Here is a 72,089-nt window from a genome sequence, read left to right on the forward strand (position 1 = left end):
GCTTCAGAGACAGACGTGGCAGTGAAATGTAACATGGCGTTTTACATAGAATCTTTGGCTAGAAAGAAGGCATTATTGGAAAATCTGAAGAAATCTTTTAGAAAAGGACTGTAGTGAACTGTTGTACTGTGGCTAATTGCTTTGCTTTGGTAAATGTACCATGGTTACATGAGATGCAAACATTAGGGACACATAATTAGAAGGTATGATGGGACCCTATTACTAGTCTTACAACTTTTATAGGAGCCTAATATTTTTCTAAATAAAACAGAAACTAAGAAAATTAAAGAAATCAGAACACCTGTGAGTTTAACCACTTTGCTGGAAAGTAAGTATCATCCTGAAAAAGTGATCAATTTATTCCTCATGACCTAGCAAATGAGTTCTTTGGGGGAACTTCAAAACTATGTGTAGCCAGGTATGGTGGCACACACCTGTAATCCCAGCACTCTGGGAGGCAGAGGCAGGTGGATGTCTGAGAGTTTGAGGCCAGCCTGGTGTACAAAGAGAGTCCAGGACATCCAAGGCTACACAGAGAAACCCTGTCTCAAAAAAACCAAACCAACCAAACCAAACCAACCAACCAACCAACCAACCAACCAACCAACCAACCAAAGCTATGTGTGTGCTCAGTATCACTAACTGTGAGGATGAAAAAAAAAAAATCCACAAAGCGATGCTGCTTCATGTTGTTGTGGCTATTACTAAAGGAAGAAAAAGAAATAGTAGTGTCAAGGGGAACATGGAGATACTGGAGCCCTTGTGCACTGCTTGTGGAATGTAAGGCTGTGCGGCTGCTATGAAAACTAGTATGGACTTTCCTTAAAAAATTAGACAGAATCACCACATTCTTTTGCAACTCGATCTGAGTATGTAGACAAAAGAATTTTTAAAAATGGACTCTATGAGAAATCTGTACACTCTGTCCACAGTAGCATTGTTAACAATTGGTCTGCCATGGAAAGGAGTGAGGAGTCTATAGTTGGATGAAAAGACAAACAAGATGACATATGCAAGCAGTGGAGTATTACCCTGATGCTGTTTTCACACGGATGAACCTCAGAGACATTATGCTAATTGAAGTAAGTCAGCTGCAGAGTGACAAGTACTCGGTGATCCCGCTTATATTAGATACATGCGTCAGTCAGCTCTCGGAGATAGAAGGGGAATGGTGGTTTCCGAAGGCTTGGCGAGGAAGGAATGAGGACTTAGGGGTAAAAGGTAAAAAGCTTAGGTACAGGATGATGGGATAATTCTAGTGATGGTGGCTGAGCTGTATGAAATTATTTGATGCCATTAGACTGCGTTTCCAATGATTAAAACAGCAAATATGTGTATTTTACCACAATAAAATACAGTGATGGACATGGCATGGATGTATAAGCCAAAGAAACCCTGCCCCCCTCCAGGTTGCCTTTGTTCATGGTCTTTAACATAGCAATAGAAAACAAAGTACAGCAAACACACAGTATGTTATGAACCTAACCAAATGGAAGCTCCTAGGATCGCCGCCTCGTAAATTTTCTTGTGGCTTACAATACATTGTTCTTTTATTTTATTTTATTTTTTGGCCATAGTATCTTCTCCTTTATTTCAAAACGTATCCTTTTCAGTCAGACTCCTCTTATGCAACAGTCTTCGACTTATAGATGAATATGTATATGTAAGGTTTTTGTCCCCCAAACTTCCGTGACATAGAAAAAAAAATTGTGACATTAAACATTTGGGGATGTCATTAGGGAATTTCAGAGCCCATCATCATGGGACGCGTGGTGTACCCCCTCCCCCAGTTTGGTAAGAGAATGGTGGCCAGAAAGGAACAAAGACACATTTTGGGGTGATCTGACAGTGCAGCCTGAAGGCTGGGGTCATGATGACCATTCAGATGCAGTGGGTCATGTCTCAACAGTGCTGGTTGAAGCAGTAGTGGGCAACAGGGGCTTTATTGCTGCTGTCTTCTTCTCACTAAGTATGCTGGGATGCAGCCCCAGCATTTTCTGAGTGCCAAGGTAGAGGATTGGAATCAAGCCGCCACTTGAGAACCGTAAGGAAGTTTGGATTTGGCTCTGTGCGTTGCTGAGATGTAGCAATGCGAGTCAACTCTGGCCACATGTATTATCACGAAGTTGCTTGTGTTTTCACCCACATTTTTAATTTTCCTGATTGCTGAGGGCTGAGCATTGTTCTTTTGGTGAAGGACGTTGACTTGCCTGCCACCCTGCAATTTCATCTCACAGTCTTTTTTTTTTTTTTTTTTTCTATTTTCTCTCTGAAATGAAGGGGAGAGGGTGATAACTGTTCGTGGTGACCTTTGGTTAGCATCATTGATATCTGAGAAAAGCCACCTTAGTGTACCATTCACAGAAGCTTGACACATAGTTGGTGCTCAGTAAATGATCTTATGAAGCATTCGACAGCAGCATGTGAAAGAAAAGTCAATAGGAAGTTAGTTGACGTAATGCAGGGTCAGCCAGATAGTAAATATTTTTGGTTCTGAGGTCATATGGTTTCTGTCACAGCTATTCTACTCTGCTGATGAGGTGCAAAAGTAGCCATAGGCAAGGGCTAAATAAATGGACATAGCTGTTTCAATTATCTTTGTTAAAAAAAAAAAAAAAAAAGAAATGGACCCAGCTTAGCCTTTGGGCTGTGTTTTTTCAGTTTCTAGTAACCTTGTCTTTAGCTGGTTCCTTTTGTTTAATCTTCGAGTATGCTGTTATCTAGAAAAAAGTTTTTAGATTAAGGGAAAATTTAGGTAGAAATGCAATTATCACTTTATTCACAGATACACAGGAAAAATAAATGGAAATAATAACATATTACTAGAGCACAGTTCATTGATAGACATAGAGGATACAAAAACATAGGCATCATAATAATGACTTTTATAACAAAAATGAAAACTTTTACTGTTTATTTTATAGTTTGGAAAATGATATTAATATTGACTAATTGCTTTTTAGTTTTTGCCTTGTATCAGTTTTATCTAAATTCCTGAACACTTAGGATCTTCATTATGTATATGAGGAAATTTTCTTTGGATCTTCTGCTATGAGAACACAGCTGATAATGGCTAATGCTTAAGGCTTTCTTGTATCTTGATGTCCATAATGGGCATCAAGTTGAGGTGGTGATTCTCAATCTGTTGGCAAAACCCCAGCTTTTACATATGTAAAGATTCTTTTTTTTTTCTAATACAGTAAGTGCTTACTTGATTTTAGCCCGGAGAGTCAGGGTGTCTTGGGGTTTCTGTTGCTGTGAAGAGACACCATGACCACAGCAACTTTTATAAAGGAAAACATTTAGTTGAGGCTGGCTTACAGGTCAGAGGTTTAGTCCATTATTGTCACAGCAGGAAACATGTTAGCATGTAGACGGACATGGTGCTGGAGAAGGAAGTGAGAGTTCTACATCTTGATCTGCAAGCAGCAGAAAGAGACTATGTGCCACACTAGGGATAGCTTGAACATACAAGACCTCAAAGCCCAACCCCATAGTGACACATTTCCTCCAATGAGGCCACACCCACTCCAACAATGCCATACCCACTCCAAGAAAATCTCCTAATTGTGCTACTCCTTATGGGACAAGCATTCAAACACATGAGTCTATGGAAGCCATACCTATTTAAACCAACACACAGGGAGAGGGCAATAAGCACGAAGGAGGCCGAGTAGACTGTTGGAAGATGATAAGAATCATGGTGAAAATCAGAGAAGAAAAGTAAGGAGTGGAGAGTGCTCAGCATGTACGTGTGAGTACATGCTTATGTGCACTGATGGGGGATGGGGGAAGCTTCTGTACTAAGTAGTGCAGCCAGGGCAGGGATGCAGTCTACACTGAAGTCACACACTGGAGCAAAGACTTGAAGGAGTTGAGGAAACAGACAAGAGATTTCCACATGAGCAAAGGTTACCAAGACAAAGCTGGCTCTTTGTATTTCTGGACAAGCGAGTCCTTTGTGGTGGTAGCAGAAAGTGAGAGGAGACTTGTAGCAGGGGTGGATGGACTCGCCTCAGGGTCTCATTGCATGCAGCTACCAAATTCATCCTCAGGACTGTGGTTCTTGGAGAACCACCACTGGTGTTTAGCGGTAGAGTGACACAGAAGTTTTAAAAGGTGACTTCTGGCTGCTATATAGATGCTGTAGACTATAGCATCTAAAAGTAGTAACCTTGTTTTTAATAGCTGAGTAGTATTCCATAGTGTAAATATATCACATTTTCTTTATTCATTCTTCTACTGATGGACACTTAGGCTGTTTCCATGTTCTGGCTATTATGAATAAGGCTGCTATGAACATGGTTGAGCAAATTTTCTTGTTGTGTGCTGGAGCATCTTCTGTAGCACTCAGAGGAAGGATAGCAGGCTACCAAGAAGAGACTTGATACTCTTTGAGCATATACAGGGGAGGAGGTCCCCCTCAGTCACAGTCATAGGGGAGGGGAGTAAGGGGAAAATGGGAGGGAGGGAGGAATGGGAGGCTACAAGGGATGGGATAACATTGAGATGTAATATGAATAAATTAATAAAATATATTAGAAAAAGTAGCAACCATGGTATACTTTTTAGAACAACAACAACAATTTTCTTTTTCTCTTCTTCTTCTTCTTCTTCTTCTTCTTCTTCTTCTTCTTCTTCTTCTTCTTCTTCTTCTTCTTCTTCTTCTTCTTCTTCTGTAACAGTAACTATGGCCACCCTGTAACAGTGGAGGTAATAAGAAAAGCCAGATACCAGTTAGACTTTGAGATAAGCCCAGCAAAATTTTATGAGGGATTAGGTATAGATTGTGAAAGAAAATAGAGTCAAGAATAATGTTTAAGCTTTTGACTTGAGTCATGGGTTAAGGGAAATATCCAGTATACAGGAATAAAAGACACACTGATGTTAAAATGATAGCCCATCATAGTAACCCTGCTTTCATTTTGCACTTTTACACTGCCATTTGAGAACGTTAGCTGAATACTTTTCTTCTGGTCTGGAGACAGCAGCCTCTTGTAAGATGATCCACAGTGTGTCGTTTCCTGGCCTCACTTTTGTGCACATCCCACCACCTGGTTTCTATCAGAGGCTCATAACCTGAGATGATAGCTCAGGCCCTCCAGCCTTGTACTGCCTCATTTTGAGATAAAAATAAATGTTTCAGGTACTGGAATGAGCTCTTGGTATTACTCTACTTAGGAAAAACTGTCCCCTGAATATTTATTTTCTGTGTGAGCACCGGAGGAATGATAAAAAGACCATTGTTGTATCAACCTCAGTTTTTCAGAACATTCATTAGATACAAAACTTTGCTGGAACCTCCACACATTTTATTTTATTATTTCATGTTTAAATGTTATTTAATTATTTTTTTAGTACTGGTTATTGAACCCAAGGCCTCATGCATGCTAGATAGGCTCTCTCACCATTGATTTGCATTCTTAGCCCACATTGCCATTTAAATCTTCACAGAACCAAACAAGCATTGCTCTTTCTAGAATATGAAGTTCTTAAATTTCCCTCATCACCTCCTCCTCCAAACAAAATCAACTGTATAGTTCAAATAGATTCTGAGGCACAGGTCTTGAAGTCCCTCAACTCCAGACCCATATTGACCTGCAAATCACAAACTCTTACCAAAGGAAATAAGAGATAGTTTATTATAGAGTCAAAATTGAGTGACAATGGCTTGAAGACACAGGTTTAGGTTACCACAAATTTTACATTTCAGCTTCATGAACCTTGTATAGTAACAAAATTCAGAAAGAAAAACAACGGTGGGCTTGGGCTGTAGAAGAAAAGAAGCTGAGCAAGACATGACGAGCAAAGAGTAAGCAGCCTTCCTGCATGGTTTCTGCATGAAGCTCTCACCATTGAGTTCCTCCTACCTTGGCTTCTCTCCAGGATCTACTGTAATCTGAAGCTGAATAAACCTTTTCCTTCCTAAGCTGGTTTTGGCCAGTGTTTCATCACACTGACAGAAAGCAAACTATGACAAGTCACTTTTAGCCTTCTTTTTCTGCTGTGCACTTTCTTTGCCTGGCCATTTCTTACAAATGTCCAGTTTCTTAATGAAGCTGCATTGATGCCCGTGTGGAGTAGCCCGCAGTTCTGTGGACAGAGCAAATGCAGATGGGGCTTCACCTACTAAGGTACTGCAGCAACAGCAAGTGAAAATCTTAATTGGGTCTTAAAGACCCAGCATGCTTTGGAGAGCATCTATTTAAGAGGTGAGTAGAATTTGCCCTTTCACAGATTTGCCTACTGTGAATGCTTTGCCCTCCCCCTGGGGTTTTCTTTTCCTTCTTTTGACCCACTTCTTATATTTTTTTGATGGCTCCTCTTATTTTATTTTATCTTATGTACATGTGTATTTGGATTATATGTATTTCTTTGTACCACATGCATGCCTAGTGCCTGTGGAGATCAGAAGACAAGGTTGGATCCTCTGGAACTGGAGTAACAGGTGGTTGTGATTTACTATGAGGGCACTGGGAATTGAAACCTGGGTCCTTTCGAAGAGCAGCTAGTGCTCTCAACAGCTGAGGAATCTCTCTAGCCCCTTCTGTCACTTTAAAAGAAAACATTCATTGAGCTATAATTCGCTGTGGTGGTTTGAATAAGAATACCTCTCACCCATAGGCTCATATATTTGAACGTGTAGGCATCAAGGAGTGGCACTACTGAGAAGGATCAGAAGGCATAGCCTTACTGAGGTGAGGAAGTGTGTCACTGGGTGTGGGCTTTGAGATTTCGGAAGCCCAAGCCAGGCCCAGTTGTCCTTCTGCTGCTGCCTGTGAGATCTTGATGTAGAACTCTCAGTTACCTCCTTAGCACCATGTTTGCCCACATGCTGCCTTGCTCCCCACCATGACAATGGGCTAAGCCTCTGAAACTGTAAACAAGCCCCAATTAAATGCTTTCTTTCTTTCTTTCTTTTGAAATAAGAGTTGCCTTGGTCACGATGTCTCTTCACAGCAACAGAGAAGGGAGTGAGACATGCACATACACCTACACACTTAAACTTTGTGGTTCTATATATATGGATATTCATTGTTATCACAAACACTTCTAGACTATTTGAAATACTTCGAAACCCAGCAGTATGTTTTTTGCTATCATCTCTTTCTTAATTTTTCCTACACCTCCAATTTATTTTATATCTTGGTGGGTTTTTTACTTTGGAACTTTTATACAAAGGAAAATCATATAATTTGTGGTGTGTTTTGAATGGCCTCTTTCAGCACAGTGTTGCTGAGGTCTAACCTTGTTTGTCACACATTACCCATTGGTAGCATTGACTTCTTCTAATGGCAGAATAAGACTCTATTACATGAATATTTCATCTTGTTTATCCATTCAAGTGAATGAACATTTGGATGATTTTTCACTTTTCAAAATTTTATTTTTAATTATGTGTCTGTGTGTGGAGAGGCTAGAAGAAGGTGTTGGATACTGTAGAGATGTAATTACAGGCAGTTGTGAGACACTTGATGTGAGTGTTGGGAAGTGAACTTGGGTGCTCTGGAAGAGCACCCAGTGCTCTTAACCTCCAAGCCATCTCTCCAGTTCCTAATTTCTCTTTTGTATAAAATGTATACACCATGCAAATACCTCTTCTTTATTCTGCATTCTATTCTTTGGAATATATATAAGCATTGGAAACTTTAAATTGTAATTTCTAAGTAGCCACATTTTAAAAAAAAACAAGAAATAGAAAAAACTAGTGTTAATAAAGTTTTGTTTAGCTCAGTCTATCCAAAATAGCATAAACACACACACAAAACAAACAAAGAAAAAACAAAACAAAATAAAAAAAACCCTATAGCCTTTGTATTGTCTTGGAAATACAGGCTGATTTACACTTGCTGCTTCTGTTTGTTTGAGGTAACCACTTCAACTGGCCAACACCCACACAGGGTAGGTATCTGCTGTATTGGATTCCACACCTCTAAGCACTGACATGCTTGAGACTCCAGAAGGACTAAGTGTATCCTGAGAGGTGCTGAGCTTTTCAGATCACTTCTTTCTTCCACATGTCTTGAGAGCCACATCCACATTCAAGCCCCTAACATCACAGCCAGGCCCATCCTGCTCCATTCAGTGAGAAGTCAGTGGGACAGGCTTTGTGGTCTTGCTTGGTATTAGGATTTAGTGTAAACCGGATTTCGTTTTAGAGACTCTTGAATCTGAAAGAGAAAGGGACCCAGTAGAGAACCCTTTTTTCCTTTAGTCACATCGAAAAATTAAACTTCAGATCATGAGAGGGAGTGATTGACGCTTGCTGTGGCAACTTCCTGTCAGATCTAATGACTGCTTTATTTATAATTGGTGAACATGCCCCTTGCATGCAGGGCCAGCCCTTATGTGTGCAGTTGATGTGAGAGAGTTATCATTATGATTTCAGTCTTGCTTTTAACGCCTACATGTTGTGCACTTGAAATAAGTGCCTGAAACTAAATGACACCAGGAATATATGAGAGGGGACAGCACCTTGCAAGCCAACAGCAGACATGCGATAGCTAGCAATATATTCCCCTCTTCATTGGGATTAGTCATCTGAGCACCCAATCACAAGGGAATAATACTCTCACTTATGCCTGTTGTGTGTCCATACTTCTAAATCTTGCCTATGCCAGTGAAGTTTTCAGACACTGTTTCCTAGGTTAATGGATGATGATGGTCCAGAGTTTCATTTTGCTTTTGGATCAGGCAAACGTGATTCATCCTGTGAGAGTCTCTAGATTCTCACCAACAACAAAGGGAGATAGAGTGACATTTGATTGCTAAGGAAAATCCTACTGTGTGATGGACAGAGTAAAACCACACAGTTCACATTCCCAGAAGCCCATGTGTTTGTGTACAGGCTCGTTCATCTCTGTGTCAGTGGGAGCATGGAGTTGGTGATGGCTGGTTTCATTTGTCAAGTGACACATGTAGAATCACCTGGGAAGGGAGTCCCCATGAGGGGTCATCAAGAGCAGGTTGGCTTGTAGGCATGCCTGTCAGAGAATTTTCTTGGTAGGGCTCCTTGAAGTAAGAAGACCTACCCTGAATTTATCACCATCATTCCATGAGCTGGTCCCTGGACTGCCTGAGTAGCCATATTTAGAGAGGGCAAGCTGAACACTGGTGTGCATGTATGTGGTGGCCTCTGTTCCTGATTGTGGATGAGGTGACTAACTCCCCCAAGCTCATGCCATGGTGACTTTCCTAATATGATGGGTACTTTACTGTTAGCCAATATCAGCTGCTTCTCTGTTAAGTTGCCACTGTCAGAGCAGTTTATCACAACAGGAAGCAGAGTCCCAGGTTGCACCATTAGGGGCAGGAAGGGAAAGATGAAGGAGATGAGGGCAGGAAGCCGGTGAGGGCCTCTGGCTTTTTATGTTTTCACATACCATCTGTCACCCAGATTTAAAACTCGCTGGGCAAAATTTTGTGAGCTATCTTAATTCTCTTGAGATTGTAAAGCATGTAATCATAGTTGACGGATATCTGACTAATTAGATCCTTGGATGTGGGTGCCTTCTGGCTCACTGTCTGGTGGGTATTTCATTGCAGAAAACTTATTACCACCCCTGTTCTTCTGGTCCAACTGGACCAACAAAACAGGGTGTCTTTGAGTTTTGAACTCCTGTGAAAACAACTTTTATATGTTTGGCTGTGTTGAATTTTTATTTGTGCACTGAACTTTATTTTGTGGTTTACCAAGGGCAAATAGCAAGGCAATTATATGTGGCAGATGAAAAGAGGCACATAAAAATGATACATTTAGCTATGGATCTCTGACCTAATGGAATAATCATTGTGTTTTTGAAATCCTAATTATTTTGCAGAGGAACTTTTCCTCTACCCTCACAATTCACTTAAAGAGAATTTAAACAGTCTCCTGGCTACACTCAAGATACAATCAACAATTTAACTACTGCAGTCATTGAGTTTTAGATTAAGAAATACTTAGGAGTGGAAGGAAGTAGAGCATACCTGTAATCCTAGCACCTAGGAGGCTGAGGCAGGAGGATTGTTGTGAATTTGAGGACAGCCTGGGCTACATAGTGAGTTTTAGGCTTACCTGTACGGTGGACTGAGATTCAGTCTCAATAAAAGACTGTGGTGGCTAGAGAGACAGCTCAGCCAATAAAGTGCTCAAAGGATGGGAGTTCAATCCCAGAACCCGTGACCATACCTGGCACTGTGGTGGGTATTTGTAATACCTGCTTTGGGCAAATGGAGACAGAAGGACTAATTAGACAGCCAGTCCAGGTTCATTGAGGAACTCCAGAGAAGCTAGAGAGTTTGTCTCAAAGGAAGTGAATGGAATTTCAGAGCATAATGCTTTCAATGGTCTTCTGGAATTTACATGCACAGGAGCACACATGCATGTAAACACACACACACACACACACACACACACACAGATAAACGCTAACTTACACGCATGCATACTCACATGTGGACACGCACATATACATGTGCTCTCATATACACTCACTCATGTGTATACAAGTGGTTATGACATGATTATTAATATTTTCATTTTTAATGATAATTAACATAAAATGGAGAATAACTTCCATTACAAGTCAATACATTTTTTATATGAACTTTGAGACTTGTTATACATCAGGTAAGTTTTCTGGAGCTTATGAAGTGTCTTTAAGCATAAATTGTTTCTTTTGAGTTTATTTTTCCAACAAATATTGCTGGAAAATGAGGAAATATAAATATATCATTTTTGGGATATATAGAAAAAGTGACTTTTGAATGTTCTGTTTGTAAATATAAAAATGGCACAATACACTGGCTGCTCTTTAGTTAAGAATTTAAATATGTCATTACTTGTAATTTTCAAAATTATAAAAATTATGCTAATCAACATGTTGGAAAGCAACATGTGATGGGACATGTAGGACACGGACCTTGGTAGCCAGGCCCAGCCATTGAGATTTTATCCTGCAAATGTCAGCGATTATGACCACAGTGTACCAAACTCTCAGACACCAGCAGAGAACACTGTCTTTTAAAGATTAATATCAGTGTTGTTTTTGATGGGCAGGTTGAAATTATTTACATTTATAGGGTAACATGTGATGCTTTGACATATTTATGCAACATGTAATGACTAAATCAAGCTGCGTATCATATCTAGCATGATGCTTATCTATGCTTTTCATAGAAAGACATTTGAAATGTTCTATTTATTTTCAAATATGTAATATATTGTAATTATAGTATATAAATATGCAATGTGTCTCAAACCCCAGTCCTATTATCTGAAACGCTGTACTCTTTAATCAATAGCTCCCATTCCCTGTCTTTTTGTCCTTCTAGACTCTGGCAAGCTTTATTTCATTTTCTACTCCTATGAACTTTACTTTGATTTCATATGTAAGTGAGATCATAGTTAATATTACTCTTTATGTCTGGATAGTCATACTTATCATAATGACCCTCCTCCTATTTATCTGTATTTTCACAAATCACACAATTTTCCTGTTCTCATGGATGCCCCATATATCTTACTATGCATACATGCCACATTTTCTTTATCATGTTGTAAATGGCCCTACAGTGAACATGGAACACATATACCCCTTCAACACATTGACTTCAGGTCCGTTGAATATATACATAATGTATATATATTAATGTGATTACCAGATTATATAGAATTTTCCAGAATGACCATATTGATTTATGTTTTCAGCAAATGTATAGGAGAAATTTGCTTTCCCCAGCCTCTCCAACATGCTATGGTTTATAGATTCAGGTAAATATCTCAATTTTTAAAATCCATTCGTATTACATCTCAATGGTTATCCCATCCCTTGTATCCTCCCATTCTTCCCTCCCTCCCATTTTCCCCTTACTCGCCTCCCCTATGACTCTGACTAAGGGGAACTTCCTCCCCCTTTATATGCTCATAGGGTATCAAGTCTCTTCTTGGTAGCCTGCTATCTTTCCTCTGAGTGCCACCAGGTCTCCCCATCCAGGGGACGTGGTCAAATATCAGGCACCAGAGTTCGTGTGAAAGTCAGACCTCACAATATCTCATTTTTAAAAACTCTATTACTCTAATTATTAGTGACACTGAGATTTTTTTCATGGGCCAATTGACATTTATTTGTCTTCTTTTGACAAATGCATGTTCAGTTCATTGGCCCATGGTTAAATGATATTTTTCCCTTTTTAACTGATTTCCCTATATATTCAAGACATCAACACATTATCATATCTACACACTGCAAATATTTCCTCTTTGGGATTGTTTTTTCCCATTAATCATTTATTTGCTTTGAAGAGCTTTTTGATTTATGTCACAGATATTAGTTGTAGAGGCTTTGCTTGACGAAGTTCCAGAGACTTCCAACTGTCCAGCATGATCTCTAGACATCCAGAACAGCTGTTGAGGCTTTGCTTGACAAAGTTCCAAAGATCTCCAGCTGATCACTACTGCCCTTAAATATTATGTATGGTCCGGGTGTAATTTTGCCTTAAAATTACTTCAAAATTTGCTTTTTCTTCTAAAACTGTCTTTCTATTTTTCACTTTCACTATGAGGCCTAACGAAATTTGCACAGGGAATGCTTTTCCCACAGAGAATGTTGAAAGAAGGCATCTGGCCAAAGGCTTGAGACAATGATAGAGTTCTTGGCTCCGACTGTGTGCAGTCAGGCAGAAACTGCTTGGAAGAAAGTTAGGACCTTGACATAACAGTACCTGGTTAGATACTGTTAGCTGTAGAAAAGTTTCTTTAGAATCTGCTTTGAAAGCAATAGATGGGTGGGAGGGCTTGGAACATCATGCATTACAGATATTTTATAATAGAGAACCCTTTGGCAGTTGGCCTAGGCTTAGATAGCATACCTGTTGGTTTGGGACTGGGAGTAAGTCAAGCTTTTCTTTATTAGAGAGCTCAAGCTATGTTGCTATGACAATCATGTAAACACAATGGCTTTAGCCTGGGGAAATTTATGATTAAACTTTTTCTAGTATTGTTCAAGAAATAGTAATTAGGTTATACTGACCATTGCTTGGATATTGATTTATTTTTGCTGTATCCTTTATTGTAGGTTATACAGAACTGTTTGTATTTCCTTGTCAGACTATTCTCTTGCTTTATTGATTTTTGAATGCCCTATTTCCTGTAAAATATGAAAAAAATCATGATGTGATCTGTAATGAAAAAAATTGAACTTCACTTTAAATAAAATACTGGGGTTGGCTCAAGGAGACACAGCAAGTGAGACAGGGACTGACAGACAGTAAGCATGTGAGAGAGAGACAGAAAAATAAAGTTCTCCTGTGATTTAAGACCTTCAGTTTGTACCACATATGCCTGGGTCTAGTACTTTTTTCCTCTGTTTCTCAACCTCTCCTCAACAGCTGGCTCCTATAGCCAAGGGTTACCCAAAGGTTGGTTTTCCTTAAGCAGGTATTCACTGCCTTCTCAGTTCTCCCTACCATGGACCCACCAAGACTTTCTGTTCTCTCCTTGTCATTGTTCCTAGAGCTGGTCTGTGGCAGGTTTGATGTGACCCTATTTATTGGTTTTTGCTTTCATTTCCCATGATTTCATTATTATATATAAAAGTAATTTCCTAAACCAAAGCTGTAAGCATACTGTGGTGGAACACACCTTTAGTCACAGTACTTTAGAGGAAAAGGCAGATGGAATCTCTGTGAATTTTAGGCCATCCAGGGTTGCATAGTGAAACTCTGTCCTCCCAAAACAACAACCAACCAACCAACCAATGTTGCAGAGAGATATTTTCTGTTTTCTTATAGTAATTTACAGTTTGAAGTCTCATATGGAAGTAAGTCCTAATCCCAGTTTTGGTTGATTTTTGTATATACTATTAGATTAGTGGTTAGTTCTACTCTCTCTATTTACACAGCCAGTTTCATAGCTTTATGCAGTGAGGGCACCATCATTTCACCTTTGTGTGTTCTTAGTTCTTTGTCAAGAATTAAGCCAACTTCTGGTAATGTCTATATTCATTTTCTAGTTTTCTCTCTTGTTCAGTTGATTAGTGTGTCTATTTTTATTCTGGTATCATGTCATTTTAATTACATTCATAGTATTAAATATCATGAAATCAGATAAGTTTTGCCTACCACTTTGTATTTTGTTCAAGATTGCTTGAGCTGTTTGTTTTGTGGTTTCTTACAAATGTAAAGGACATTTTTCTTGTATTTAGAGAAGGTAATATTGGAATTTATTTATAGTTTGAATTATTATTCTGTAGGAGTCTTTGGCTAGCATTTTCATATTATTGTTTCAATCTATGACCATGAGGAATATATCCACTTGTGTTTTTTTAAATTTCTTTATCAATCATCACTGTTTTGTAGTTTTCACAAGTCATTATCTCCTTGGTTAAATTTATGTCTAGGCATTTAATTTCTTTGTTTCTATGATAAAAATAGGATTATTTTCTAATTTTGGGGGGATAGTTCATTATTGTTATGTAGGATATTACGATTTTGGTATAGTGATTTTGTATTTTTAATGAATTTCTTTGCCTGTTCTAAGAATTTTTGGTGTCATTAGACTATTTTTTGTATTAGACTGTGTCAGTAATACTTAGTAACATTTTACTTCTTTCCTATTTAAAGGCCTTTTACGTGTGTTTGCCTCACTACCCTGATGAATACATCAAGAGCTGTGGCAAACAGGTAGTGACGTGAGTCTTGTCCTGTTTCTGGTCTTAGAGAAAAGCTTGTAAATGTTTTCCACTGAGAATGATGCTGCAATGGGTTTATCACAGGTGCCTTTTAATACATTGAGACAGTTATCTCCATATCTTTTCTATTGAGAATTTTTCCTGAAAGGCTGTTAAATTTTGTGAAATGATTTTTTAAAACCAATTCTTCATCAGGTTAACATAACATGTCATATGTGCTGCTTTTGCATATGTTTTTTTATCTTTGCAAACCAGGGGGAAGTCCTACTAAGCTATGGTGAATGATTCTTTTACTGTGTTCTTGAATTCTAATATTTGGGTTAAATATATATATATATTCTTCAAGGGTGTCAGATTCTATTCTCATTACACTGCTATACTTGGCTTTGGTATCAGTATTGGTGAAACATTAACTTTGTAAAAGAGTTTGATTGTCTGGCTTGTTTTTGAGTCAAGCTTTTTCTGTGTAGCCCTGGTTGTCCTGGAACTTTCTTTATAGACCAGGCTGGCTTGAAACTCAGAAATCTGCCTGCCTATGCCTCTCAAGTGCTGGAATTAAAGGCATGTACCATTACTTCCCCATAAAATGGGGAATTTAGTAATAGTTACTACATCTCAACTTTTTTGGAAGAGTCAAGATCCTTCGATTTGTTTATTTACTTATTTATTTGTTGTTTGTGAGAGTGTTCTAAAGTGTATGTGAAGGTCAGAAGACAATTTGAAAGTGTTGGTTCTCTCCTTCCACCATGTGGGTGCCTGGGATTGAACTCATGTCATCAGTCTTGGAGGCAAGCTTTGTCACCAGCCCTAGTTTTTCTTTAAATGTTTCATCGTGAAGCCGTGACTCCTGGGCTTGCTTGTCTTTGATGGTATGTTTTTTTATTATTGATTCAAACTATTTACTGGTCTATAAAACCATTCATTTCTTTATAATTCAGTCTGAATTGGTTGTATGTAGCTAGAGTTTTAATTTTTTTCAGATTATGTGTTTGGACATGTAGTTCATAATCTTGAGGTCTAATATATTCTGATGATTTCAGTTATAATGTGTCATTTTTTTATTTCTAATTTTATTTTTTCTAGATAATCTAAATAAGAGCTTATTATCCTCAAATTTTTTTCCTAAATTAGGCTTTTAGTTTCAATTATTCTCCCTCTCTTAATTCCAAAGATCTATTTGACATAAGCATTTATCACAATAAATTTCTTTCTTAGGACTCTTTTTGCCACATGACAAAAATGTAGGAGTACTATGTCATTATTTTTATTTGTACCAGTTATTTTTTAACTTCTATTTTGATTTCTTTGGTGACACAGTGGTTTTCTGGAGTATATTGTTAATTTTCACATGGGTAGGTTTTCTTAATAGTTCTCTTAGTATTGATTTCTAGTTTTAAGTCACTGTGATCATGTGCACATTGCCACTGTTGGCCTGAGTGCTCTGTATGGGCTTGTTTGCTGAGTTTGCCTCTCTAAGGTACTGTTCAAGTCCAGTCTTTTCTTATAGATTGTGTGTCCATTGTTGAAAGTAGGCTTTTGAGGTCCCTTGATGTTATAATGGTGTTGCAGTTTCCTTCTTTAGATCATTTTATAATGATTTTATTGATTTAGATGCTTCAACATATATCATATATATGTTATGACTTCTTGAAGAATTTGCATCAGTATTATTATGTATTGATCTTTTTGTCACCCTTAATAAGTTTTCACTTAAAGTCTATTTTTTTCTGATATAGGTATAGGTACTTCTATTTTCTTCCATTTTCCATTTGAGTGAAAGTTATTTTCTGTCTATTCACTTTCAATCTGTATGATGTGCCCTTTCTGGAAAAGTATCTTGTGGAGATTGGATGATTGGTTTTTAGTAAGCTCACCCACTCTGTGATTTTTTTAATTAGACAATTTGAGCCAATTATATTTATGACAATTACAGCTAGATAAGGATTTGCCATTTTATACTTTGTCTTAAAATTGTTTTATAAGTCGTTGTTTTCCTTTGTTGTTTGTTGGTTATTATGATAATCCGCTTTGAGTAATTTCTATGTATTTTGCACTTCTGGTATATGTTTCTCTCTCCTGTTTATTACCAGGTTTACATAAAATATATTATCATCACAAGTGGCTACTCCAAATGGACAGCAATCTCTCTTTAGTTTAGCAACCACACTTTTGTTTGCCTTCTCCTCTAACTTCTGTGATTTTGACTTCAAAAGCTGTATTTGTTTCTGTAATCTGTACCCTTTACCCATGTGTTATAGCTGCTCTTATTTTAAAACAGCTTTTAAAAAATGGACTTATTTGTTTGAATATATTTATATGTTTGTGGACCTATGAATGTACCCTTGGTAAGATGACAACTTGTGGGAATCAGTTATTTTCTTTACTATGCGTGGTGTGTTCTGTGTATCAGATTTAGGTTGTTAGTCTTGGAGGCAAGAGCTTTTTCTTGCTGATCCATCTTTCCCATCTCAACAGCTCTATTTTTAAAGTTCTTTTCATAAGAATAAGATTGCTTTATATAATATTAAATGTGATTTTTTTTCTCTCTCTCTGTATTTCCTTAAGAGGAGTATTCTTAAAACTTTTTTAGTCATTTTAGAGACCTTCATTTACTTTGACCTATTATTCTGAATCATTAATACTTCTTTCTGATAGTATTATATTTGCCTGAACTTTCATAGTACGTGTCCTTGTATTGATGGGTACCCTTTGAATAGATGAATGCTTTTTCTCATTATGCAGATTTTTTCACTATGGTTACCATTTAGTCCAGCCTAGGATTGTGGGTAGTATGGTTGAAAGCACCCTCAGACTGACAAAGGACTAAGTGTTTGGTTGTCTTTTTGGATTATATTGCTTTCTGTGCTCTGAAGTTAAAGAGTTCTGTTGATTTGTCTTCCATGGCCTGGCAAAACCCATAACTGGCTTCTGCCACTACTAGGCTCTGTAATTGTCTCTGATTAGGTAGAAACACTCTTATTTCTCATTAGGTAGTCTTATTGTGTGGAATGTGAGTTGAGTATGACTGCTGGGCTCTAATACTACGTGAGGTCTCTCATGTTGCTGTTTGTTCACTTTGGGAAGGTGGGGCTAGAGACCATGCTCTATAGATACTTGTGAACTCATTTTGCTTCCAAGATAGAGTAGGCTTGAGTGGAGTACTGAAATTTGGTAGAGTCACTGCTTAACACTGGGGTATGGCCAGTTGCCTCTTCCATGAGAAACCAGTGACTTGTTGCCTCATAGCCTGAGGAAGGTACAAGAAGACTCCATTCTTCACCAGAAGCTAAACAATGATCTATTTTACTTTGCTTTTCTGTTGCCACATAAACACCATGACCAGAGCAACTTGGGAGGACAGGGTTTATTTCCTCTTACAGGTTACAGCCCAACACTGAGAGCAGCTAAGGAAGGAACTTAAGGCAGGGGCTAGGACAGAAAGTATAGCGAGATGACGCTTGTTGGCATGCTTTCCAGCTTTCATCCAGCTGCCTCTCTTATACAGCCCAGACCCAGGCACTTGGCCATCATAAACCCTCAAATGGAATGAGTCCTTTTACATTAATTAGTAATCAAGAAAATGCTCACAGGCTAATTTGACAAAGGCAATTCCTCGACGGAGCTTTTGTTTTCACAGCTATATCAAATCTATAACCCAGGTTAGACATTGTAGGAATGAGCCTGGAAGATTATATGACCACATTTATCAAAGCATGGTATTGTTGACTATGCTTTTTTGTATGACACCCCATTGGAAAGAAAACAGAGCAATTTCGAGGATCCAAACATATTAGGCAGTTTAATAATTGTGGTGTTAATTGCAATGGAAGAAGAGGAGAATTATATTTCCTATCAACTAGAAGAAGTGAATAGGTTTTAGAATCAAGGTTTAAAATTCACTCTTGTTTTTATGCTTGGCAAGGTTTTTGTTGTTGTTTGTTTTTGCATTTGTCTTGGTTTGTGCATGGGATGATAAGTAAGAGGGTTTAAGTGTGATTTTGAGAAAGAAAAAGTTAATTATTTCTCAACATAATATTTATATTCTCTTATTGTACAGAGTAAAGGGAAGGATTGATTATATTTAGAGATGAATCATATATAATTCTTATAGTATTTCATTTAGGTTAACTAAATTTACTTCAATAATTCATTTTAGTGCCCAATTTTAGAATAATTTTTTCTGTAAGTAACACAAATTTGTTTTATATTTTATAACATGTAGACATTTTATTATTTTTATTATGTATTTATTAATTTATTCATATTACATCTAAATTTTTATCCCATCCCTTGTATCCTCCCATTCCTCCCTCCTTCCTGCTTTCACCCTATTCCCGTCTTCTATGTCTGTGACTGAGGGGGACCTCCTCCCCCTCTATATGATCATAGGTTTTCAAGTCTCTTCTTGGTAGTCTGTTATCATTCCTCTGAGTGCCACCGGGCCTCCCCATCAAGGAGACATGGTCAAACATGGGGCACCAGAGTTCGTGTGAACGTCAGTCCCGGCTCTCCATTCAACTGTGGAGAATGTCCTGTCCATTGGCTAGATCTGGGTAGAGGTTTGATGTTTACTGCACGTATTGTCCTTGGTGGTTGCCATAGGAGACACTGTCAATAGAACAAAGTGGCAGCCTACAGACTGGGAACATGTAGAAATTTTAAAGGAAGATAGTTTTTAAACCAAGAGCTTTACTTTTTTCCTTCAGTTTTAAATGATGCATAGACGTGTGCAGTAGCTGTATTTCCTATTGAGTGGTTACTTAATGTGGGAACTGAGGAGTGGTGCCTTTGTAAGGGTTAATAAAAACATTAAATAACTTGCATCTGGGAAATATTGATTTAACAGATAATTGCTTATCCATGTTTCTGCTTGGCAGTGGCTGAACATGTAAAGTTGCTATGCCACAAAATGAAAACAGATGAGCAAATCAGAGGCCTGAGTTATATAGCTGATGCGTGCTAAAAGCAGCACCAATAAAACCCAGAGGTCACAATGTCAAGAGATGGAATCCTTCTATTAATGGGGAATTGCTAATGAAAGCATGCAGCATGCCTATAATAGAGATCTCAGTTTGCAAATAGCCAAAATAGAGGAAAACTCATTTTTAAGTAATGGAAATCTAACTAGGCAAATAATCAAAGGACACAAAAAGTAGTAATAGAGAAATATTTCCACAGTAGGAGACACATACAGAACATTTTGTTCTGCTCTGGATAAAGTTTTACTTGAACAAGAAGGTCCTCCCTGCTATTCTTAAGCCTCCCTTTTCATGTACGTTACTAGCAATCATTGTTCTAAATAGAAATGCAAGAATTCTATAGGTTCCACTGAACATATGCCATTAAATTAAATACCAAATAATTAAATTATTTTATTCATGCCTGCTTTTGAAGTCACATTCCCTTCCCTGATTTCATTTGTTTGGCTAATTTTTCACTTTATTAACACCAGCTCTTCTGAATTTATTTATCTAGTTTTTATATTTCTGTATGTCTCTTTCAATTTCCTTCAGATACTAATATTCCTCAGTTCTCCCATAAAATATCTACCCTATCATTTGTTCTCTTAGAGTTAGTGGTACTTACCAAGAACAGGGTGGCTCTGATGATCGTCTGTAACTCGTTTTTAACTAGAGATGCTTAGGATTATTTTCCAAGCCTCATGTTTGGTATTTATCATTTTTCCAGTTTCTTCTTTTAATTTTTTTTATTTATTTTGCTTTTGAGATTATATTATAATTACATTTCTGCCTTCTCTTTCCTCTCTCCAAATCCTCACATCTACCCTTCCTTTCACTAGTTGTTATTGCATGCTTATATGTATAAGCATATGTATTCTTAAATAGAACCTGTTCAGTCTGTGTAATGTTACTTGTATGTTTTCAGGGTTGATATGGAGATTTTTGGTAGTGGAGAACCAGTTGGTTTGCTGTTCCCTAGGGGAGAGAACCTTTCCCATTCCCAAGTTCTCTCAGTCCTTAGCTGCCTATAGTTCTCAGTATCGAGTTGAGATCACTTCCCTTTAATTCATCCATCCTGTGCACCCTCTCCTTTCCTCGCTCCTTCCCTCCTCCTTCCCTTTGCCCGTTCTTCCCTCACATCCCCATTCCCACCCCTTTTATCTTTTCAAAACCACTTATTGAACAATAATTAAAGATGAGATTTTGAAAATCTTATCCTTATACCCACAGATAAGCACAGTTCTCATTAAAGAAGCCTCTTTTTACAGCAAATGGAGACCACCACAGAAATCCACAACTGGATACAATGCAGAGGTGGCGGAAGCCCAGCTCCAATAGCCATTAGATCTAAATGATGTCTCCTGCATCTATGGCTCTTTGAGGAAGAGGAGGCAGATTGTAAAAGGCAGAACAACAGGAAGTCAGCTGTGAGGCAGTCTGTTCTAGAAATGGCTATATAAACAATACCAGATTACCAATGGTAATCTCAAAGACATGCTAATTAATGAAGAAGAGGGAAATTTCCTGGGGTCCCACCCTTAGACTAAACTACAGGTAACTAACAACTGCTAGGAGAGGGAGAATTAGCCTCTCCCAGGAATGAGCTTCCTTATTGGTTGTCCAATATAAGGTGGTGAGCTCTGAAACTGTATACACACAATCAACAATAATGGATACAGAGGTTGTATTTATGTATTTGTGAATACACACATATACATATACATGTGCAAGTATGTAACAATAATAGTCAAAGTAAAAGAGGCTATCAGTTTGAGAGTGAGGGGGTCATAGGTGAGATTAAAAAAAGGAAACATGATGAAGATGAGATGTGTGAGGCTGCTGCCTATTATAAGTATCTTGTTTAAATAAGTGTAGGTACCCTATGTTATAATAATGATTAATACGCCACTGCAACATAATTGGTATGAAGGAAGTTTATTGTGGGAAAGGGGAGGGGGGAGAGAGAGGAGGGTACCTATGACAGAGAAAGAAAAAGCCTGACATGCGCGCGCGCGAGCACAGACACACACACACACACACACACACACACACACACACACACACGCATGCACGCACGCATGGAGAGAGAGAGAGAGAGAGAGAGAGAGAGAGAGAGAGAGAGAGAGAGAGAGAGGAGAGAGAGAGAGAGCGCACAGGTGGTGGGTGGTCCTTTTTATCCAGCACAAATCTGGAATGCACCTGGTGTTGGCGGCAGGTTATGACATCAGAGGTTGCTAGGACTCTGAAATAAGGCTAGTAGGACCACCTGCATGCTAACATCCTTACTGATGAAAAATATACAGCATATATTTTATATATAAGCATGGTCATTTGCTATTGTCAAGCAATATATGGTATGCATATTCCTGAATGTGTTATGCTTTCAGACTTGATTAAAATAAAAAAGCAATATTTTAAGTGTTTAATACTATTTAGTGGGGATTTAACATCATATTTTTATAGAACTTGAAGCTTTCTCGTGAAAAAAGTGAGTACTTTAGTATTCTTTGGTTGAAACAATTTGAAGACAACATGATAGAAAAGAACACATATATACATTGTTTGAATGTATATGAAGATTGGTGGTAGTGATGACAACAAGGCTCAAAGAATCAACTAGAGGCAGAAGAAATTGCATGCTGGGGGCACAGTGAAGGGGAGAACCCCTGCCCCGGGGCTGGAAAGTTCAGGCTAGGCGGTGCCCTGCAGCAAGTAGGGACCAAAGGATGCTGGGAGAACCTGGGAGGCCAGGTCCACTTTGATATAGTCTGAAACACAACAGTCGCACCTAGGAATAAGCTGGAGGTAGACCATCAATGCATTCCTCTTGAGTGTATGTGAGCCAGAATGTGGGGATTGGTTGGTAATGTTTGTGTAATTAGCTTCTATTTTGTTTGGGTGCTCTGAGGTGAGTGTTGGGTAAAAGGGTTGAAAAGCAAGATCCATGGTTAGAGGTGGATATAGGGGCCAGAAAGGGGTGGACAATATCGGTGGTACTGAGTCCTTACATTCCAGAGTTTCAGACTGAGGTGCTAAACAAGGAAGACTTGCTTGTCATCCTCAACTTGCAAGCTGAACAAAGGTCAGTATGTTATTGACTTCTTGATGTCTTAGTCTCTATATGGATAAGCTTAGAATACTAATTATTCACTCAGAACATGGTTATGAAAGTCAGATGGGAGAGAAAACTTGATAGTACTTTGAAGAAGATGTCAAGAAAAAATATTGATAATAACAAAATCACATAAAGCTGGTGGCTTTGATACCTAATTTTCCTCCCTAAAAATATTGTAAATAGCAAAGATGAACCCTATTACAATACTTAAGTTCTTTTTTTTTTTTAAATAAAAGAAAGAAAGCTGTGCATTTTTGGTTGAAACAGGATCTGCTAATGGTAACCTTAATGGTAAATAGGTCTGCTGGAATAAATTTTCACAAAAAGTTTCTTAAGTGAAAAGACTGGCTAAGTTAATTAGCACAAAGTACATTTGTTTACAGAATGAGTCACAAGGAGGCTGACAAATTGATTTACAGCTTAAGTGAGAAAATTCAATTACTTATTAAACACAAATTCTATGGCCCAATGAACAAATACAATTTCTTTTGACAAGCATCTGTTCCGAAGTTTATGGTCATCACAGAGTCATGTTATAGGGTCCCCGTACTCAGCTTTTACAGGACTTGCTTTCTTGCCTGGAATATTAAAACAGAAAACAAAACCATGGAAAGAAAAAAGATAACGACATAAAGCAGCAATAATAGCAACACAAAAAGAAACAACATTGGCTTCTCTTAAAATGTAAGTAAATACAGAGAGACCTGTAATTATGTTTAAAAATAGAGCATGCACAGGTTTAAATGACTCTTCCTCATTGCTGGTTGTCTGAGATCACCAGACGATAAGTAGATTCATCTTTCTCCCCTTTTATCTTACTGAGAGCTACCGCCCTCATAGCACTTGAAATGAAGTAATTATGGTCACTATAATTATTTCATTTTAAGCGTTCTCATCACACACCAGGACATCGTGTAGTTTGCTTTCCATTTAAGTCAAAGAATATTCAAAATACGGAAAGTGATAATTTTAATGGCATACTTGTTATGTCTCTTTCGCAACTTTTCCAGTGAAAAGCCTGCCTCTATAGTAAGCATCCTTTTGATGCCTTGTATCAAAACATTATTTTTAGTACATAGGTTGAATGGAATGTGGAGTTGAACAAATGATGAAAGAAGAGAACTCAGTAAAGCTTTTATTTTGTGATTTTTTTAGGAATTGAACCCAGGGCCTGGCACATGCCAGGCAAACATCCTACCACCGAGCTGTAGTCCCAGATTGATCTTGAGCTCACTCTGTAACCAAGGCAGGCTTTGAACTTGTCATCTTCCTTCCTTAACCTAGGAAGTAGCTGCGGACACAGGTGTGCACCACCAGGCCCAGCGTACTGTTTGTCATGCCTATTAATTTGCTGTATGTTTTAGGAAACCCACTCTCACTCCTAGTCAATGTCATGATTTACAACAACCGTCTTGAATGCAATGGGGAGTGTCTCTGCCTTACAGAGGGCAAGAAGTTGTTCAAGTCTCAACTCTAGCCTCAGGTGGCTTCAGACTGTTAGAAGACCCTGTTATTAAGGTTGCAGTCTACCGTGTCTGGATAACTGTTGGAGCTAGGTGCAAAAATGGAGGAGTCCCTTTCTCAGTGGGGCTTCCTCTTCTCTGCCTGACTGTATCTAGCTAGCATCTCTGGGCACAGATGCCTGACCTTGCTTGAAGGATGACCCTGCACAGAGCCTCCTGCAAGCATTATGTGACTTAGCACAAGAGTCCCACTCCTTCTCCCTACCTGTATGATAATTAGGTACTGGGTTAAGACCAATCTGTCCCCTCTGCCAGTAACCCTAACGACCTTTACATACGTCACTACTAAAACAGTAGGATGGGCTGCCTCTCTGAATCTGACTCCCAGAAGTCTCCATCGTATGTACTCATGGCTGTTTGAATCTCATTTGTTGCTTCTGAACCTTTGTCCTTGTGAGCTGTTGGCCAACAACCCCCAGGGGAAGGGAGGACCACATCAGACCAATTTGTGAAAAAAAAAATGAAGAGTGAAACCTGGAACAGACCATGAAGTCACTGGAACTTTCATGGGGAAACATTTTTTTAAAATCTATGACAGTGATATACACATATTTTGCTAAACTCTCTGATATCCTGCCAGAATTTTGAAAAGACCTCATTAACTGAGGTGATAATTAAGGGCAACAGTAAATTTTCCTCAGTAGACACTGAAATTTAAAGTAACCTTGGATACATTTTTTTTCAAAGATTATGCAGCAATATCTACATAGGAAGAGTGCCAGTATCATAAGCAACAAGCTAGGATAGGTCCAAGTTCTAGGTTGCTCACGTTTTCCTCTTTTAGTAGTGAATTTTCTCAGATAAACATGAACGACATTAGGTTTAGTACTCCAAATGTACAGTGTGTCAGACTTCACTCATGCCCCTCCTCTACACACATTTAAGGGATGCACTAGCCGCGTACAGTTCTCTCTACTCACTTATTCCCAGGCTCCTTGATGCTCTGGTATGGAAACTCTGGTGGGTCCTTCCTGGTACTCATACACTCCTGTATCCTCAAGTGCAAGAACTTTATCTTTTCAGACAGCTTCTCAAGAATGAGGAAACATTGAAACCCCCCCAAGGTATGATTAAACTATACAGCGTCCTGGATCCCACCTGGATCTGATATTCTTCTGACTTAATTGGTTTGCTTTGCAGCCTGCATTAGGTTTTCAAACGCTTCCCAGATGATTCTAATGAGCCGCCAAGGTTGAGTATTGCTGCACAGCTGGGTCTTTTGCCAGTCGTGGATAAAGCTGGTGGTTAGCTACATCTCCAAGTTGGAAAGTGATCAAGTCTATTTTACACAACTCCTCAGAGTATTCGAGTGTGATTAACGATGGTGCCTATAAATAATGATCTCTTAGGCAATGCACCTTTGATGTGTTTTCTCCACATCTCCATTTTCATTTTTCTAAGACTTCCATTCCTATTCCCAGGATTAATTACAAAGAAAACAAACAAACAAACAAACAATAGACATAGCACAGCCTACTTTTATCCAGCTGCTAACCTAAAGCTCCTCTCTTAAGAACACACACAGGCTAACTCAGGCAGAAAAGCATGAAGCTAATATCTGTAGGATAATTTGCCCTCTGACCCCCTTGGGAATGTATGCAGGGAACTGCATTTGTTGCTCACATTAAAAATATGCGAAGGGCTCTCCTTGCCTCAGCTTGTGGTGTATTTTCCAACTTACATTGTGTTTCAGTTGCTTTATTATTACTTTTTTAATTGCTGTGACAAAATACCATGATCAAAGTTCCAGAGAGTTAGAGTTCCTGACCGTCATGGAGGGGAGCATGGAGACAGGTAGACAGGCGTGGCGCTGGAGCATAGAAACACGTAGATGCATGCTGCTGGAGGACTTATAGCTAAGCCACAAGTGTGAGGCAGACAGAGAGGCAGAGAAATTAACTTTGAGTAACCTGGAATTTTGAAACCTCAAAGCCTCTCCCCAGTGACACATGTCGCTCAACAAGGCCACATCTAATCCTTCCCAAACAGGTCCACAATGGGGGGCGGGGCAGGGGAGAACCAAGCACAAGAGCCTAGGTAGCCATCTAATCCTTCCCAAACAGGTCCACCATGGGGGGCGGGGCGGGGGAGAGCCAAGCACAAGAGCCTAGGTAGTCATCTAATCCTTCCCAAACAGGTCCACAATGGGGGGCGGGGCGGAGGAGAACCAAGCACAAGAGCCTAGGTAGTCATCTAATCCTTCCCAAACAGGTCCACCATGGGGGGTGGGGCGGGGGAGAACCAAGCACAAGAGCCTAGGTAGCCATTCTCTTTCAAACCCTTCACACCTTACCTACCCCCAAGGCAGGCAGGTACTCAGAGACAGTAATATTATGACTTCTACTGTCTTTTAAATTGTTTTTCTTTCTTCAGAATAGTTATCGTATGTAGCCTGTAGTGTTCTCTCCACTATTTTCTCCACTGCTGGAGACTCCAATGTGCTTCTACTTTGAAATCCATATCAAAGAACGAATTGCTGCCAATTTTGACACATGTAGTTAGACTGTAATGTGTTTGGCTTCTTGTGTTCTGTCTTTATTCAGGCTACACACCACTAAAACACAATTTCATAAACTAGCTCTCTTGTAAACAAGAGAAATTTAATTTCTCATAGTTAGAGATTCTAGAAGTTTCAAGACCAAGGCACTGCCAGGCTCAGTGAGTGGTAAGGGCCCTCTTCCTAGCCTCATTAATTTAGTGAGAGATCCAGAAAAGTATTTCAACCTTCGAAAATGGTGATCTTATATGTTCTTTGAGCAAACTACTTACGCTACAGCTGGAGAGTATGCAATTTCTCAAACTGTACTTTGAGAATGCAACCAAAGCCAGATGCGGTGGTGCACACCTATAATCCCGGCGCACAGGAATCTGACATAGGTAGGTTACAGTTCTGAGGCCAGCCTGGGCTACATACCTTATCTCAATCCCTTCTCTCCTTCAGAGAGAGGGGGAGGGAAAGGATGGAGGGAGGGAAGGAGAGAGAAAAAGGTTGCGATAAAACAGGCAGAGGGCACGTAACATAGTAATATCTGTAAAAATCTTCAAGGTAAAGCAAATCTTAGGGGTGGTCACAACAATAGAGACGCAGTCAGATTGGAAGATGGTGGAGACTTGCGTATGTCAGAGTTTGACATATCCCCATTGCCGAGAGAAGCTGCTTCACACGGACGTTACACCTGGAGAAGATGAAGGAGAGCCCCACGTTGACCTCCAATATCCCTACTGTTTAAGCTTACACTTTAGGAGATCACAGAACATTTATCGTTGTTCTCATGGGTTAGAAAGATCACCTCAAGACTGCTGAGTAACTGTGCAAAGCAAGGCTTTCCTGCACTTCCAGCTCTTCTCCAAGCCTTTTGTGCTATTGTCTGACACTCGACACCTACATTTATTTCTATAAGGCACTGTTTTTACTTACAGCAGCTACCTTTTTAATAAATTAAACTACATGAGGAAAAGGCTTGGGCTGTAGTAGGAAGCATGCCAAGCATGCCTAAAGCCTGGGTCTGATAGCTTATAACGCACACATGTACACACAAATATATATGAGGAAACAGTGTCATATTTAATTATTTGCTATTTCCCAGGCTCCTTATATTCTAGCAAAGATGCAGGTTTCTGCTCTTAAACTTGGCTTTTGTCTGGAAGATTTTTAATGTTCCCTAAATTTGTAGGTCTGCCTATTATCAACATTTTGTTGTTTGAAAATAAAATGTCGATGATTTTATTTTTATTTTTGAATGTTACTTTCACTACAAAACTCTAATCTACAAGATTTTCTTTCCTCACTCCAAGTCTATTCAGCTGCTGTCTTAGGGCTTGCACATGTTCTAATGAGTGTATAGTAATTTTGTATTATGCATACCTCTTCAATTCTTGTTGTTGCAGCTGTAACTAATGGTTGTAACATGCATTATTAAAAGTAAAAATGTAGTTAGATAATTTGAGGAAGATATCCCCATAGGAAAAGGTAGCTGGGTGCTGCTTCACTGGCCTTCGTGTGTGTGTGTGTGTGTGTGTGTGTGTGTGTGTGTGTGTTTTGTATATATTTGTGTGTGTGGTGAAAGTTTTAAGCTGATTTTTCTTGACCCCGATAGGTACTGTTTGGAAGAGTACAGTATGAAGAATCTATAACTATTGAACTTGCCAATTAAAAATACTATATACTTGACCTGCGCTGTTAACTGTATTCCCTGGGTCCCTGAACTTTTCTTTTCAGTCACCTGACTGGGTATAAGACAGGGATTATGGGCAGGAGAGATGGCTCAGAGGGTAAGAGCACTGACTGCTCTTCCAAAGGTCATGAGTTCAATTCCCAGCAACCGCATGTTGGCTCACAGCCATCTATAATGAAATCTATGTACATAATAAATAAATAAATCTTATAAAAAAAAAGACAGGGATTATGCTGTTTCCTTCCCTTAACTATGATTCATTTGTCCTTGGTAGCCTTCCTCTATTTGATTTCACTGCTTCAACTGTAAAATGCCTTATTTCTATACACTTGTAATTTAAATGGCCAAGAAAGAGCATTCCATGGGTTCATTTTGCTCTTGTTTGTGCAGAACCTTTCATCTTAGGCCATCTCCCGGGCTGAGTCTATAGATTGTCATCTCTTCTGTTGTGCCTAGGAGTCATGCATGGAGCCCACAAAGAAGTCAGAAGAATCAAGTACAGCCCTTGATGCCCAGAGTCATGATACCATCCTTGTAACCCTAGGGAGCATGAGTCTTTTGTGTGGTATATGCAGTCTTAGTAATGGTTTGACATTGCGTTTTGCATCTTATAACAACAGGAGAATGTGAAATCCTGGGGTAAGCAGTGCATTCTGCAGCTGTGTGATTAGGTGTATCTCTATGTGAAGCTAAGAAACATACATCCAAAAAAATTCTGTTAGGACTTTAATTTGACTTCACTATACATCTGCTTGGATGATCAAAGTAGGTGGGTGAGAGCTGTGGTGGGCCAATAACTGTATTCCCTTGCCTTGTAGAAGCCCACACATCGGATTGAGAGTTCAACCATCTTGACCCCATCACTCTTTTTTTGTTTTATTTCACAGTAAGGTCAGATACAGCTTGGCAGAGATGTGGGTGTGTGAATATTGTTTCTATTCATGAATAGGCTTATATCTTGGCTGTAAACAGCATAACTTCAAAGTTCGGCAGTTGCTTAAGAACTGTGGTTTTTATTAATGTGCTGATGCTAAACTTGATAGGAATTTAATGCTCATTTAATAGGAGCGTCAGAGATGACTAGATTGCCCTTTTCAGCTTTTGCTTATTTATGGATACCTCATATGTTAATGCTACATTATACTTTTTTTCTTAAATTTTTTTGATCAGCACATTGAGGCCCACATGCAAAAGAGTTGCAATGGATTGTACGGCTTCTGTCACTCATACTGATTAGTCAAATGGAGATTGAAATATGTCTGTAATATATCTTGTTTATGTCTGAAACGTGTCACCCTGAAAACTTCAAGTTATTGGACGGTGCTTTAATGTTTGAAAGTAGAGAATTTCCACGGATGGAATAGCTAATTATTTTAGGGCAGCTTGGGAGGAAAAGCAGGGAAATTTTAGACAGCCCAGTTCTCAGTGCGCTCCTCACAGTTGTCTGAGACAAGAGAGCACTGTTAGTTGCTAATAGGATTTATATCTGTTAAGTGGTTAGCACTTTTCTCGATACACTGGTAGAATAAGCTTCAGAAATATTTTAACAGCATTTAATAGCCGCCAGCTGCCAAATACTAGATTTAATTATTTATTAAGGCCATTATGATGAGTGTGCAGATAGACTGCTGGCTGTGCAGCACACAAACACTAACACTGAGATTAGATCCAATAGAGTCATTTTTTTTTTTAACCATGAAAATCTAGAGATCCAGTTCTGAAGCTATTGGCTAGGGTCTAATAGTAGCACCTGTAAACACATGGGTGCAGAGCCATTTACTAGATTTTGGGCAACCTAACAGGAGCCTTGCCTCTAAAGCAAGCTGATTCTCCTTCCCCTAGTTGCCATCAGTTGTCCATAACTCCTCATCTAGCAGGTGAGCTCACATGCCTCTCCCCGTCCATGCTAGAGTGATGACTGGCTTGATCCTGTGCAATCTCATGCAGGTATGTAGAGTTGTTCCAAGTTCATGAATTCAGTTATCCTATCATGACCAGAGGACAGTGTCCTCTGCCCTACTTTTCCTCAGACTTTGGCTCTTACACTATTTCCATCCCCTCTTCCACAAAGATCCCTGAGACGATGTGGGAAGAATGTGATGTATATGTCTCATTTGTAGCTGAGCACTCCAAAGACACTTATTCTGTGTACATTGACTAGTGTGAACGCCTGTACTAAGCACTGTCCACTCCACAAGGAAAATTACATGATAAAAACTGAGGTGCACTAACCTATAAATGTAGACATATTTATGTAGAAGACCATTTGATACAATGGCAATAGGTACTTCCTTGGTGCCTGTGAGTTTTGTAATCATGGGTTCTTGGCCACATTTGCAATACCAGGTATGAACTTCTTCCTATTAGCATGCCTTAAATTCAATCAGAAAGTAGGTGATTACTCCCATAAAGCTCATGTCACTATTGTACCTATGGTATATTTTGTTATCTGGTAATTATTATAACTTAGAGCATTCACCTTTTGGATGAGACTATTGATGACTTTTCTTTATCAATAGCCTGAATGGAACTATGTTGTACAATGAAAGTTAGCCAGCAGAGAAGCAGTTTACAGATTAGAATGAGCTTTATTTCTCTATGTCCTTTGACCAACATGTGGGGTAGCTTCAGCAATGGAATCTTACCATCAAGTTCGGGTAGGCAATCAAGAGTAATGACATTAGATTCTATTTTCTGGGGCGGGGCATCTCCATAACTCATACAACCACCACCAACTCAAGAGAAGTTTTCTATACTTGGCAGTGGCCTTGTTATTTGGCAATTTATGGCTTCTCGTAGGACAACTGTCTTATGTATAATCCTAAAAGCAGTATGTAGAGATAAGTCATAAAAATCAGTGCAGAAGTTAATGAAATAAAAGTGAAAAAGATGAAAGAATCAATGAAACAGAGAATTTATTATTTGAAAAGATAAATAAAATTGACAAATTCTTAGCCAAAGTAACCAAAAGATAGAGAAAATAGATCCAAAAAATAAAATTTGAGATGACAAGGGAGATATTACCAAAGAAACCAAGGAAATCCAGAGGTTCATGAGAACATACTTTAAAAATTTATATTCCACTAAACTGTAAATTCTAAAAATAATGGATGAATATTTAAATATTTATCTCCATTAAAAACTATATGAAGGCTTAGATTAACAAGGACTATCCACAGTTGCAAGCAAATTTACATACACAATTCAAGAATAATTTAAACTGATCTAAAATAAGCAACAAGGTAGAGGCAGAAATTCAAAATATCTCAACTAAAAAAAAATTCTAAACTAAAAAATAGATTCAGCACAGAATCCTACCAGAACTTTAAAGAACTAACAGTAATAGTTTAAAAACTATTCTATAATAGAAGAGGGAAGAACCCTTCCAAACTTTATATAAGCCCAAACTGGATAAAAATCTATAAGAAAATTATAGGAGAAACTCCCTGATGAATACAGATGTAAAGCTTTTCAATAAATACTTGAAACTGAATTAAAGAACACATCCAGCTCTTCCAGTCCCAGGCACTGCGGGAGCCCCAGGTTACCTGCAGACATGGTTAAGTCCAAGACCACTCCACACATAACCAGTCCCACAAATGGCACAGAAATGGCATCAAGAAACCCCGGTCACAGAGATACAGATCTCTTAAGGGGGTTGACCTCAAGTTCCTGAGGAACATTCGCCTTGCCAAGAAGCACAACAAGAAAGGCCTGAAGAAAATGCAGGCAATGAATGCTCATGCTGAGGTCATTAAGGTCATTGTGAAGCCTAAGGCCATTAAGCCCAAGATGCCAAAGGACCCCAGCTGCAAACTCAGCAGGCTTGCTTTCATTGCTCATCCCAAGCTTGGGAAGAAAATTCGAAGCTACATGATCAAGGGTTGTAGAGTCTGCCAACCAAAGCCCAAGGTGCAAACCAAGGCAGAGGCTGAAGCTCCATCTGAGGCCCAGGCTTCAGCCCCAACTCAGGCTCCCAAGGGTACCCAGGCCCCTGTGAAGGCCCAATAGATAAGGCTCTGCCAATGTGGGGATAGATGGGCTGGTGTGATATACCTACCTACACACTATTTACAGATGACCAGTGTCCTCTGGTGTTTTTACCAATAAACTTGAGGCAAGATCTGTTAAAAACATATCTAAAAGATCATTCAGCATTATCAAGTTGGATTCAGTCCATGAATGCAAGCATGGGTCACCATATGTAAATCACATAAATGGTTCACCGTATATAATAAGTCACATAAATGGACTTTAGGATGAATATCTTATGAGTATCTTAATTGATCTAGAAAAAGCATTTTACAAATTCCAGTGTCCCTTATAGATGTTAAACCTTGGAGAGATTAGAATTGGAGGGAACATATCTCAATATCGTAAAGGCTATATGATAAACTGATCTCCATCATCATGTTAAGTGAAACAAAACTCAAAGCATTCTTACTGAGATCAGGAACAAAAGAACAGTGTCCACTTTCATCACTACCATCTTCCTGTTTATTTTAATAAACACTTGATTGAAGTCCTATTTGTCTTCATAAATTTCTTTTGTTCTTTCCCATAGTTCTTGATATCAGGATAGCAAATCAGGACAGAGCCAGAAGATTATTCATCACCTCCCCCAACAATTTGTTTTCAACAGATATTTCCAAATATTTATTGCTCCTTTTGATTTAGGAAGTAAACAACTCAGAAGTCTCAGGAAGTCCCTGAAACTTAGAAAATTTATAAATCTCCTTCCTTCTCAACTTACATTAAAGCAGTAAGGACTACCAAGTAAAGGAGATTCAGACTTGTGGAAGTTCTTGCAAGTCATACAGTAAGCTCCAGGGCCCTAGCTTTTGTGAGTTGTTATTCATGCTAGTGCAGGCTCTTGGTAATCTGCCTTTGAATTATTATTGTTCTAATATATAATGCCTATAAATTCACTGATTTATTAAATTGGACTTCAGTAGTATTATTACTTTGGTCTGTCATTGTTATTGCTATCTGGATAGATAGCCTCTTGCTTAAATTTCCTCAGGAATAGTGTTACATGATAAACCCAGGCTTTCTTTCTTCTCTCCTATCCCTTTCACCCCACTTTACTACACCCCATCCCTTATTCTATATGTAACTTTGGTTGCTAAAGTGGATAGATACTACCCACTTGATAGTACTTGAGTCCTTACAATGATTTATCAACATGGAAATAAGTATCTAAAAAGCAACACAAAAAAGTAAATTTGTTCCAGAGAAAGTTCTGTTTGCTTATATTTTTACTCTTTAAATTATAGTGTGTGTGTGTGTGTGTGTGTGTGTGTGTGTGTGTGTGTGTGTGTGGTGTGTGTGTGGGGCCTGGATCTGGAGCTACAGGCAGTTGTGAGCTGCCAGACAAAGGTTATAGGAACTGAATTTGGGTCCTCTACAAGAAGCACTAGGTACTCAACTGTTGAGCCATCTCTCCAACCAGAAAGCACCATTTTCTAGAAAATATCACATTCTCTAAATGCTGCTATAAACATTGCTCATTAGTCTTCCACTTTTCAAACTGTGTTTATTTTTGTTTCCATATCTAGGGTCACATAATTTCCAACTAAGTGATTGTCTACCAATCCCAATTGATATTAATAATAGCTTTTTGGAAGCTACCCATCCAGCTGCTGAACAGTAACCAGGGTCTTGTTAACTTTGCTGCTACATGGAATTGTCTTAATTTTAAATCCAAAATTATTGGTGCATGTAGGAAGCCATTACACTAATATAATTAAGTGCCCCTCCCTAACCCTGATGAAAAATTGCTTGAAAAGAACAAAGGACAAGTTTCTTATTTTAAAATAAATGAACTATTGGAAGGAAGTACGATTAGTCCAATTGTAATTGGATTTAATGAGATTGAATAGAAACAAATTAGATGTAATTGGAAGCTAAGCAAAAGTCAATTAAATCTTTATAATTTTAACTTTATAAAAGTTATTGAATCAAATGACCAGGATCAGTTAGCAAAGGAAGTAAATCCCAGAAGTACATTTTCAGGAAAGGGATACTTCTGTAAGAAGAAAGGCTTTGTTTCACATAACGGTTAGAGTTCAATGAAAATCAGTTTAATGATTTTTGCAGCTTTGGCAGTTCAACTTCAAAGAAGTAATTATGCAAATGAGTAATCTCACCTGCAAATATTTCAGAAGTTGTTCTAAGGAATCAAAGAGTAGAATTTATTTAATAAAATAAAGTAGCAAATTTATTAAAACATAAGTGAATTCCCTTGACTTTGAATAAAGATATGTTTGCAATAGCCCAATACTCACTTCATGGCTAGGTTGGCTGTATAAACGTTGCATCTGACCTTCTGTAGAATTTGTGATTGAAATGTTTTTAGCATGTTGCAGTGTATTGACTCACTGTGTTGCAGTGTGTATTCCTACAGTGCTGTTATCAGCCTAAGGACCATCACACAAAAGGCCCTAGAGTCAGTTTTTAATGTAAAAGTGATGTTCTGTGGAACTAGTCCCCTGGGAGTTCACAATCAATAATGTGTGGTTACCAGAATAACCCCTTCCAAATAGAGCAATTACTCTGTGATTTATGCTTCCTGAGTGTACAAAAAAAATGTGTATTGTGACTCATTTGATAAGACTTAATGACTTTCAAAATAGGGTACAAAAATTTAAGACTTCAAAATATACTGGAATAGGATTTGGGGGGGGCATTTTTAATTCTCTGGTTATGACAAAAGCATTAATATTAACATTTTGAAAAGATATCCAAATTTTAAAAGGAAGAAAGAGGAGTTTGAAATTTTTGCTATGCATTTTCATCTCCCCAGTACAAAAATATTAATATATCAATGACATGTACAAAAGTCAGAACAGTGGCAAACTGATCACAAGAAAGAAGTCTAATGAGATGGGCAATGTTGGTCGCTTTGTTGATATTTAAGTCTAGAATAAATCTAGCTGCATACACACTGTTGATATGGCAAACCTTTTGCTTTTTTTTTCTGGAAAAAAATGAACAATCATGTTTAGCCATTTTCTAGCTAATTGAATCATGGGATCCAGTGTAGGTAGAAACCCTGATATTGCAGTGACATTTTGTGCAAAAATGTGAATTAGAGGAATGAACTAGATTTTCAAGTGATAACAAACTTTTATACCACAATCCAGTCCCAATCATGTTTACTTCTTAACATGATACACACCAGATGATGCAGATCTGGCATTCTTCTGGAGTCCAGGATGAAGGGAAGTTCCTCAGGGTTCTGGCAAAGGCCTCAGTTACTTCTGGAGAGGTGAATGGTTGAATTTCTCCAGTGCATACCAGTGACATTGACTGTTTGACATTTTTTCTATATTTGGTGAAGTTCAAATATTTAAATGTCTATTACTGACCTACCTCAAGGATTCAGTTATTCTTTTGTGTTAATAGACAGTTAGGAGCTATGTTTAAAAGTCAGAAGACATGATGCTCATGGAAACATGTGTGAATGAGGAGGAAACAAGAAATATCCAACATGGAGAGGGAGTAAAGGAGGAACCAAAGGAGTGAGGAAGGGGGGAAGGAAGAGAAGGAGAAAGTGGAGTGGAGGTGGAAAAATGGGATGGAGGGAGAAAAGGGAGGCAGGACAGGGAGAGGTAAAGAAAGGGGGAAAGCCCTCAGAAAGATTGGTAGATGAGTTTTCTAGTACCCTACTATCCAGGTTTTACCAGTTTTCTCTGATTCCTACTCTCTCTTGTCTTATCACTTTGATACTAAGCTGAAGAAAGGAAAGCAGTAACTGTATGAGAGAAATATGAAGGAGCAAGGAGCACGGAGGTCAACGCTGTGGCAGAAAAAAGAGGGAAGCATGATATCAAGCATTTTGTTTCATAAAAGCTTAGTTTCTAAAGACTATATTTAAAAATATTAATAACGCTTATCAAGCACTTCAAGTATCTCTGATGTCATATGGATGAATAACAAATTTTGAAAACGAGAGTCATCTGAAAGAAGGATTAAAGAACTGGTTATTTTAGTGCTGTGCATCCTTTAGGTGCAGGCCTTGTGGCTCAGGCTAAGTCTGAGAATCAGCTGCATTGTTATTTATTTCAACATGGACTTCAAGCCATGTAAAGTCCAGCAATCAAATTTCAGTTTTATTGTGTGATAATTTGCATATGGTTTGCTTTTCAGATCCTTAGTTTTTTTTTCAATAAAAGATAGGCAATTTTGCAGATTTATTGAAAGAAATACAAATTATGTTTTTTCTTCTAAATAGTAAACAAATTGAATAAAAATCTTTGCAAAGGCCGAACTTCTGGTAAGTGATACTTTATTAACAACAATCCATCTTAAAATGTATTTTAATTTGGATGGATTTTCAGAAAGATGAAACAAGTGATATGTCATAACTTTTTGCATGGTTGAGAATTCTGTTTTTTGACATCATATATGAATAACAATTTAGCTAAATGTTTGGTTTACTGCCGGAGTCCAGCTCTGGATGAAGGTCAGGCCCCAAAGAAGGGTGTATGTAAGAGCGATGAGGGAAAAAAGAATCAGACATGGGACACCATTCAATACTTTTGATGAGAGATGGGACAGAGAGGAAGCTTTAGTGGCTTTACCTGCTCTGACAACCTGAGTCTCCTTTAAGCTTTATTTATACACAAAATTATTTCCTTAAAAACTTTAATTGTTGATTACACATCTTGAAATCCTTTTGGGTAGATAAGTATATAGGAACAAGGGGGCAAAGCAAGCAAACAGAAATTCCCTGAGAACTAAAAATTAACTTTAGGATAAAATCAGATTTCTTTTAACTTAAGACTTTCTTTCTTATGATTGGTATCGTAAAGCCTTATGGTTATAAAAGGTATTAAAGAAAGTGACTTTGATTTTTGTTTTAAGTTGGCATATAGTTAATAGATCAAAGATCAATCCCTCCACCTGATACCCTAAACTTGTCTTCCTGACCCTTAATTAATCCTTTCTTTTCCTACTTTATATTTAAAATAAAGCTATCATCCCAAAATATTATGTAACCTTTTTACTTGGAAACAGCTTGTCCTTTTGTCTTTCCATAAAATTGGAAAGTCCTGGCCTGTCAAGGTTACTCAGAAGGGCAGAAAGTTCACTGAGACAACATGCCTGTCTCTGTGACTTTGTCTCAAACTCCTGTATCGATACAATTTCTATCTTTACTGTCGTTTTATATATAAAAAAAAAACCTACTTGGACTTTAAGACTGTTTCCAGTGTCTTCCTTTAACCTGAGCATGAACTTTTACTTTAATGCAATTTCTATATTTACTATAATCCTTTGAGGGAACATTAGAATGTTAAAACTGTTTCCTTTTGCTTTTAGGTAGGCACCAAGGTCTGTTGATAATGGCATAATCAGGATCTCTTTTCTTTCTAAACTAGTTCCTTGTTTCCAAAGCTGAGCATAAAGACCTAGTGATTTTAATTATAGTTTGTCAGCTTTCAAAGTTTCCCTAAAATTATCTTCTTTATTAATTCTTCTAAAATCCACTAAATCATTTACCAAACTCATTTATTAATAATCTAACAATGAATCTGAATAAGTCTTATAAAAGACTCAATTTTCTACAGGGCTGTATTTTCCCAGGGAATCACTAGTGATTTTATTAGTTTTTATTAGTATCAGCTTTTACTAATTTTCAGTTCTAGCCTTTGGAGAGAAGACCCAGGCACTGGAACTTTGTCAAGCAGGCCATAAGCACACTTGGTTGTTGGGGCACTGGAACTTTGTTAAGCAGTGCCCCCCCCGAATTCTTGGCCTCACAAGTTTACATGTTTGAGACTTCGAAGGTCTTATATTCATGATCTTATCTTCATTATTTATAACCTTTAGATTAGCTCTATCGAATAGGTTTGAATTTGAAATTCTTCTCTAAGAATTTGTGTATTATTAAATAGATTAAATCTTGGTCACTGGAAGGTATGTGATGGTAAAAACTATACTTGAAACAAATAGCTAAGCTGGGAAAAGTCTGAAACTACTCATAATTTATCTTACTCTATAGGACTGCACTTTTGTTGGAACTTACCACCGTTTATAATTTATTGCTTTAAGGCAACTAATTGTGTAATGACTGCTTGCACCTCTACTTTATTTATAAGTACAAATCCTATTTTAGTTCTACAGTTAAAATTTATCTACTCTCATTTCTCTTTTGATTCATATTGCAGGAGATTATTTGGAAGTGTCTTAGAAGGTTTGAACATTGAGCTTTGTTGTTCTTTTCCATTGAATCCCTCCCTTCTTTTGCATTTAGCTGAATACAATTTCCTCAGGCCTACCTTGTCCCTTTTACTTATTTACTACAATAACTTGTTTAATTAATTAATATATCTGCATACATACTTATTTATAAGTGTACATACCATATGTGTCTATGTATTCATGGACACTAGAAGGAGGCATCAAGTTCTCCTTTATCATTTCTTATAATTTTTATTTTTATTCAGCCTCTTCTTGAACCTAGAATTCATATATCTTGGCCAGGCTGGAAGCCAGCAAGCTTAAGTGATCCTCCTGTCTCTGCCTTCCTTTGAGCTGGGGTTACATGAGTGTGTAGGGTTCTTAACACGTTATAGATGTGCGCTGGAACTAATGATTGGGCGGCAAGCAATCTTAACCACTGAGCAATCTCTCCAGCCCAAATTCTCATATAAAAAGTCCAAATCTGTAAGATAACTTAGACTTTACTTGCATCTCTGGGTTTTGAGATATAGTACTTTTCTCATTTTTCTAAGTATATTACAGTGCCATAAGTAGTTCTACATTAGTGCATTAGTTTTTTTATGTGTGTTTTATAGTCTCTAAATGTATTAGGCTGTAACCTCTTTGCTATTAAATTTTGGTGTACCTGAATTTTGCCTGATTACATTCTTTTGTAAGATACATATTATTTGAAATATGTTAATAGCCTTGATGGTGGTTAATCTTGATTGACAACTCAGTGAGGTTCATAATCACCACGAAAATGAACCCGTGTGTGTTTATATGGATTTTTACAGAGATTTATATAGTGGGACTAGCAGATTTTTCAGTGATAAAATAATAACACAGAACTTATTAACATTTTAAACATTAGGCATTTTTGCTGGGCAAACTCTCAGCTAACTCAGCTAGCTTTACCTGGCTTCTTGAGCTCACAACCTGCCATGTGGCTAGTTCTTTAACCCTCTGCTCCTGTTTGTGTCGGTTCAGCCCCCCCCCCGCCAGGTCTGCTGACAAATATCCCTCCTCTAATTTCTTGTCTGCCTGAAGTTGTGCCTTCCCCTTCCTGCCCAGCTATTGTCCATAAGCTCTTTATTATAGTCAACTGGCAAGTGAGGAAGGATAAATATTTATAAAATATGAGACTTGTGATTTGCTGCTGGTACAGAATTATCAAGTGAACATAGAGACACACCTTCACACAGTGCACCCCAACAGGTTTTAATGAAGAGGGAGGGCCAGTGATTAATGTGGGCATCACCACTCCATTGGCAGGAAGGAGACAATGAGCTGAGCACTAACATTCATCTCTCTGCTTTCTGACAACGAACACAGTGTGACCAAGCTGCCTTACAAACCTGCCTCCATGACATCCCTACAAGAATGGAGTATTCATCCTTAAGCTCTGACCCAGAATAGGCATTTCTCTTTTCAAATTGCTTTTTCAGATATATTATCACTGAACTAGAAAGTAGTTAATACAGCCTGCTTTGTAACCATATATTTATAGATTTCTAGTTATCACTATAAAGACTTGTTTGTTTTGTTTGCTTATTTACAGGATCTTATTAGGCCTGGTTGTTCTTGAATTTGCTATATGGCCAAGGATGACCTTGAACTCTTGAACCTCTTTTTTCATGTCTCAAGTGCTGGGATTACCAGTGTGGACCACTACACCTGGCTCAAGGAGCAAGGTTTTACAAATGATGTTTTATTAATATGATTTTCTAGCTAAGGAGAGAAACACTAATATTTAATGTTATGATAGTTGTGTATGCCCAATTTTCCTTTTAATTACCTCATTTTGTTTTTTATATTTTAGAACTGTGTTTCAGTGCTATACTCTCATGACATATAAATTTATATTTTTATTTACTTTTTGATGAATAAGAATTTCTATCATTAACTGGTGATCATTTTTACCTCTCATATTGTTATTCAGCTTTATCTGATTTTATTAGATGCTAACACATCTCATATGGGGTATGTATAGGTTAATAACTTTTTATTGTCTCATTTCCACTTTTCAGTTTCACCTTAACATCATATTTTACCTGTGGCTCTTTGTAGCTGCATACAACTATATTCTTTTAATCCAGTTTCATTATCACTTAAATGATTGTTGCAAACCATTTGCATTTATAGTGATTACTGATATATTTATTACTCTATGATCATTTATAACTAAACCACATACAAATAGTATATACTGTTATGATATAGTTAGAAGATATTAATAATGGCTATATTTGTATCTAACTGTGTTATTTTGTCACAATTTTTCATACTTCTTTTTTGTTCCCCTTCCATTCCTTATTTCTACTGGCTTGATGGAGTTTAAAACACTGATGCCCCTTTCTACTTCTGCATAATGAGAGAAGTTGATATGCGCTAGACTCAGCAGAACCAACAAGAAATTTATGTGTTTTACAATTTTGATTTGTGGGTGTTTGCTCAGCAATTCTTAATTAGTGGGAAGTCTGTGAGGCCCCTGTTGTGAGTCAGTCACTCAGGAGAAGTTTGTATGTGTTTCCACTGATGTTTTAAAGCATTCCCTTCCTGGGATTTCTTTATATTTCTTCCTGGGCATAGGTTTTTTCTTCTTCTTCTTTTTACACCCTGCTGAAGTATGAATTCAAAATACAAATCTGTTTCAGGGTAAAACTGGCTTTGCATCCTCCGTGGGAAATGTTTTCCTTTCTCAGGACGTAGACTGAGATGGACAAGCTCCTGTCTCATATCCTAACATTTTATGTCTTTATTTATGACTCAGTTGATGCTGAAGTCTTTCCTCCCACAACCCAAAGCCGTGTCCCTCTGCCTGTACAGCTATCAGATTTGAGTTTGGACGTTCTTGAGGTTGGGAAAAGCTTCCAGAGCAGTCCCGTATTTGTATTCATCCGCCGTTCAGTCCCGTAATTGTGTTCATCCGCCGTTCAGGGTTTCTGCTTGCTCTTACTATTACTCTTCCTTGAGGATTTCTCTTACTTTCTCAGAGGCACAACTATGCATTTAAATGTATGTGTTTTTCTTTTTGTGTGTTTGTTTTATCTGCCACTTTATGTGTTTTCAGAATACCTCGTGAGTAACAAGGCATTAAGTTGAAGAGTAGACTCATTAGTCTACTTTTTGTCCTATCATCCCTATATATTTCTACATTCCCCCTTGTTTCTTTTCAACACCTATCTCCAAACCTAAGAATGAAAGATAAGGGAAAGGAGAGGCATCCCTGAGTCCAACCTTGTTTTCTCTCTAAATAAGACCAATAATAATGTATAACCAATTCCCAATGAAAACAAACATCTATCACCCAAGAAAGCAACCAAAATCTACCCAACTCCCGTTAAGGTAAATGGGAAGCTGTTCTCTTAAGGTTTATTCCAGCTGATTTGGGACAAATAATACCTTTGTAGGGACCCAAATTGGAGAAAATTGTTAAACAATCTAGCAATAACATTTGTAGTACAGTTTCTAAATGTTGAGAAATTCCTGGCTTAATTAAAGTCCTGTGTAGGATAGTCTGAAATGCTGGACCAATTGGAATTGGAAGCTTTCTTTGGAGCTGTTCTAGGAGCTGTCCTATTCTGGTGAGGCAAAGCAACTGAAGCACCTGGTGCTGGAACATGAAAGATGCAGGATGTCAGTGTCCAGCATGCTGGGAGAAATGAATTCTGTCAGGTCTGATCTAGTATCAGTGTCTGGCTCTTTTGTTCTGAAAACATAATTTCTCACAAGTATTATACAGTCCTAAAATTGTAAGTGTATAAAATGTGTGCAAGGCACAGAACAGTTAAGGCTAATTCCCTGCTCTATGTATGCACAGAAAAAAGTCTCATCTGTACTACCTGTATTCTCTTCCTCTGTGGCCTGGCAAGGCCACCTTGCCAGGGGGAATTGATCAAAGTTGGGGGACCAGAGTCCATGTCAGAAGTAGTCCTTACTCTCCATATGTGGGACACATAAGGAGACTGTGATGCCTATCTGCCAACATCTGAGCAGAGGGTCTAAATCCACATCATATATGGTCCTTGGTTGGTGTATCAGTCTCTGTGTTACAGTGTAGTTATCCTGTATTATGTGGCTAATATCCACTTATGAGTGAGTATATACCATGTATGTCTTTCTGGATTTGGGTTACCTCACTCAGTATGATCTTTTGTAGTTCTATCCATTTGCCTGAAAATTTCAAGATTTTCTTATTTTTAATAGCTGAATGGTATTCCATCGTGTAAATGTACCACAGTTTCTTTATCTATTCTTCAGTTCAGGGACATCTAGGTTGTTTTCAGATTCTGGCTATTACAAATAAAGTTGCTATGAACATAGTTGAGCAAATGTCCTTGTTGTATGGTGGAGCATCTTTTGGGTATATTCATAAGAGAGGTATGGCTGGGTCTTGAGGTAGAGTTATTGCCAATTTCCTGAGAAAGCATCATATAGATTTCCAAAGTGGTTGTACAAGTTTTCACTCCTACTAGCAATGGATGAGTATTCTCCTTTCTCCACACCTTTGCAAGTATGTGGTGTCACTTGAGTTTTTCATCTTAGCCATTTGGATAGGTGTAAGATGGAATCTCAGAGTCATCATTTTGAGTTGTATTTCCCTGATAACTAGAGACATTGAACATTTCTTTAAGTGTTTCTCAGCCATTCGATATTCATCTGTTGAAAATTCTCATTTAGTTCTGTACCTCATTTTTTAATTGGGTTATTTGGTTTGGTGATGCTTAATTTCTTGAATTCTTTATATATTTTGGATATTATCCCTTTTTCAGATGTAGGGTTGGTGAAGATCCCAGTGTGTAGGCTGTCATTTTCTTCTGTTGACAGTGTCGTTTTCTTTACAGAAGCTTTTCTGTTTTATAAGGTCCCATTTATTAATTATTGATCTTAGAGCCCGAGCTGTTGATGTTCTGTTCAGGAAGTTGTCTCCTGTGCCAATGTGTTACAGGCTCTTTCCCAGTTTTTCTTCTAACAAATTTAGTATCTCTGGTTTTATGTTGAGGTCTTTAGTTGCAGGGTGATAGATATGGATGGCGGCTAAAGTGGAGTGTGTCCCACGCAGGTCTGCTTCGACTTTCTGCTCTGTGTCCTAGCTGCGTCAAGCCAGTAGCTTCAGGCGGATAGAGAGCAATCTGAACTGGAAGCTGATAGCAGGATGACAGCTAATGTGGAATGTGGTCTGGGTAGGTCTACTCAGCCTGTCTTCTCTGTGTCCCAGCTGAGTCAGGCTGGCAGAGAGATATCTGAGCCAGAAGCTGCTCACAGGATGACAGCTAATGTGGAGTGTGGCTGGTGCCTGGACACAGCTCTGCCTGTATGCTCTGTGTCACAGATGGGCCAGGCTAATTAGCGGCTGGAGGCCGGTGGGGACGGGGGAGGGGGGGCGGGTGGGATGAGAGAGATTGGAGCCCAAAGCTGCTGTGGTGCTCCATGGGTCTTTTCGAGATAGCAGGCCTCTGCCTATCTGCTCTGTGAGCCAGATGGTCTAGGCCAGCAAGCAGCTGGGGTGCGGGGCTGAGAGAGATCAGAGCCCGAAGCTACTTGCAGGATGGCAGCTAATGTGGATTGTGGCTGGTGCTGGGACTCAGCTCTGGATGTCTGCTCTTTCTCAAGATGGCGGCTAATCGGGGCTGTTCCCCGGGAGTTTTCTGTGGGTTAGCTGGGTGGCCAGGGGTTGGACCTACCTGTGCTCCATGCTATGTGGATCCCTCTCACCTGGGAATCAGCAGCACTGGTGTTTTGTAGTTCTTAGTTTGGTCTTTAGGTCACTGCATAGTCCTGGTTGTCCTGCTGATCAGAAGCAGTATGTGATAAGCGCCGCCATCCCGATCTCCCCAGTTAGTGTTATTTTAAGTTGAGCAATGGAGCAGTCCTCTGATAGGTTGTGAATCTGTAAGAACTTCTGTGTTGTGTAATTTCAGAAATATGAACATTAGAAACATATCTGGACATGAAAGTATATTTACACTATATTGAGCATTGTGAACATGGACGAAGCTTTCAGTGTCCTCTGTGATATCTGTGGACCAAGTTTATCTCCTGGTTCATATGGTAAATATACCTGTGTGTTTGAGACTATCTACCATAATATGCACCACAGGGCTTTTTATAAAAGATAATTTAAAATCTCTTAATATGAAAAACACATTTCTCATTCAATATAATAATTATCAGTGGCTCTCCTCTTATTCCACTTTTCCTTTATTGTATAATAATGGCTCCAATATTTGGACTTGTTTCCCTATTCTGTGTTGTGCTTACTGAAGAGGTCTCAATGGTATGAACTTGTCAGTATTAATGGTATCTTTTTTTTTTCTCAACTAGCCAGCAATTACTTATACCCACTTATAACACAGAAAGCCAATTCTTACAGACATGTAGCCATATATTAATGAGTTTTCTAATAAAAGTTTTAAGTTGTTTGTGAAGACAATCTGCAAAATGCACAAGTATTTTCAGCCTTAATAAATGAATATGGCTTTTGAAGATAATGACCAAGAAAGCACATTGAAGGAATTAAGATTTGATATGGGTATTTTAAGGATAACTTATACTGTTTGGCAGTTCTACCACATATTTTGTTTAGCAAGAGAAGAAAGCATTTTCATAGTGTTGTATTTAATTGTAGCGATAGTGGGTGTTATGGCTTCAATATTAAACATCTTTTATAGGTTCGTGGCTTGATGACTTGGTCTCCAGATGGTAGAATTCTTTTGGGGGGTGTGAAAGTAACTTTAGTTATATGTACAGGAATGCATGTGCCTGCAGAGAAGGGAAGAGGACATAGGAATCCTTCTGTAGCAGGAGTTTTGGTTATGCAGTAACTGACATGCTGGCTGAGACCCCCAACTTGGGGCGACTGTAAGAGCAGCAAATGGTCTTCACCTGTGCACTATTTCTCTAGCCTTTCCACTTTACATTAAGATGTTACTGCTGAGTTTGTATTTTCTGCTGTAGAAAGGACTTGGTCTTATGTTGAGAGGCTGAAAGCTAACACAACAAAGACTAAGAACAAAAAACTTGGAGATGGGGATTCATGGCTCCATTTCAGGCTCTGGGGTTAGCCGGAGGTCCAGCTTTGCCAATGTCTCCTCTAAGGTTTGGCTGAAGGAACTACCAAGTTGTTTTTGAGATAATTGGCTAAAATTGGCTCTTTCTACCAAGAATCTTGAGTTCTTATCATCTTCATTGACAAGAGCTTCATTACTTACTGACATGATTTTGGGCATTTACAGAGTTACAGTCCCTACATTTTGGTGGCTTATGTCCTGAGAGTTGTCACTTACTTAGCAATTGTTCTCCATCAGTGTAATAGTTAAACTCAATGAATCTTTAATATCCACTCTTCATGCATATAATTAAAAATTAACATTGACAGCTGTATGTTGTCTATCTTTCTAAGCAGTTGAGACCAACTTTGACTTCTAACATTTGTGTGTGTGTGTGTGTGTGTGTGTGTGTCTGGGGGACTCAGTGTCAAGGTTAAGCTGTTTTCTTCTCTAAGACACTGGAAAATTGATGTTTAAGAACTCTTGGTATAATCACTGCCTTTTAAGACCCATGGGCACTGAAGATTTGCTTATCTTCTTACCCAACTGAAAGTTGATCCATTGTTTGAGCTGGATAATCTCACTTTGCTCAAGCACCCTGTTGTTTGTGTTTTTAATTCCAAATCTTAACTCATTATGAACAATTTTCTACCCTGTTCTCTGGGAGAATGCTAATGTTGCTTGTTTATATAGAAAGTAAAGTGAAGGATTCAGAGTTGACATTTTTGGCTTGGTGTCAGAGTCAAGAAAAAGTCTATGGCATCAGTAATAAGCTAGTTGCTTGCCAGTTACCTTCATACATTGGCCAGTAATTGCTGACTGTGATGCCCTCAGTGGATGCTATCTTTCTTTTAATTAATTTGTCTCTATTTTCTTATTTAAAATTCCACAGTGAGCAGCTATATTTTAAGAGGAGGCTTGGAATAATAATGAATCTCCCTGATATGATTCCCCTGGTTTAAATTACAACTTCTGTGATGTGTGCAGAGTCCAGGATAGAGTTATAGGTCCCAGGGAGGCCTGTCAAGCATCCTTCAGTGACTTGAGCTAGTAAGTAATTTCTCACTGGTGACTGAGAGGTGACCAAGTATATGCTCTCAACAATGTCACAGATAGTGACATTGATCTACCAGGAGCAGCCATGGACAATTAACTGTTGTGCTTAAAAGAAGACATTTCATGTGTTTCCCTATAGAGTTTTTCTCATTGAGTTGTGCTATTGACCTACGTGGCAGTATTTTATATAGGAGTGTCCAGTGATGCTTTTCCCTGTGACTTGTAAACTTACTGCTGAGAATGCTGTTTTTACTGTTGCAGTGAGTTCTTGGTGAAGGACAAAGGAAAAATTACTTTACACACTTACCATGTGAAAAACTTGCTTTTCTGAGGCAATCGCTTTATTTACATTAAGTAGACATTATGAATTTCATTTCAATGCATGGATAGCAAAGCATAAAACCAGATTTGTTACCCAGCTCTGGGAATCACAGAGAAGTGCTTAGCATGCACTGTGTGGAATCACACCTGGCTCTGTCTTTCCATTTTGTTCACATTATAACTCAGAGACCCTACTTTTCCATTGTCTAGTGAAAAATTATTTCATTTTGTGATTTTACATAGTCTTAATGAAACTTCTTCTTAAAATTAATAATAAAAAGCATAAACCAGGCTGGAGGATGGCTTGTCATGCGAGCATGAAGACCTTAGCTCAATACACGGAACTCATTAAAAGAATATGTGAGTGCAGAAGCACAGGCTTGTAATTCTTGTGCTGGGGAAACAACGAGGGTTGTGTTCTTAGGGCTTCCTAGCCAGGCTATCTCGCCCAACCAGTAAATTCCAGTTTCAGTGAGAAACATCATCTTATAAAAAATAAGGTGTATAGCAATTGAAGAAGACCTCTAACAATGACCTTTGGCCTTCATATGTGCATATGTGCACACATGCACACACACACACACAACACACACACATCTGCACACATAAGTGTACACAGACATGAGCACACACACATATGAACACATCGCACAAATCAAGTAGGGTCATTTATTGTGATGTGAAACCCAACATTGCCAAATTCATATGAGAAAAAACTCTTCTAGTAGAAATAGCTCAAAGTCGTAAGTAAAATAGTCCATGCATTGTCAAGGAAGGTGTCTCATCTGATCTGCAATAACACCTCATGCACATGGATGGAAAGTGATTTCCCTAGGCCTTATTTCAAAGCCTGATGTCAGTTAACTCTTTAAAGGAAGCCTTATCGTGTGACTTCTAAGCCCCTAGAAGATGTAAAGCAAGGCTCTTTAAGCTAGAAATGCCTATATGAGGCGCTGTTAATAATGAAGGGAGGGGAAGGGATAAAAACAGGGGTGTGGGAGACGGTTTAGTGAGTAAAGTTCTTGCTGAGAAACTAGATTTTAGATATCCACATAAAAGCTAGGTGTGGCAATTTGCCTGTAATCCCAGAATTTGGGAAGTAGAAATAGGGGATCTGTGGAGCAAGCTGGCTACTTAGACTTGCCAAGTGGGCAAGCTCTGGGTTAGTGAGAGACTATGCCTCAGTAAACAGAGTAAATAAAGAAATAAACTATTGAAGAAGATACAGAATATCAACTTCTAGTCTCTACATGCATGTGTTTACACATACAAACACACATACACATATATACATACTACACACTTACACATAGAATAAGCTGAAAAATATCATCAATGCAAATAAGCTCATGTGTAATAGACTATTATGTATGTACAGATAGTATAGACTGTGTTTCCTATATATTTAACCTAGTATTATAACAGTGACAAAAATATAAATTAATTTTCAGAACAGTGTACATACACACTGTATGCTTTGGAACATCTTGGGAAATATTCACCTAAGATATTTAAATTTATTTTAAGATTTAAATTGTTAGATAAATAATCCTTATTCATCTAGTTTTAGTTATCCAGAATTCTCATGTTCCAAAGACTTAAGATACATGAGTTATTAGCATCACTCTGTATTTAAGCTTATAACTTATATGGTTTCAGGAGAAATTGATAGCCAGAGTGGGTAAAAGGAGAAAGGTTTATATAATCTGAAAAGAATCCTGAGTATAATAGCCATGATTGGAAATATTTGTTCTCTGAAACCATGAAAACTGTAAATAAGTTAGAAGGAGCACACATTCACTTTAAATAATTCTAATTTTACTAGAAAAGTGTTACTTAATTGGTAAATGGTCAAAAAGACATGTTCAGAGTGTCCAACAAAAATGAATTTGTTTTTATTTTACCATGAATAATGCCCCATTTAACATGTAAGCTGTAATGGTGTGTATTATCTACAATCATATTTCTACTTAGGTTAGAGTTAGATGTTCTCTTAGATACTTTATCGTTGTTGTGGTAAGACACAACTTATAAAAACAAGTCTAATGGCCTTACAGTTCCAGCGGTTAGGGTCTATAATGGTGGAGCAAAAACATAGAAACAGGTAGGTAGAGCAGCAGCTAAGAGTGCACATCTTGGTCCACAAGCAGGAGGCAGAGAACAAATCGTGAATGGTGTGAGTCTTTTGAAACCTTAAAGCCTCCCTCTAATAAAAGGACTCTTTCTACAAGGTCAAACCTCAATATTTTCCAAAAGTTCTACCAACTGGGGACCAAATATCCAGATGCCAAAGTCTTATGGAGGAAATGTTATTGAAGCTACAACAACAATGTTACAGACAATGTAACATCTACAGATTTTAAATTCCAGTCATGTTTGTTATAACAAGTATAAACATGTCCCTAGGGAACATAAAATCCCGCTCTTCTCTAATGATAAACTCCTGACCCATTCATTTTTTCTGTAGCTCACAAGTCTATTTCCAAACCATCTGCCTCACCATGTTTCCCCTTCTCTGCAAAAGCTCAGAGTAGTCAGGAGAAGTAATGTCCGTGTCTCCAAAGTAAGGAATAGTGTTTGGTTATCAATGGGGTCCCATTTTCTGGAGATGGATTTCAAAAGGAAAAACTCAGAATCTGTTGTTGGAATGGAAGGGCAAGGTCACTGAGCAGATGTTTGCTTTTGGTCAGATGTTCCAAGGAGGTAAAAAAATGAGGGTTTCAGGGTCTAATGCCTGTACCCCTCTGTGGCTCTGTATTAGTCTGGTTCTCAGCTCTGACTTGAGAAGGTCTAGGTTGATCCTGGGTTTTAGAGGGAATACTATTTCTCTTTTCCCCTTGCTTCTTTCTGCTCAGGTCCTCCTGCAGCTCAGATCTAAATTTGCTTTCATTTCAGCAGGGAGAAGTCCATTTACATCTACAAAAGGCTGAATGCATTCTTTAGGTAGTGCAGCATGTGGGATTAAGGAGTAAAACTATCTCAGCGAGTTGTAAATGTTACTTTAGTTCTTTTTCTTTAATTCTTTAATTTCTTCCCATAGGCATAGTTTTCTGGAAGCTTTTTAGAAAGACGGAGAGACTAGGATAGTAGAATAAATTCTTATGCTGATGTATTTTTAATATTACTATTTAATTTATTTAGATAGGAAATGATGGCAAAATGTAAAAATAATACTTTAAAAACATTATTGTTCAATTATTTTCCCTTTTCATTTTACACCACCTTGATTCCACCCTTTTCTTTGAAATACACTGCTATGGCCCCTAACTAGTTTTCTGCCTTCTATGGTACCCCAATTTAAATACACATATTTAATGATTCGAAGATAGCATCCACATAAGAGACAGCACACGTGACATTTTAAATTCTGGGTCTGGGTTACCTAACACACAGTGAATATTTCCAGCTTCATTTATTTATCTATGAATCTAATTTTATTTTTATTACAGCTGAATAATATTCTCTTATGTGTATGCACCATATTTTCATTATCTGTCTATCAGTTTTTAGGTATCTGCTTTAATTTTCTTGCTATCTTTGTCATAGACTATAGAATCCTTAGGAAAACTGGAGAGGGGATGGGAAGGCAGAGTAGAGGGAAGAGTATGGGGACAACTGACACTAAAGATGCTTGGAAATGTCATACAGACTCACAATATGTTCAAGAATACTAAATGACCTATACATATACACATATAACATAAGTTTACATTGAGTTATCCTATTGTGGGGAGCAATGCCTTTCTTAGAAATCATAGGCTATCAAACTAAAATTCCCATACTAGGTATGGGCTACTATTTTAGGCTTGTTGATCAGGGCCCCTAATGGATGCCCTCAAATGTTGCATGCTATTTCTATTGTCTTGGGTTACTCTCTAGACCTTAACAGTAAGATTTCTTTATCTGAAGACACCACATACTTGAGTTATAGGAAATGGAAAAGTCAAGTTGGTATTGACTTGAAAGCCTTATTTCTACTGGTTAGCTTTCGTAGTGTTGGGAGGTTCTCGGCACACTACTGGGGAGAATAGTAATAAATAGTCTTACCCAGATGTGAACCTTGAAGGCTCCAATAGTGAGTAGCCCAGCAAGTATATCCACTGGTGCAATAGTGCTGTACGTGCTATGCTTATAGCCAACCACTTTCTGATTGGATTGAAAGCCTTCTCCATAAGATGTAACTAATGCCTAATATTGTTACCTCGACCAAAACTTTATGGTTAGCTAGGAGACAGGCCCCAGGGGAGAACCCAGAATATTATTTTCCAAATGGACACAGTAATAAACTGCCTTCTATATATATATATCCATAGAATAGTACATCTCTCAATTCTCATCAGCAAAGCTTCCTTTTTGTAGTAAATGGTGATTAGTATGGAGATTCACAACTGGCCAAGTACAGAGACTAAAGACCATGTATAGAACGCTCAGCTTTAAATGAGACATCTTTGTCTGACCTCCTCCCTACAAAATTCAGGGATCACTATAGAAGAGGAATCAGAAAGACTGTAAGAGCAGGAGACAGGGAATGCCTGCAGTGAAACAGTGTTTCCTGGATACGACTGACCCATACCGCACATGGACTTACGTATGACTGCATGCACAAGATCCTCATAACATCAAACCACCCAAAATCCCAGCATGGCTGTGAGAGCAGGTCATGAGGTCTAACCTCCAGCTGAGGAGCTGTAGTGAGTGATTGCTACTGGGGGAAGATGAGTGTGGAATGCTCACAAACTGTCAACAAAGAAAAAAGTGTGTATTGAAAGATAGCCTTTTGAATCTCACTTGTCACCCATCTGGACCCCAAAGCCATATCACCAAAATTCTAGTCATTAGTTCTATTTGCTTTCTTTGAGGGATTTTTGCTTATACATGCAAGCAAAAGCAAACACACATTTTTACTTTCCCCCATTTTACATGTAAGGTAGTATCTAAATTATAATTTTAATTTATTATATATATATGTATTCCTCTGTGTGTGTGTGTATACATGTAGGCACACACATAGTACAACATGCAGGTGTTGGTTCTCTCCTTCCACTATGTAGACCCTAGGGATCAAACTTAGGTCATCAGGTCTGGTGGGAATTGTGAGCCATCTTGCTAGGTATAAATATGTTACTCTCTAAATCTTGGCTCTTTTTTTTTTTAAACATTTTTCCCATAGAGAGTGTTAGTATGTAAAATCATCATCAGTCAGCATGTAGAATTTCTACAAACTTTAATTACAATGTTTTATTGAATAGACTACAATTACCAGTCAGTAGAACAAAAATTAATATTTTAATTTTTTGTTAGTACTATTTCAATGAATACATTTGTGCACATATTATTTTGTGATACTCAACACCTGCTCTATAGTCCCCAAAGTAGAAATTGCTGTGTTAAAGGTTATGCACAATGTATTGAACTATCCTATCTTTTCCTGAGAAACTGACATACTTGTAGTTATTTAAAAAACAAGAAATAAGATAATAAAATACTAGATGTTATATATTAGATTATATGAGGTTTATTAAATGAGCATGGGGAGAGAAGGAAAGGGGGGAGGGGTACCCCAGAGACAGACAGATAGACAGAGACAGAGGAAGAGATAAAGAGGTAGAGGTAAAGGGAGTAAGGAGGTAAGAGAGGGAGGAGCTAGGTGGGCCTGTCCTTTTATATACTGGGCAGGGCCACATCACCCATGGCAGATAGGCAATGACATCACAGGTAGGCTGACTGAAGCAGGATTCTAACAATGCTGTCTTAATCTCCTTTATTAGAGGCCTGGGTCATGGGGTAAGATAATGCCACCTCACCAGTGGTAACACTAGTCTTCTGGCTGGGGTCTGGGTAAAAAGTGGCTCCCGTCTGTTGGTACCCGATCAGTAAATGTTCTGGAACACATTGCTGAGGGATGAACTAGAATCTGATTTTGGTCCAGCTTTCACAGACTCCTGCTGTTTTTATTGACATTTAGGAGATTTCCTTGAACAAACACTTATTGATCTGCTGTCTGCCCCTAGGTCAATTTCCAGATACTTTAAATGTTTACATTTTCTAATTTACACCAAGTTAAGTGTCTATTTTTTGGGCACATGGTGGGGGAGGGTAATCACAAGGATGCTGCTGGGAGGGAATGGAAGACAACGGGGACAAACTCCTTTATTTTGCAAGTCTGATCATTTCCTTTCTGTGTCCAGTAGTGTTTTAAAACATTCTCTTTCCACATACACATTATTTATTTGCAAAATAATTGTGATGTTGATGTGCCTCCATGCAGGGGTCAACCATCTATACAAAATGATGGCGATGAGGAGGAGCTTACAGGCTCTTTTAAAAGCTTCTAGGGGAATACTATCTATGGCTATGTGCCTCTAAGTGGGAGTGGCTGGTGCCTGTGGAGGTGGGCTAGTGCTCCAGAAGGCTACGTGACTGACTGTAGTCATGGACATTTTGGCAATGTCAGTCCTCTCATTAGAAATAATATTAAAGGATAATGTTTATGCAACTATGGTTATTCATAGTATTGCTATAAAACTTAAAAATACACAGTTACATACCCCTAATATATATTTATGAATGCACTAAATTTTCTACATTTATTTATTCTTTATATGTGATATTTCATGAGTAGACTATAATATTTGATAAAAGAGAAGACAAGCTCCATATACACAGCATTTCTTTTCCCTGTTTTATCTGTGGTAGCTATACCAATTTATAGTAATTAATTTTGTTTAGAACCCTGTAGTCAGCTGGGCACCATGGCACATGCCTGTAATCCCAGTGCTCTGGGAGGCAGAGGCAGGCAAATCACTGTGAGTTTGAGGCCAGCCTGGTCTACAAAGTAAATCCAGGACAGGCAAGGCTCCACAGAGAAACCCTGTCCCAAAAAATGAAAAGAAAGCCAAACCAAACCAACCAACCAACCAAAAGAACCTTATAGTTAGGTCTAATTCCTAAGTAGCAACAAAGTATATGAGAAGATGAACCAGTGGCAAACAGTGTAAAAATATGAAAGTAAAAATACAATAACTACAAGCTTAATGGATGACCTAGAGTTCCTCTGTACTGTATTGTAAGGAAAACATGAAGGGTATTAAATGATATTTGAATTGAGGGTGAATGCAATTTTGAGTCAACAATGATATAGGACATTTATTTTCACTTGACAATAATTTATAAATATTTTAACATCATGTATACATTGAAACAAGTTAATTAACATAAAAACAATTAACATTTTTTTTTCCTTTAAAGAAAAAGGCTAGTTTTAAAGAGAAAACAAGGTCCATTCACAATAAAATTTGGTCGATTGATGTTGGAGTGACCCACATATATTGTATTTTCTGGCTATGAAAAAGTGTGTTCTTAATACTTACAGAAGCTGGAAATGCCTGGCTAATAGGATTTGTAAATTTAACTTCCTCAGCAGTCTTTAAAATTAAGGCAAGCTGCACTGTGGAAGGAGACCTTCCCCAGCCTACTGGTTGAGAAAGGAGTGTGGCATTTTGCATAATAAAGAGCTGGGTGCAAGAAGTATGGGCAGGACTTCTAGGTTGAGGGAGATACAGAGTCAGAATTAGAAGGGAGCTGGGATCCTAGGCCTAAAGTGTAAGTGAGAACTGCTCCTCATTTTCTCCACATGGTTCTCATTTCCTGCTTCAAGCAGGATGCCCACTGCAATAGATTTCCCTCCGAAAAGTCACCTGTCCAGAATTATAAAGCAGCAATAATGTTTTAGACTTTTTTCTTTAAAGCAGAGGTTCTCAACTTGTGGGTTGGGACCCCTTTGGTCTTGCATATCAGATATTTACATTATGGTTAATAACAGTAACTGTGGAATCCCAGCCACTGTAGCTCCATCAGATTGCTAGACTTCATCTTAGGCCTGTCCTTAGGCCTGTCATCTCAGTTACTGTAAAAACCACAAACTGTTGCAGGAAAAGAACCACCTTGGCCTGAGCCAATCAGGGGGCAGCAGGAAAGTACCTAAAGTCCCCAGATGTTAAGCATTTGGAGATGAGGCTTGACCAATCCCTTAGCACCAACTGAACTTTGCTAAATATCAACCAATCCTGTAACTGCCAAACTGGAAATTCCCACTCTTTGTCATAACCATGATAAAAACCCTGCCTAACTGCAGTTCGGGGCCCTCTTACTAACCCACTGCTTCGGTGACGTTCTCGAGCCCTTGGGCTTGAGATTAAATAAAGACCCCTTGCTTTTACATATGGCTTTGGACTCCTTGTGGTCTTTGGCGATCTAGCAATTTGTGCACAGCATAGCAAAATGACAATTATGAAGTAGCAACAAAATAATTTTACAATTGAGGGTCACCACAAAATAGGAACTATATATTAGTCTCTCTCTTGCTCCCCTTTTCTATCCCTCCCTCTTCCCTTCCCTTCTATTCCCTTCCCTTTCCCTCCACTCCCCTCCCCTCCCCTCCTTCCTTCCTTCCTTTCTTCCTTCCTTCCTTTCTTCCTTCCTTCCTTTTTTCATTCACTTGGGGTTTGACATTAGAATTTCATATTGTATTTTCACTCCTTACCTGCCTCTTTTCATTTTTTTATTTTACTAATTTATTCATATTACATCTCAATGGTTATCACATCCCTTGTATCCTCCCATTCCTCCCTCCCTCCCATTTTCCCCTTACTCCCCTCTGTATGACTGTGACTGAGGGGGACTTCCTCCCCATGTATATGCTCATAGGGTATCAAGTCTCTTCTTGGTAGCCTGCTATCCTTCCTCTGAGTGCCACAAGGTCTCCCCATCCAGGGGACGTGGTCTAATATGGGGCACCAGAGTACGTGTGAAAGTCGTACCCCACTCTCCACTCAACTGTGGAGAATGTCCTGTCCATTGGCTAGATCTGGTAGGGGTTTAAAGTTTACCGTGTGTATTGTCTTTGGCTGGTGCCACAGTTTGAGTAGGACCCCTGGGCCCAGATCTGCCCATCATAATGTTCTTCTTGTAGGTTTCTAGGACCCTCTGGATCCTTCTATTTTGCCATTCTCCCGTGATTCTCTCACCTAGAGTCCCATTAGGATGTCCTCCCCTCTGTCCCAGTTTCCTGGTAAGTGAAGACTTTCATGGGACATGCCCCTTGGGCTAGTGTGCAGATATAAGTGAGTATATACCATTTGACTCTTTCTGCTTCTGGGTTAAATCACTCATTATGATCCTTTCTACTTCAATCCATTAGTCCACAAATTTCGGGAATTCCTTGTTTTTAATAGCTGAGTAGTATTCCATAGTGTATATGTACCACAGTTTCTTTATCCATTCTTCTACTGATGGACACTTAGGCTGTTTCCATATTCTGGCTATTATGAATAAGGCTGCTATGAACATGGTTGAGCCAATTTTCTTGTTGTGTGCTGGAGCATCTTCTGGGTATATTCCAAGGAGTGGAATGGCTGGGCCTTGAGGAAGCCCTATGCCCAGTTTTCTGAAATAGCACCAGATAGATTTCCGAAGTGGCTGTACTAGTTTGCATTCCCACCAGCAATGAAGGAGTGTTCCTCTCTCCCCACATCCTCGCCAGCATGTGGTGTCGCTTGAATTTTTGATCTTAGCCATTCTGATGGGTGTAAGATGGAATCTCAGAGTTCTTTTGATTTGCATTGCCCTGATGACTAAGGAGGTTGAGCATTTCTTTAAGTGTTTCTCAGCCATTTGATATTCCTCTGTTGAGAATTCTGTTTAGTTCCAAGCCCCATTTCTCAATTGGTGGTGTTTAATTTCTTGAGTTCTTTATAGATTTTGGATATTAGACCTTTGTCAGATGTAGGGTTGGTGAAGATCTTTTCCCAGTTTGTAGGCTGTCGCTTTGTTCTCTTGAGAGTGTCTCCTGCCTTACAGAAGCTTCTCAGCCTCATGAGGTCCCATTTATTAAAGGTTGACATTAAGGCTTGGGCCGTTGGTATTCTTTTCAGCAAGTTGTCTCCTGTGCCAATATGTTCCAGGCTCTTCCCCACTTTTTCTTCTAAGTGACTTAGTGTCTCTGGTTTTATGTTGAGGTCTTTAATCCACTTGGATTTGAGTTTTGTGCAAGGTGACAAATATGGGTCCAGTTGCTTTTTTTACACATAGATCTCCAGTTAGACCAGCACCATTTGTTGAAGATGCTCTCCTTTTTCCATTGAATGGATTGGGTTTCTTTGTCAAAAATCAAGTGACCATATGTGTGTGGATTCATATCAGGGACTTCGATTGGATTCCACTGATCCACGAGCCTGTTGCTGTGCCAGTACCATGCTGTTTTAATTACTATTGCTTTATAGTCCAGTTTGAGATCAGGTATGGAGATTCCTCTGGAGCACCTTTTATTGTACAAGATTGTTTTAGCTATTCTGTTTTTTTTTTGTTTTTCCAAATGAAGTTCAGAATTGAACTTTCAATGTCTTTAAAAAATTGTGTAGGTATTTTGATAGGGATTGCATTGAATCTGTAGATTGCTTTTGGTAGGATGGCCATTTTTACTCTGTTAATTCTCCTGATTCATGAGTAAGGAAGATCATTCCATCTTCTCAGGTCATCTTCAATCTCTTTCTTTAGAGTTTTGAAATTTTTTCAAACAAGTCCTTCACTTGCTTAGTTAGAGTAACTCCTGGATATTTTATATTGCTTTTGGCTAATGTGAAGGGTGTGGTCTTCCTAATTTCTTCCTCTGCAAGCTTGTCATTTGTGTATAGGAAGCTACAGACTTTTTTGAGTTAATTTTGTATCCAGCTAATTTGCTGAAGGTGTTTATCAGCTGTAGGAGTTCTCTGGTGGAATTTTGAGGGTCACTTATGTACACTATCATATCATCTGCAAATAGGGGTACTTTGACTTCCTCCTTTCCCATTTGGATACCCTTGATCTCCTTTTGTTGTCTTATTGCTCTGGCGAAAACTTCGAGTACTATATTGAAGAGATATGGAGAGAGTGGGCAGCCTTGCCTTGTTCCCGACTTTAGAGGAATTTCCTTGAGTATCTCACCATTTACTTTGATTTTTACTATTGGCTTGCTGTATATAGCCTTTATTATTTTGAGGAAAGTGCCTTGTATCCCCAATCTCTCTAAAGCTTTAAACATGAATGGGTGTTGGATTTTATCAAATGCTTTCTCTGCATCTAAAGAGATGATCATGTGGTTTTTTATTTTCAGTTTGTTTATATGGTGGATTACATTGATGGATTTCCATATATTAAACCATCCCTGCATGCCTGGAATGAAGCCTACTTGGTCATGATGAATGATATCTTTGATGTGTTCTTGTATTCGTTTTGCAAGTATTTTATTTAGTATTTTTGCATCTATGTTCATAAGAGAAATTGGTCTGAAATTCTCTTTCTTTGTTGAGTCTTTGTGAGGTTTAGGTATCAATGAGACTATGGCCTCATAGAATGAATTTGGTAATTTTCCATCCATTTCTATCTTTTGGAGTAGCTTGAAGAGTATCGGTATTAGCTCACCCTTGAAGGTCTGGTAGAATTCTGCACTGAAACCATCTGGCCCTGGGCTTTTTTTTGGTTGGGAGACTATCAAGGATTGCTTCTGTTTCTGTAGGGGAAATGGGACTATTCAGCTTGTTTATCTGTTCTTCACTCAACTTTGGCAAGTGAAATTGATCAAGAAAATCGTCCATTTCCCTTAGATTTTCAAATTTTGTGTCATATATGCCTCAGGGCTGGGATTGCACGCCAACCTTTGCTAGAGTCTCAGGGCCCAAACTGTCCGCCAAGTCCAGCCAGGGACTCTGGGCTCAAATCCCATGCTGAGCTCAGCTAGATTCTCAGGGCTTAAACCGCCTGCTGAGTTCAGCTAAGGACTCTGGGCCCAATCTGCCCGCGAAGTTCAACGAGGGATTCTGGGCCTGAACTGTGCGCCGAGCTCAGCTAGGGTCTCAGAGGCTGAACCGCGCACTGAGTCCAGTTTGGATCTCAGGGCACGAGCTACATGCCAAGTTGAGCTTGGGTCACAGGGCCCAAAAACATTGTATGGCCCAAATCCTGCCCAGAGTCCCCTCTCCCACAGCAACTCCCACCAGCCACCACACCAATAGTTTGTGCTGGAGGGTTCCCAGCTGCAAACCCCAGCTGCCACCGCTGCTGTTCCGGTCCGAGAAAATCCATGCTCCTCCCATGTGGAGGGGCACACAGGTCCTCTGCACCCTGATCCCTTTGAACCATGGAGCATTCCTGTTGCAGTGGTGTGGGGACCTCCGCGTTCCTGGTTCAGAATTCTGTGCAATTCCCTGAATCATTTAATGGAGCTTCTAAACACGGTCCACACTGCTCGCTGCCATCTTGGATCTTCTCCTTACCTGCCTCTTAAGGTAAACATTCATATGCGCTGCACCTTCTTAGCAACCAGTGTTGAACTATTTGAAATTTTATCATAACCATCAGTTTTGTGAGCACCATTCAGCAGGAGAATGTTGATGTCAGAAAGAAGCTGAAAATGAACACGAGTGTCTACTACTGGGAAAAAGCTGCAGGGCAGCAGCTGGCTATGCCTCCCCGTGTTGGTCTCTCTGATATATGAAAAGATGACTTGTTAGTATTCCTTTATTTAGAGTAAATAGAGTGAATGTTAAGTGATTGGCGTGGGGAGCATTTCATTTCTGTTGGGAGCCACTTAGGAGGATTCTATTGGCATTTCCATTGTACCCACAGCGAGGCACAACACAGAAGGCACAAAGCTAAAAGGTCATGTCTTTGTTTTCTGAAAGCCTGACTGTTTCCTAAGTGCAGAGGTCCTTGGCAGAAAGATCAGTACCTGCTACTTCCCTTGTTTTAAATATGCCTTAATCAGGTTACTGGCAATAAGAGTTCTATTCTCTATGGTTACCGAACAATAAAGCACTCAAGGAGCAGGTCATCTGAGTGCAGCACCAGCCAACATTAATAAGTTAAAAGTACCGCTGGGTGAGGAGGAATTGGCAGAACTGCCAAGCTGGTGGGCTGCTGATCTTGTTTATCTTGTCTGGTTTTATTCTTCTTCCTTCCTCTCTGAGGTTCATTTCTCTACAGTCTCCTCTCATTGTTTATATGCTTACCTCTGCTGATTTAAATTGCCTTAGTGGCAGCAGAGCATAATTAGCATATAGAGCCTAGAAACTCAACTTTTCAATTTTATTAATGAGCTGAATTTAGTCCCCCCTTTATCTTTTAACTGACCCCAAGGGCTTTAGCAAAAAGTGTAGAAATATGAATGCAGGTGAGGTAATAATGAGGAATTATCAGTCACCCTTAATTTAATTGGTGTCACCTTAGCTTTTAGTAGGGTAATAGGATGGGGTTGTCACCTGCAATTATTCAAGGCTACTTGCTCACTAATTAGCTTACTTAAAAAAAAAAAAAAATTAAGCAACCCTTCAAAAGTGAGTAAAACAGAATCCGGCGAGAATCATTAAAAAACAGTATCTGTTATATAATATTGGTGGAATATTGGAGAAGTGTTTTTAGAAAACATAGTGCAAATTCTACAAATGAAAAGAACTCTCTTGTTGCATGGACTTACTAAGTCTCCAGGCACTAGCGGGAATTTTGATGTGTTTGACCCTCCAAGGTTTCTTAACTAATGTTCATTATTAGATAGTTGCTGTGCAAAACACACTGTTGAGATAGTATTAATGGGCACGAAAGGTGTTTGATTCTTTTGGGTAAAAGTGCAATTTATCCACTAGCAGCTGTTGAGTGTGTATTGATTTCCATTATGGCTACTTTAGCATATAAAGAAACACAAATGGAGTTATGTGGCCCTATCAGGAGGTATTATGGGGTCTAATATAGAACATCCCACAAATCCACATAAAATTGAATATTGTGTCATGTGTTTTAAACACATTTGTCAAGAATTATGAGTAGTCATATACAGGAGCAAAGTGGGATGTGATTAAGAAAAAGCCTCTGGGTTTCTCCTACTCTTGCAAATCCTCCCACGTTAAGGACACATACATGCAGAATGGCATGCTTAGGAGACACATGCAGAATGGCATGCTTAGGAGATACATGCAGAATGGCATGCTTAGGAGACACATGCGGAATGGCATGCTTAGGAGACACATGCGGAACGGCATGCTTAGGAGACACATGCGGAACGGCATGCTTATGAGACACATGCAGAACGGCATGCTTAGGAGACACATGCAGAACGGCATGCTTAGGAGACACATGCAGAATGGCATGCTTAGGAGACACATGCAGAATGGCATGCTTAGGAGACACATGCAGAATGGCATGCTTAGGAGACACATGCAGAATGGCATGCTTAGGAGATACACTAGTCACTTTCATTTCACTTATTCAGCACAATCCATGGCCCTTCACATTCACTGAGATTCTCTAAGGCTACTTGTAATTTTTGCTATTATCTGCTGTGTCATAAGCGGACCCAGGCTTATTGTTAATTTTCAATGTAATGAGGACAAAGCAAAATTCACGATGTCCTTTCTCAAGCTCTAGTGAAAATCATGGTGTCCTATACAAAACACATATTTTGTCACAGTTCTGTAGAGAGAATTGTGGGTCCCTGATGGTGAGTGAATGACAGGTGTTATTGACTTTCCCTCAACAGCTTCTAAGTATAATTCAAATACTTAAGATTTTGGTAGATTTGGTAGCACATTATCTATCTATCTATCTATCTATCTATCTATCTATCTATCTATCTATCTTCTATCTATCTTCTAAGGTAATACCTAATTTAATTCAAAGAAAAACAACCTGAAATGAACTGCAGGAACCCTGGGGCAAACCCATTCCTGAAAAGAGCATTGCTGTTACACCGACTGGAGGGCTAGAAAAGGGAACATGGCACTTAGCTGGAGAAGTTGTAAGTTACTTACACATAAGTTTCTTTGAGGGTGCATGGATCCTTGGGTCCTTTCTGACTATCAGAATGAGTGCACACTTTTCCCTGTGAGTGATGTGCACATTCTGGTGGGCAGTCTCTGTTTTCCTGCACAGGATCTGTCCTCAGTCTTAGCCACCTCTCCATGGAGGAGTGGCTAGAGCAACATCATCTCCTTGGATACAGAGCTGGCGATGTCCATTTTGTTGATTTCTATAGCTCTTCACACATCTATTCATCAATCTCCAACATCGTCATCACGGTTTCTTCGGCGTCTCCCAGGATCATATTTAGATGTTAATCGTAAGCATCTATTATCTGTCTCAAAGCTCTCAGTTCTTTCTTTTTTTCTTTCTTTCTTTTTATTTTTTTAAATTCTTTTGGATTTTTGAGACAGGGCTTCTCTGTGTAGCTCTGGCTGCCCTGGACTCACTTTGTAGAGCAGGCTGGCCTCAAACTCATAGAACTCTGCCTGCCTCTGCCTCCCTGAGTTCTGGGATTTCAGGACTGTGCCACGGTGCCTGGCTTCAGTTGTATCTTATCGTCACAGAAATTTGCTCATCCAGGCTGAGCCTGGTGAGATCCAGGGCTCTTCAAAGATATTAGTAGTCTGATTCATGTCATCTGCCATGGTTTAAATGCTCCACCCTTTTTCACCTATTGTGAGAACAGGCACTTTGATACCACACTTTATAATAATGGCTAGTTCCACAAATTGACCTGACTGCTTACTAGTCTAACTTATTTCCTTTACTGTATAAACTCACTGCTGTGGCTAACACTATTGATTATTATTGTGATTGTTAACATGTTTTGATCTCTTTATTTGACAGGCACCATGCTAAAGACTTTTATAGTATTTTATTTCATTTCATTTTTGATACAAACATTTTGTTTGTATTCATGTTGGTCAAAATAGTAGTTGAGGCACATGGAAACACACACTCTCACACATACACATACACACACATACACACATACACATACATACATACACACACATACATACACATACACACACACACACACACACACACAGAGAGAGAGAGAGAGAGAGAGAGAGAGAGAGAGGAGAGAGAGAGAGAGAGAGAGAGAGAGAGAGAGAGAGAGAGGAGAGAGAGAGAGAGAGAGAGGAGCGAGCGGAGAGAGAGAGAGAGAGAGAGAGAGAGAGAGAGAGAGAGAGGTTTGGAGAGATATAATGTGTGAGTTAAATTCTTTGGGTAGAAAGCTGTCACATATCTAATCGGTCCATTCTACAGATAGTAATTTTTCCATTTGTATACACTTGGTATTCTGCTTTCTCTTTACCAAATACTACAACCATCCAACTTTGGAATATCCCATAATTTCATACTGTGCTATGAAGTTTCAATAAATGTCAAACTCTTGTCTTACTTGTTTTTTTTTTTGAAATTGTAGTTAACATAGTCTTAAAATTAAACATTTACATTGAAAAACAAAATGATTATTTTAGGAATACATTTTTAAAGAATCTATAAAATGGGTCTTAAGGTTTGAGTCCATTTAGAAGCAAAATTTCAGCTCAGAAATGCTGTTCTCTTTTATTTTATGAGCTTAATTTTATCCAGATAGTACTTTGGAGTGTCCTCAAATGAAAGTATTGGAGTCTGTAAGTTCAAGTTGCTACTGGAAATCTACAGAGATAGATGAGGAAATGGTAGCTATTTTTTCCTATGTTGCATAAAATTTCAGTTATAGTTTGATGTAAAAATAATAGTGAAATGCATTCCTATCTTTTTATTTGTTTGTTTTTTGAAATAGGGTTTCTCTGTGTAGCCTTGGGTGTCCTGGACTTACTTTGTAGACCAGGCTGGCCTTGAACTCACAGAGATCTGCCTGCCTCTACCTCCTCAAGTGTTGGGATTACAAGCATGTGCTATCACACCTGGCTGTATTCTTATCTTTAATCTAATTTTTTTTTGTCTAAAAATTTATAGATTTCTTATATAAAACTATGTGGCTTGTGAAAAATATTTTATGGATATTGAACATCAGAGGTCCGATTGCTTCTGAGAAAGTACTGCAAACAAGCTATTTGTATAGATGTAGATTGTCTTAAAGATAAGGACTACTTATCTCATGTTAGAGGGTCAGTAGATCTCTGGTTAATCAACATCATTAACGTACTGAGTTGGACTGGCAGTCTAGAAACCTAGTATCAACTCTCTCTAGTAGGTAATGGTGTTAACTAAAGACCAGTCTCCTTATTTTTCAAAACCTGCAGATGGTCACCTTTAAGTGATCATGTTCTTAGCCTAGTTACTTTGAGCCTAGCTAGGGAGCTATCTAACACTAGCATGGATATATGTAGTATGGTTTAGTAATAGGTTCATGTCACCCCCTGACTTTTTTTTTAAGGCTTTATACCCAGAACCACAAAGTCAATGCAAAGTACATTAAAAATTTGATAATTATTATCACTAAATGTGTCCTAAGGAGCCAAGTTCTAAGAGTCTCTGGGACAGTCCCTTGGTATTGAGATCATAGAATGACCACTCTCACAGTACAGAAAGCATTTGGCTAGAATCAGAAAATCTATATTTTCATCAAAGCTTTGCTACCATGTTATGTTGTGACCCCAGGGAGTTCTTAGCAATGGTTCTGAGCTACAGAGTCCTGAACGCCACCCCACATTATCAGACTGGATGTTTTCTTAGGTTTCAGTTGAATACAAAATTTGCTCTATACTCCAGAGCTGTGATTTAGTTTATTACTCTGGGAATAGCATATTTTCAGGTAAGAACTTGGAATACAAGGCAATTTTTAGAAGATCTCATATAACTATAAAAGGAGAGAATTTTATTTCAGCATTATTGTCCTGCAGATTGGAATATGTCCTAGGTCATACCATAATTCCCAAAGCATCATAAAATAAAATAATTGAAAGAAATATGGTTAGCCAATAACAAAGACACTGCCTGTCTCAGAATGCAGAAATCTATGTCTAGAATCAAGTCGATATATGCTAGCATTTCTGTATACATGTCAATATACTTGAAGACAGAAATACATTAGTGCAAGATTGATTCACCCAAATATTCCCGAAAATATAGAAACATCTAAGGGTTCAGTTTTATTTCATCTTTTAGTTTGTTAACATATTGAGCTTCCTTCTTAATTTGGAAATGAGAGAATCCTGATTTTTAGCCAATGTGAAGGAAGATTGAGGAAACCATATCAGATGTTTGAGAATTGTGTAATGCAAATTTTACTGTTCCTTTCTTCTTACCAACAACTTAATTTGGGGGAGGATTGATTAACTAGAATGTTTACTAATCAGTTTGAAATAAGACTAGGCTGGAATCCAACGGAAGTCTGCCAGAACTTCCTTTCCAAAGACAAGGTCGACAGCTGGTCTCATTTTGGTAATGGTTTTGCCTATTATCTTATCATTTACTTCACTTTATATGGCCCAATTCTCAAATTACAATTGTTTTGAAGACACTCAAGAGACAAGGTAGAAATAAAGATTCTACATACAACACAGAGTTACAGACTTAATAGTACTTGATAATTATGTTACCTTGCTGTAAACTTTGTTTTCCCATTCCCACTTAAAAAAGTCAGTAAGTATATTGTCAGGTACCAATTATTGGTGATTCTGCCCTTTAGATGTAGCTAAAGAGACACTGTTTATGAAACAGAAACAAAGTAAAAAAAAAAAAACCAACTTTGACTTGACCATCAAAATATATGAATTCTTGGTACATAACAATACTTTCTTGTGTAATTTTCCAAAGTTCAAAAACAAAGCAATCTGTAAAGAAGCTACTGATGTATCATAAGGTACACTGAAGAGGCCCAAATGTCAAACTCTATAGGGAATAGTCATGTAAAATATTGTCAATCAGACTAGATATAAGACAGTGGGGAATTGTGAATCTACATAAAACTTAGGAAAGCTATGCTTTTAAAGATTTTTCAAATTTAGTTTATGAAACAAATATACTCACAAGATAAGAGTCACGGTACACGTATTTTTTCTATTGTCAGTTTTCTATCGATGATAAAAATACCATGACTAAAGCAACTTGCAGAAGATAGAATCTATTTGAAGTTATAGTTAAAGAGGGGTAAGAGTCCATGATAGCAAAGAGGAGGGAGGTATAGTGGCTGAGAGCTTATATCTTTAACTGCAGCAGAAAGCAGAGAGAGCAAATGAGAAGTGGAAGTGTTTAAACTCTCAAGGCCCATGCTCAGTGTCACACTTCCTTCAACAGGAAGGAACCATCACCAAAGAGTACCACCAACCTGGGACCAAGTGTTCAAATGTCTGAGACTCATGGTGGGACTTGGGCTTGGAGTCTCATTAAAAACACCACTGTATACATTATCAGCTTTGCAAAAACTACAAGTTGAAGGGATTATATGAACTCATATTTCAGAGATATCAGTAAGATTTATTATCTTTCAGAAGCCTAAGGAAATGTGAAATAGGAGAGAGTACTAAGTTCTCATGAGTAACTAATGGTGTTAACAGGAATTAGGAGCAAGGCAGTTCCTTCTGTAGCAGTACAGGCCCATGGAAAACAAAACGTCTGTATGTCCTGATAGAACTGGTAGTTAGGTCCACACGAACCAAAATTTTACAATAAATTACCTAACTGGTAAGTTCAGAAATTAAAATCCCCAAAGCCCTAGAATTAACAAGATGTTGGCTAATCATCAGCTTTTGGTTTTTTTGCTCCTCTGTGTGGTGCGCTCTCCCTCTCTTATTGGTTGGCTTATGGAGGAGCAGTTCAACCCGGTGCACTGACCAATCAGTATTCCTTATTCTGTACTTATTTTTTTTTCATATTTAAGAATTCCTTTCTCACGTACTATGGTGCCTCACATTTGACCATGTCCCCTGGAGGGGGAGACCTGGTGGCACTCAGAGGAAGGACAGCAGGTAGCCAAGAAGAGACTTGATACCCTATGAGAATATATAGGGGGAGGTAATCCCCCTCAGGAACAGTCATAAGGGAGGGGAATAATGGGAAAATGGGGGGGGGGAGGAATGGGAGGATACAAGGGATGGGATAAACATTGAGATGTAACAAGAATAAATTAATAATAAAAAAAAAGAATTCCTTTTGTTTTTTAAATTTTATTAATTTATTCAGATTATAACTAAATTGTTATCCCATCATCACTTGTATCCTCCCATTCCTCCTTCCCTGCCGCTTTCACCCTATTCCCCTCCCCTAGGTCTAAGACCATATAGTGGGGGAGGAGGTCCTCCTCGGTCATAGACCTCCTTAAACCTAATTAAAAAAAATGGTTGCTTATTCCCCAACATCTTTAACATTTTGGCACCACTAGAAATGTCTTGTAGGCAGGTTACTTTTGTAGGTCACTTGCAGGGTGAGATTAATGATTACTTTTCTCTTCAGGTAGCAGTGGCATAGTACCTTTGAGCACTATGAATGCTAGTCAGTAGAGGTGAAGCTTCTAATTGAGTACCAGCTCAATCTCCCCCTGTTTGATGACATAGTATGTGATGTGTTCAGCAACAGAGTTCTTTCCATCGGGTTGTGGAGGTTAACCAAAAGCTTTAGTAATAGCCTGTAACATTTGGGGATGGAGTCTATATGGGATCCTTTTGGCAAATGATGTAGCCCATTCCTGGTGCTGGAAGTTTTATTTGGTAGCTTATATTGTCTAGTTGAGCATTGTTTCCGGTATTATATGGTATCTCCAGTTAAGTTTATTTATATATGTATACATTTCTGGAAGCTTCTACAGTAGTAAGTTTCCATATGCTTTTTAAAATGTCTTTGGTGTTAGGTTTCCTTTCCCATACTCCCTCCTTAAGAGGTAGGCCTTCTTCTTCCCATTTAATTCTCCTATTCAAATTTCCCTTTTCTCTCTTTACGATACTGTATTCTATTTCCCTTTCCTTGAATGATTCCCTCCTCCTCTTTTGTACCTTACTAGCTACCTAGTATCTCTGGACATTCTGAATAAAATATATGTATCTGAAGCTTAAATTTAACACACACACACAAGAAAACAAAGTTACAATATCTTTCTGGGCCAGATTACCTCACTCAATATGTTTGTTTCTAGCTCGATCCATTTACCCATCCCCCACCCCCAAGATTTATAGTTTCATTTTTTCCTTAACAGCTGAATAAGATTTCATTTTGTAAAATTTTAAATTAAACTTTTAATAGAAAGTTTCAAGTGCTAAAACTGAAAAAATTGAGAAGAGGAAGTGTTTTATGTTTTCAATTATACTCCCATTCTCAAGGTTCTCCTTCATATGCACATTACCAGAAGACTTTCTTGTTTCTGAGCTGTCATCTTAGGAAACTCAGTCACAAAGGTGTTGGGGTGGGCAGGGATGTGGGGATGGGGCGGGTAGTGTGAAAGTGGGATGGTCTTCTGTAACCACTGAAGAAGTCTGTCACGAGGGGCCTTTGACCTGTACTGTGAAAACTACTGATTATTATGGTGTTGACCTCCTATATGACCCAGAATGCTAAAGGTTTGCTCAACTGTGGTGGTGATAGTGTGAGGGGGAAGAACATTGTATAATGGGGGACTTGTGTGAAGTTAGGTCACTGGGGGTGCTATGCTTCTGTAGGAGATATTGAGACTTCAATCTCACCTCTCTCTTATCTTCAGCAGCCAGAAGGCACCCTTACTTACCACAGGATCCCTAACACAATGCTCTGCCATGCTACAGGCTCCAGAACAGTGGAGACAAACCAGTAAGGACTTAAAGCCCTGAAAGAATGAGCTAGAATAAAAATATTCTCCTTTTAAGCTGAGTAATCAGGTATTATTCAGTTACAGTGAGGGAAAGCTAGTGTGTTCTTTTCTAAGTCATGCAAGAACAGTTAGTTTAACAGATTGAAGGTGTCCATTCCCTTCTCCCTCTTCTTTTCTGTTAGATTTCCCAGACAGTTCTTTTTTTTTTTTTTTTTTTTTTAAGTTCAGGCATTATTATCAGAGTTCAACTATCAATTGGAGGGACAACGCATTCAGAGAGTAACAGCTTAATACCTTAGCACGAACAAATAATTTACCACATACGATAAGAAGATGAAAGAAACAAAAGAAGAACCAGAAAGAGAATTGGAAAGCCCCTTTTCACATATCCTGAAAAACCACATGCTTGGTGGATACTTAGCTCACAGCTACAGAAAGAGGCGGTTCCCTAATCTATGTCAATCAGTCATCATTAGAAGCTGCCTGGACCGGCAACCATTAGCTTTGAATGTACATTCACTGATATGTGGGATCAAAAGTAGCCTCACTCATTTTTGTAAAAACAGTATTTTTATTGATATTTGCCTCTTTATCCCTCTTCATCTTCATTTGTTGTTCTGCTTCCTTTAAGGGTAGAAATGTCCTATGTTGTCTTGGTGACCAGTACTTTTTCATCATTCATTTCCTTCTATTTAAAGACTTATCTTTAGGATGTGCACAGCTATTCTTTATTCCTAAGAAAGTACCTGTTCCATTTCAACATCTGTGCTGAGAAAACCTTGGATATTGAATTCTTGTCTTTTTTTTTTTAAATAGGGCAAAATGGTAACAGTGTCAGGGAATACATATAAGCCAGTTTGTTGTTAGTTTCTGCAGATGAAATTACATATTTAATTATGGGAAAACCTAATACGCCTCAGCCAACGAATAGTGTGTCTCTGCATTGTAAGTGCTGATTTCCTTCTAAGCTCTGCTTCCTAAGTGAGATGATGCTGATGAGATCTTGAATCCAGCCATAAAAGAACCAGTTTCTGAACATGTAGAATCTGCAGAGATTAGGTCATGCAATTAGGCTGACATTGGGTCACTCTAGGGTAAGCTTAATTTATAGTGTTGGTGGGATGCCTGAGGTTGAATTCACACTAGGAGAAGGAAGTAGATGTAGGCAAAATTACAGCAAGTGCAGAGAACTTGGAGGCAGAACTTTCATCAGCTTCAGGATGCAAAGCGTGGTGAAGAGTGAGTATGCGGTTCAGGCTAGTGCGGCCTTGTAGGGATCACGACTGGGAGTGAAGATTGCAGTTGCCGTGTGAACTAACAGGGCCATTTTCAGCACTGTGGCAGAACCAACAGTTGGGAGCAGTACATTTTGGACTGAGTTATCTGTGCAATATAGTTGCTTATTCCCATCTTCAGATGTGTTTATTTGCTGATGATTCTTCTGTAGCAATACCTCTGGAATACTCATAATTTAAGATTTTCTGTTACAGTATCAGAAGATGTAGCAGCACCTCAAAATATATAACACATTAGGCAAAATTTGTACTCGTTGAATCATTTGCCTATGATTTTAATTTTTTTCCATTGTGTAATTAAAAGTGTTTTCATGGATTCTTTGCCAATTTAACATTATGTACCCCAATTCTTCTTATTCCCCTGTCCTTTTGTATCCTCCTTCTGCCCTTGTAACACCCACCCAAAAGATCAAAACAAAACAACCCAACTCATCATGGAAGCTGTAGTGTGTCACCTTGTGTCCCACAGCACATCCTTTTGTCCATACGTCTTTGCTTGCAAATGTCCATTGACATGAGTGTTTTGACTGGTTCGAGACCTCAGGCATTTGCAACACTATCAACGTTGGATCCTCACAGGAAATCTTCTTTTCTCGGAGTTGCCCTGTGTCATGGAGATCCCACAGCTTTGGATCTACAGGACCGGCCCCTTCACAGGCTTCAACAGTTCATAGATGGGGCCAATTCAGGGTAGGCCAGCTCAAAGGCCTGGTCCGGCCCTGAATGTCAACCTGTCAGCTGGCAGTGAAAATAGGCTTTAAGTTTTAAGTCTTCAGAAGAGTCTATCTGCATCAGGGATTCCCAGTGTTTATTTATTGGCTTATCACTTGTGTATATAGTCTTATTTTCATATTACAGGCAAACAATCAAACAAATGAACAAAGAAACATCTACTGACAACCTACTGTGTTCCAGACCTCACTAAGCGATGAGATAAACCAATGAGATGTATCATTCTGTCAAGGTGCTCAGTATTGCAATTGGACAGTCCTATAAGGAGATAACTATACATAATATGAGAAGACCTAATGCAGAGAAGTTACATTATAAAGACATTTTGTTATTGTAAGATCCCCTCAGGCACACAAACAAGTCAAGGAGGGAAAGATATATCTTTCTTCATGTTTCTGATGGTTCAGACCATCATCATGGGTAGGGCATTGTGGAAGACCTTCTGTGATAGCAGCCAGGTAGCATAAGAAGTGAGAGTGCCTGAACTCAAGGGCTTTCTCCTTTTGCTTTTTATCCCCCACTGATTACTGATGGTGCCATTGGTATTCAAGACAGGTCTTCACTCCTCAGTTAATATGTGAGGATGTCTGTACAGACACACTCAGAAGTATGCTTTATTGATCTCCTAGACACAAACCAACCAAGTTGATGAGATTAACCATCAGAGAGATATAATCAAAACAGAGAAAATAAGAAACCTAAAATGATATGCAAATAGATAAATACAAACAAACTATCATGAAGAACCACGGTGGGGACACAGACGTGGAAAGACGGGTCTGTCAGTGGATGCTAGGGCATGCAAAAGGAAAGATGTAAGTTACGGTTCTTATGCTCCAGAGCCTCTCTGATTCCACTGCTCTTCTGTCAACAATAGTATATACTTGTGCTCTAGGAAACTGTGAGCCACGCCTAAAGCACACAAGTGTCAGGCCAGGCCAGTGTCCTTTAGTCTCTGGTCAGGATTTGAGTGTGTCTCCATGCTCTGATGGTGGAGACTCACCAGTCCTTCCTAAAATGCCTTCGGTTGGTTCTCAGAGATTCACGTTTGCACAGTCACTTCCACATCCGGTTTCTTCCTCCAGCAAATTCTTGACTCTGCTCTAGCACACTTTCAGGATCCATACCTGCTCTGCCATCAACTGAGAGCGCTTACCCAGGATGCTTCAGGAGGGTAGCAGGCAGAATTTTAAGTAGAGAGAAGCTAAGGTCCTGCCATAGATTAGGTAAATTGGGATGGCTCATTAGGTATTCAACCTTACTCATAAAATGGCTGTGAGACTGGATATAGCTTCTCTCTGTTATCTACTCTTATTTTTTCAGGAGCTACACACAAGCAGTGCATGAACCTGTAGCAGTATAGATAACTTTTATGTGTCAGTGGTAAATATCATCACATTTGTTTTACAGAAGAGGAACAAT

General features: G+C 38.6%; 1 protein-coding gene across 1 annotated transcript; it reads left to right on the plus strand.

The window, feature by feature from the left end:
* The first annotated feature begins 1,052 nt into the window (after positions 1 to 1,052).
* On the plus strand, positions 1,053 to 32,457 carry LOC127209845 (60S ribosomal protein L29-like). Its single transcript, XM_051169480.1, has 2 exons — positions 1,053 to 1,221; positions 32,018 to 32,457. Exons 1-2 carry the CDS (start codon positions 1,053 to 1,055, stop codon positions 32,455 to 32,457), a joined length of 609 nt encoding a protein of 202 aa, XP_051025437.1.
* The last annotated feature ends 39,632 nt before the right edge of the window (positions 32,458 to 72,089 follow it).

Source organism: Acomys russatus, chromosome 27 (assembly GCF_903995435.1).
Source record: "Acomys russatus chromosome 27, mAcoRus1.1, whole genome shotgun sequence".
In the NCBI taxonomy this organism is placed as follows: domain Eukaryota; kingdom Metazoa; phylum Chordata; class Mammalia; order Rodentia; family Muridae; genus Acomys; species Acomys russatus.

Bases quoted from the DNA above. Each gene is read 5' to 3' on its own strand.
- LOC127209845 (XM_051169480.1), top strand. From the start codon at position 1,053: ATGAACCTCAGAGACATTATGCTAATTGAAGTAAGTCAGCTGCAGAGT. The intron at 1,222-32,017 runs GTAAAAAGCTTA...GTTAAGTCCAAG, and splicing joins TGAGGACTTAGGGGTAAAAG to ACCACTCCACACATAACCAG.